This window comes from Sturnira hondurensis, unplaced genomic scaffold (assembly GCF_014824575.4).
Source record: "Sturnira hondurensis isolate 20B ecotype Veracruz unplaced genomic scaffold, ASM1482457v3 Scaffold0000022, whole genome shotgun sequence".
In the NCBI taxonomy this organism is placed as follows: Eukaryota; Metazoa; Chordata; class Mammalia; order Chiroptera; family Phyllostomidae; genus Sturnira; species Sturnira hondurensis.
This window is the reverse complement of record NW_028072653.1, coordinates 1,982,358-2,045,154: the sequence shown is the minus strand read 5'-3', so window position 1 is coordinate 2,045,154 and position 62,797 is coordinate 1,982,358. Positions and strand designations below refer to the sequence as shown.

Sequence of the window (62,797 nt, the reverse complement as noted above, 5' to 3'; positions counted from 1 at the left end):
CTACCTGGAATCAGAATTAAAAAGTGGGTTTTCAGTATGCGAGGCTTTTAGAAAAACTACTAATCTAGTATAAATGTGCAAATCTAAAATCCTTTCAAAGCTAGCTTAATCCTGGTCTTCCAGTTAACTCCCAAAAGGTCTAAAAGAGATACATCCACATTGCTCTATGTTTGCTATTAAAAATAAAAAGTCCCTTACATAGCACTTCATTTTTTAAAAATGTTTAAATAATTATCTTATTTAGATCTGTGACTTAGGAGGAAGGCTGGAGCGGACACAGCCATGTGAAAGACAATGGATCAACAAATCTTTGCCAGTCAGAAACTGCAGGGTTATCTTGGTGTTAAACTGAGCTAGCCGTTTGTGTAAAACAAAATCCCTTTGCAGCCCTGTGGTGAGTTCTTGCAATGAGATACAAAGACTTTATAAGACACAGCTCGCCAAACCAAGACACTCAGCACCAGACACTCAGCACCTCTAGGCTCTGGGGCCCAGTCAGCCAGGAATCAGACAGAGCCTAATACAAAATATGCTCAAAGCCCATGAACATCGTGCTGGCTGGATCCACTCTGTAGAGGTGGCGGTACTCTCCGCTCTGTCTCCCGGCCTGGCCACCTCAGGCTCAGAAACCAACGCCAAGCTCCACAGCCCTGTCTCCACAGCCCCGACTGTCTGTCCCTCCAGGCCCGGGCTCTGCCTGTGTCTAGGGTCCTTGCCTTTCGTGGTCACTAAGGTACCGGTGTCTTGGGGCTTCTCTGACTCCTGCCACTTCCACAGCCTTCAGTGCTCACTCTGATGTCCCCTTGGAGGCACAAAGTGTTGCATTTGACTTAGTAGATCCCCCACCCCCGGACCAACGCTCCTCTTGTGGAGAACACACAAATGAATAATGATTGTGACAATGATCCAAATAGCTAAGATGTACTAAGTACTTCTTCTGTGCCAGCTGCTGGGTGAATTATCTCGCTTAAAACTCACAGCGAAGCTATGAGGCAGGTGCTATCAGCAAATATCATTTCATAGGTGAGAAAGGTTAAGTGACTTGACCAGGGCCACAGAGCCACAGCACGTTAAGGAACTGGGATTTCAACCTAATCATTCCAGAACCCAGGCTCCTACGTACCCAGCTACGCTGGCTAAGTGAATTAACCAACCAAGCCTCACCAAGGCCATCAAACCAGTGAGCCCTGCGGGGCCCTCAGACCCTCCAGCTCAGGCCAGGGCACCCCTCTCCTCTTCAAACCAAGTCCTGGTTTCAGTGGAGGAAAGGAGTTTTTCGGGCACAGGTGAAGACAGCCCACTATGTCAGCCACAGTCTCCTTAAAGATTTAATCATCTTATTAAAAGTCATCCTCTCCACAAGAGGGGCTCTCGGGAAAGCTGAATAGCAAGCCCTGAGGTTTTGCAAAAGCTGGGGCTACAAAAGGGAAAACAACTTCTGGGAGACAAAATAACAGGAGTGGCTGGAAGATGAGGCTTTCGTCCACCCCCCTCTGAACTGCAGGACGATGGTGTGTGTCCACAGCAAATGAACCCCTTGTGCCCAAGGCCAGCGCCTGAACGAATCAAGTGAATGCGCGGTCTCTCCTCACCCCAGACTTCCATCTTCCCCCTGCCGTTGCCGTCTTGCTTTGAAAACCATGCTCTGGGCCCTTCTGCTGCTCCACGCAGCTCGATTGTTCCTCACAGGCCCATTAACTAGCTGGGATTGCTCTTCGGGGCCGCAAGTAAAACCCACACACAGCTCGCATGAGTTCATCAGGGGACTGGTTAATTAACAGTTCTGGAGCCTGGAAACAGAGTTCCGTTTCATGAACACGTAATTTTTTTGGTGAATATCGTTATGATGTAAGCACCTTGGTTCCTTGGTGGGGAAGGTGTGGAGGTGGTAGAAAAATGGGAAGTCTGGGTGTTTATCAGAAGTGAGATCAAATGGAGAGTTTTTAAAATAATAGTAACAGCTGATGTTCTGCTAGGACTGCCCTACCAGGGTCTATTCTGAGTGATCATGGGTGTTTGCTTGCCTGCCCTCCAGGACTGTTAAAAAATAAAAAAGCAACAGGCCAAAATGGAGTCGCTTATGCTAAGCCACATCTCCAAACCAACCTCAATAACTAACCTACTTACAGTTTCCTCCTTTCCGAGGAGTAGAATTTCAAACCTATCCGTCTGGAATTCCCTGATTCACCCTAGCAAGGGACCCTGCAAGATAAAATCCCTGTCATTCCTTTCCCCTCAAAAGAAGATGACCTGGACTAAAAATAATCTTTTCTTTTTGCTAATAATTCTCCTGCCCAGCCTTCTGCCCACAGGGACCTTCTATTTTGTACAACCTCCCCAGAGCAGCTTCCTAGCTGCTAGCCAGGACGCCGCCTGAGTCATGACTCACTTAATCCGGCTGGTTACATCTTCAATCTACTCAGTTGCTTGCTGTTCTCTCACAGAATCATCCTAGGAGAAGGGCACCATTATTTGCATTTTCCACAGGAGGAAACGGAGGTTCCCAGCTAAACCGAACAGTGGAGCCAGGGACAAGCACAGGCAGCTTGACTCCAGGACCCGAGTGGTTCTCGAAGTGAGGGGAGAGGTGCGAGCCCAGCAGATACCTGCCGTGTCTGAAGATAATTCAGATCGTCCTGCGTAGACAAGAGAACTACTGGGACCCGGTGTGCAGAGGCAAGGGACGCTGCTAACCCTCGAATAATGGCGCAGGATGGCCCCCACAGCGAAGCACTAATCAGTCCCAAAATGCCGACAGTCCCGAGGAAAAGGAAGCCCACTGCGGAGCCTCGTCCTTGCCACTGTGTCCGAAGCTGGTGCTGCAAGAACAAGGCATTCGGTACAAGAGGCGGGTCACCACGGCTGACCTCCTTCCCGATGTGCCAGAGAAATGCCTGTGCTCCTTCCTGGCCAGTCACCTCCACAGCAGCCACACCCATCAGCAATATTACAGATGTTTTTAACTGCCCGAAGTCTGGATGGGACCTCTTTAAAAGCCCCGTGTGATCTCAGGTTCCTATCAAAAACTGGGACCTCTCTAGAAACAATACGAATTAAACCTTAAACATGTGACCGTGGAGCAGAAATAGCAAAAAATATCAATAGGAGAAAAGTGAGATTCTGAGAAGACATCGTTGTACACGGGGCAATGTTGGGCCTTGCAAAATCACCCTTCCAAATCATACAACAGCCGAGAGGGGTACACAGGAGCCATCTGTACTCACTGTGCAACGCTTCCATCAACCTCAAACCCACCTAAAGTTAAAAGCTTGTTTTAAAAAGTAGCAGAGGGAAAGACTGGCACCTATCGAGTGAAAAATCGTATCATCTGTCTCGCACGTCACACGGATGAAAGAGCTAACTGCAGATAAACATTGTGATAACAAGTAAAACCATACGTGCTTCATAAGCACAGGTAACAATAAATCTTTACAACCTCACTTGAGAAATGCCTTTCTGAACCACACACCAACCCCATCGGGGGGAAAGGCTGGCAGGTCTGAGACCACCTTGGTGGCGACACAATTGCATTTTGAAGAGGACAGGAGTGTCGGTTCAGGAAAGAAGTCACCCGAGTTGTTCTGCGGTTTTCCTCCGGAGAAATTTTGTAGCCAGAGCTTTGCCTCTCGGATTACAGACGTCTGAGGGAAAGGCCCTTGGGCCCATCCCCACTGGCGTGCCTCTGTAATTAGCTTTCGATTTAGGAGGCGAATTCTCCTTCCTGCCCTCTGCTCCTGGTTGGAGGAAGTCTCTGGCAAGCGGGTGGGATGTTGTGAGTGGTGCACAGGCATAATAACCCCAGAGCCACGTCTTGGTGATCCCATGTCTGCTCTCCGTTAGTAGAACAAGGGGCTCTTTACTTGTTATTTTAATATCTGAGCTGATTGGGGTGACATTTCCTCCAGTGTTGGACGCAGCTGGTAACAACGATCTTAAGCCAGGCTGCTGCTGGTCCCCTCCCCCTGCCAGAACGGTGGCACTGTGGGACTCTTGAGGTACCGAGAGAGACAAAGCTACGGAAAAACTTTCAGCTCCACACCCAAAACTCTGGTATTAGCTTTCCCTGAAATCTATGCAGTTTTTATACGCCAGCCCCCCAAGAAATACTAAAGCTTCAAGACAGTCGGGGTTTTTTTTTTTTCCAGCATGACCTTGCCTTTCTGTCTCCAACAAGGAATGCCTCCAAATCTTAAGGAAAGGCTCCAATCTTTGGGCCCTCCAATGCCTCCAAATCTATAGGAAGGGGTAGGCAAGGCTCTCTGTCGCCTGTTTGATAGTCGAGTCATCTGATTGCATTTTCCCAGTGTCTCTTTTCATAGAAGCAAAGACACTTTCTGGGAGGAGGGCAGCCCAAACCCTGCACAACACCATATCGGAGCCAGTCTGGGGAGGAACAAGTCAGGAGATCTGAGTGGAGTCCCAGCTGAGCAGTGTGGCCTTGCGTAGGTCGCCCGACCTCCTCAAATCTCAATTTCCTCGGCAGTACAATGAGCATAACACAGTCATTCAACAACTGTTTAATAAGCTCCCATTCTGCGCCAATTCTTCTCTCTTTACTAACCTCACCGATCTTATGGAAGAATTACATGAAATGACCCATGAAAACGCTTTGCAAATTGTAAATCATAAAGACTTCATTGGTTATTGCTAAAACAAAAAGAATCTGTTGTCGTTGTGAGTATTAAGACTGAGCCCGAGACCAAATTCAGGAACTTTTGCCAGGTTGTATAAAAGCCCAGGGGGAGGAATCACCAGCTGAACTCCAACGGCGCCCAGAAGCTGGCTTGTAGGACCACACCCAAGCAGAGAAAACATACCGGGCCCATTACATACAAGTAACGCCTGCTTCAGTGCAGTTGGTAGGGTAATAATTTATAGTTTTAATGTGAACATTTCACCTAAAATGTCATACAGTGCGTTTGAGTGTGATATTGTTATATTACAGAGTTATATGCTTATGATTTTGTAATAAAAGGTTTTATAATAAAAAAGAAGCATTATTTGTGCCGGACCCTGCATGTGCTACAGATTTAGCCCAAAGGCTACACTGAGAAGAGACCACCAGGTTTCCACAGCCCACAGAGAAATGGGAAGACAGGAATTCAGAGGGACGAGGACAACCAGGTACCCGGTCCATGCCCAGGCGTGGTGGCTCCTGAAGACAAGATTCAGACAGCACCCACCCCACGCTAACCACCCAGGTCATTGCAAACCCCAAAGTCAAGGTTCCTACCTTCGTCTCCCGCCGTGAGCTCCGCCAGTGAGGGCTCTTACGCCGTTGCTTACCTGTTCTGAGGAGTGCTACGTGTCAGGATGGCAAGGTGATTTTTATTGAAAACAAACACCTGAAGAGAAATCCGTGCTGTTTACAAAGCCATCATTAACAACTCAGGGCCGCGCAGTGCTTGGCAGGGTTGGGGCAAAACCCTGTGGAACCCCAAGCAGGCAAAGGAAATAAGGCACAGGGGCCGCGAAGGTCCCAAATGACGAGAAAACGCAGTGATACAACAACAATGCCTTCAGAAAGAAAAGCTACACTCTTGACCAATGGATACAAGTCCAGTTCAGAACGTCGAAAAAAAAAATAAGAGATTCATTCCCAAAGAAACCAACAAAACTCATCTATTTAAAGACAAGGTTGAATGAGATCAAGAATAGAAACATAACGATGGGGGTAAAATGGAGAAAACTGTACTTGAACAACAATTAAGTTTTTTTTTAAAAAAAGAAAAAGAATAGTAACAAAAAGCAGTAAACAAAATGTAGCCGCCATAACCCCAACCCCTAGTCCCCAGAGCACACCATGTGTCCTGGACAACGCTCTCACAGTCTCGGCGCAGCACAGAGTCTGACTTGCTAAATGCAGGCTCCCGTCCACGACCCCAGGGAGTACAGCCTGCGATTGTCAGTATACCTCCTGCACGGCGTCCTCACCCCACCCTACCCCACCCCGAAAATAACAAAAGGTTGAAAATATTTCCCTCTTGGCAATGGAGCCTCATCTTCACTAAGGCACTGGAAGTGTCTGCCAGCCGCATTGTTATAGTTATACACCATGACAAGAATCTCCCCTACTTTAACTCATTCAATGCACCTTAAGCATCTTGATTATATCTTCAATGTGCCATTTACTACGCAATAATCCACTGTTCAAAAGCCTGCCGCCTCTCAGACAGGAGATAAGTACGTCATAAATCAGCCTGCAGTGATTATTTTTCCCAACTCACACGTACAGGGAGCTCCTAAAATTTTACTTTATCTTTTCCAGGGCTGCAGCGGCCCTCCCCCTCCTCACCCTGCTACTCCCTCCTGCCCACCCCGCCCACCCCGCTGGTGTGGCTCCTTGCCCAGGTCTGGGTTTTACCACCGCACTCGGCACCCCGCGGGGCCATCCAGGGAAGGAGCTGTCAGGGGTCTGGAGCAAGAGCATCTTTCTGGAGACCGGCCCTTGATCGCTGGGTGGAGGAAGGCACTCGAAGGCCTATTTGCATATGCTTTTATTCCATTTCCACACCCTGCACGCAAACGCTCTCTGGAAAGTCCCTTCTGAATTCCCTCCAGGGCGCAGCGAAGGGGGTGGGGGGGAGAAGAGGCTGGGCCGGAATAGAAGGGTGCAACCTCACTGTGTGTCAGCGCCTCCCTGGGAGCGGCCTCGACCGCCCTCCTGTGCCCACCCGGTGCGGACCCTGCGGGTGAGGCCGTGGGACCCTCGGCCAGCGCGCCCCCTGCACTCTGTGCAGCCAGACATCTGCTCTGGCCTGCGCGCTCTGCAGAGTTCTGGGCAGGATGCCCGAGCACAGCCCCAGCCTCCCCCGAGGAAGTTCTGGTCAGGCGCCAGGTCCCCCGGCTTCCTGTCTGTACTCTCCGCAGCGCCCCGGGGAAATCCCGAGACCTTTATTCGCTGCCCAACGACCCTGCTCGCTTTTCAAGTGTGCGCAGGCTGAGTTTCGGTCAAAACCTCAATGTAACGTTAACCAAAAACAAAAGTAAATAAATAACATGTGTGCAGGCATATATATACTTATATATCATATATATAAGTATGTATGTGTATACATATATACATATATACATATATATATATATATATATATATATATATATACACACACACACTTATATATCATTTTCAAAAGAACGGGGCCTTTTAGAAAGGATGAGGTTCAGGCAGAAATCTTTTCCTTGCTGCAGATCCAAGGGGCCCGGATTTGCTCAGCGCGTGGACGAGCAGATGCAGTGCACTGTGCACTGGCTGCTTGAAGTGCGCGGATGCGGCAGGCAAGGGAGGCCGGAGAGGCGGGAACCTCCTTGCCAGGACTCTTCTCCAACGTGCGGGTATGCAAAGCAGTCTCAGGGCTCACGCAGCTACTGGGATCCTCTGCGCCAGGCACCCTGCTCCACGTGTCGCTGGCAGGAGCTTTCCTAACCCCACAGCAAGGGGGTCGGGGAGCCAGGATACCACGCCCATTTTACCGGTACAGGGATTTTACCTCCCACGAGGTTGGGGTGACTTGCCCAAGGTCACACAGTTAGTAACTGTTTCATTGGGGGACCTTCCATGCCCCTTTCCCCAAACTAGGAAGGACTCCGGAGGCGCTTGGAATATGCAACTGCAATTGAAGATTCCCAGACAAGAGTCTCTGGAAATGTACCCACGGCCACCAGTTTCTACTTCCAGGTAGAGACACTCACCTCCCCCAGCTCCCCAGAAGGGATTTGTTGCTCACCTTGCCGGGCTCCCAAAAACTTGGTTTGAACTTCTATTATGGATAACTTATTTTCTTTCTCAATTACAGCTCACACGTGATGTCATTTTGTATTAGTTTCCCGCGTAAAGCAGGGTGGTTGGACAATCACGTACTTTACCAAGTGATCCCCAGGATTTCAAGTACCCACCTGGTACCCACACTCAGTTATTACAATATTACTGACTGTATTCCCTATGCTGTACGTCCCTGTGACTATTTTGTAACTACCCGTCTGAACTTCTTAATCCCTCCACCCTTTTCTCATTCAGCCCACCACCCTCTTCCCCTTAGGCAACCACCCATCTGTTCTGTGTCTGTGAGTCCGTTCCTATTGTGTTCTTTAGATGACACACGTGTGTGTGAAATCACATGGTTTTTGTCTTTCTCTGTCTGACTTATTTCACTGAGCATAACACCCTGTAGGTCCATCCGTGCTGTCACAAATGGTAAGATTTCATTCTTTCTTGTGGCCGAGGAACATCCCATTGCATACATATTTGTACTGCTGCTTTTCTTACCCACTCATCTATTGATGGGCCCTTGGGTTACTCCATAGCTTGGCTATTGAAAATAATGCTGCAGTGAACATTGGGGTGCATCTATTCTTTTATTTTTTAAGAATATTTTTACTTAGTTTTAGAGAGAGGGGAAAGAAGGAGAAAGAGAGGGAGAGAAACATCAGTGTGTGGTTGCTTCTCATGAGCCCCCTACTGGGGACCTGGCCCACAACCCAGGCATGTGCCCTGACTGGGAATGGAACCAGCCACCCTCTGGTTCGCAGCCCACACTCAATCCACTGAGCTACACCAGCCAGGCATATTCTTTTAAATTAGTGTTTTGAGTCTCTTTGAATATGTACCCAGAAGTGGAATCACTGGGTCATAAAGCAGTTCCATTTTTAACTTGTTGAGGAATCTCCACACTGTTTTCCACAGTCTGCATTCCCACCAACAGTGCACAAGGGTTCCCCTTTCTCCACGTCCTTACCAGGACTCCTTGATTTATTGATGACAGCCACTCTGACAGGTATGAGGTGATATCTCATTGTGATTCCAATTGCATTTCTCTCTTGATTAGTGACATTGAGCATCTTTTCATATGTCTATTGGCCCTCTGTATGTCCTGTTTGGGGAAGTGTCTATTCGGGTTCTCTGCCCACTTTTGGGGGGGTGTTGAGTTCTTTATAAATTTTGGATATTAATCCACTGGCAGGTGTATCATTGGCAAGTATCTTCTCCCACTCAGTAAGTTATCTGCATTTTGTCGGTGGTTTCCTTTGCTGTGCAAAATCCTTTGAGCTTGTCATAGTGCCATTTGTTTCTTTTTCTTTTGCGGCCTTTGCCTGAGGATACATGTCAGAAAAAAATTTGCTGTGAGAAGTGTCTGAAGGGACTAAGTGGTAATGAGGGGGGGAATACAATAGATTAAATTAAGAAGAAGAAAAAAGAAAATGTCCAAGATTTTACTGCCTATGCTTTCTTCTAGGGTTTTATGGTTTTGAGCCTTACATTTAGGTCTTTAATCCAGTTTGAGTTTATTCTTTACAGATAACTTTTATTTTTTAATATATTTTATTGATTATACTATTACAGTTACTCTATTCCCCCTTCATTCCCCTCCACCCTGCACACCCCCTCCCCCCCATTCCTCCCCTTTAGCTTATGACCACGTGTCTCAAGTTCTTTAGATTCTATATTTCCCCTACTATTCTTGCCCTCCCCCTATCTATTTTTTACCTATCATCTATGCTACTTATTTTCTGTACCTTCTCCCCACTTCTCCTCCTCCCACTCCCCTGTTGCTAACCCTCCATGTGATCTCCATTTCTGTGGCTCCGCCCCTGATCTAGCTGTCCTCTTAGTTTGCTTTTGTCTTAGGTGTGGTTGTTAATAACTGTGAGTTTACTGTCCTTTCACTGTTCATATTTTTATCTTTTTTTTCTTAGCTAAGTCCCTTTAGCATTTCATATAATAAGGGCTTGGTGATGATGAACTCCTTGAATTTGATCTTATCTGAGAAGCACTTTATCTGTCCTTCCATTCTAAATGAAAGCTTTGCTAAATAGAGCAGTCTTGGATGTAGGTCTTTGGATTTCATGACTTGGAATACTTCTTTCCAGCCCCTTCTTGCCTGTAAGGTCTCTTTTGAGAAATCCGCTGATAGTCTGATGGGAACTCCTTTGTAGGTGACTGTCTCCTTATCTCTTGCTGCTTCTAGGATTCTCTCCTTCATTTTCCTCTTGGCTAATGTAATTATGATGTGCCTTGGTGTGTTCCTTCTTGGGTCCAACTTCTTTGGCACTCTCTGAGCTTCCTGGATTTCCTGGAAGTCTATTTCCTTTGCCAGACTGGGGAAGTTCTCCTTCATTATTTGTTCAAATAAGTTTTCAATTTCTTGCCTTTTCTGTTCCCCTCTGGTACCACTATAATTCAGATGTTGGAACATTTAAAAATGTCCTGGAGGTTTCCAACCTCTCCTCATTTTTTTGAATTTTTGTTTCTGCATTCTGTTCTGTTTGAATGTTTCTTTCTTCCTTCTGGTCCACACTGTTGATTTGAGTCCCAATTTCCTCCTATCACTGTTGGTCCCTGCTCTGCTGCTGGCTCCGCCCCTTACCAGTCCAGTTGAACGGTTCGTTGTTGTTGGACTTCTGTATAGTTCAATTTTCTGTTCTTTGGCTGCATCTTTGTTCATCAAGCCTTTGTTGTATTAAAACTTGGTTGTGGGAGAAGGCACAGTATTTCCACCTACGCCTCCATCTTGGCGGAAGTCCTCTACAGATAACTTTTTAAAAAGCAAATATTCACTGAGCACATGTGTGCCAAAGTACACACACACACACACACACACACACAGGGGCTCTTACCCAGCCCTCCCAACAGCCCTAAAAAGTGATAATAATATCGTCCTCAGATTACCACGGAGGAAATTGCAGCTCTGACAGATGTAAAAACTTGCCCAAAGGCACACAGCTAGAAATCCACAGAGCCAGGGTTTGCACTGACGTCTGCTCTGCTCAAACCTCTGGCCGCGATACCCCACACCACTCTGCCTCTCATGGGCTTCAACACCAAAACGGTTCACTTGTGTGAGATTCTCTCTTGTGGGGAAGGGGAGCTCCTGGTGGGGGGTGTGGGCCAGGCCCCAGACACCTGAGTCGGCTCTGAGCTGCCCTTGGGCACTATTCAGCATTGGCTGAAACACTGGATGGATGGGGTGAGAAAGGGTAAGGTCACCGGAAGTGGTAAGGAGAGAGTGACCTTTGTGAAAGGCTAAGACCTATATGAAAGGCTAAGAACTGTATAATGTCAATCAGTGACACACATGTTTAAAGAACTTTGGAGTGATGTGGATCCACTAACTGGGGCTAGACTCAAAAGGAACAAGCAGGAGAAACCCAGGCCCAGCTGGTCTCTGCCAAGTGCATTACCACCCTGCAGTCAGTCAACTGGACTTCTGCATTCCTAAGGGCTCCCTCACAACACGAGGGGCTGGCTTGGTAGGGTTTTCCGGAAGCTGGCAAGTGGACCGGGACTTAGGTAGCCAGCTGTTGCCAGCTGTAGGCATCTCTGCTGCCTGCCTGCAGCCTCAGTAAGAAGAGACCCTCCAACCTCGAGCCAGGTTTTCACGGACGATGTGGGAATTGAGCTTCATCCTTCCATAACCAAAATTTACATCATTCCTATTTTGTTGGGGCGGGGGAGGCATGGAGTGGGATGGAGGCGAGTTTCAACACCATTTCCAGAACTTCTGTGCCAGGGAAAGTGCTGGGCCGCTTACCCACATTACCTTATTTAATGCTCCCGAGGTGGGCATTACCGTCCCTGCATCAAAGATAACTTCTCGGAGTCACAGAATTAGTGAGACCATCCCAGGAGGGGAATTAAATGACTACGAATCTTCTGCCTTTCCTGGTTGGGAGCCCCAGTCTAACCAAATCCCATGCCTCCTCTTCACAGGCACCCACAAATGCAAAACGTAACAGGGTTTCTGGGTTGGAGCTATTTTCGACCCAGTTACTTGAGAGGCAGGGGAACGACATGAAAATGTTTTAGCCCTGCATTGTTTTACTTTAAATCCAAGCAGGGCCACCCTTCCTTCTGAATAGCTCACTCACTCCCCCGACTCTCCACCACCGTATTGGACATTTCAAAGTGCACCCACAGCCCACAGGGAGTACCGCATACAGGCAGTCCTCGATTTTGCACAGCACTGTGTTAACTGAAACGAGTGTTGACATATGATTTGAGTTAAAGTTCATGAATTAACATAAAGTTTGATGTTATATTGGAGAGGCATTTAATTAAAACTGCACTAGCTTTGACTGTAGTCTTTTTCTTTTTGAATTTTGGAGCTGGTCAGCTTTTCCCACGAGCCCTAGAAAAGCATGTGCACACAGCGTCCAGAATTGGATGCATACCTCGTTCCACGTTTCACAAGGCGCAGGCAGGAAGCTTGAGAATCTTGCCACTATCCACTTTAAATATCACAGTGTGGGTTCAGGGGCACAGAAATGTTAAACTGGAAAGATGACCTTCAAGCGTGCCCCCGTGTCCCACGGGGACGTTATACCTGAGTTGTGTGACCCTCCGACTCTTTGATTCAGAACTAGGAAACTGTGACATATGTGGCTATAAAAAATACCCCCAAGAGTCACGATGGCGCTTGTGTTTCCAGCCCACACGGGAGCTGAGATGCTTGGGGCTCTTGAACCCAGGAAATCCCCAGACAGACAGCATCTCTTGGGGTGAGAATTAGAGCCGCATCTCGGTCAGCTTACGGTTCAGCTGGAGCCCAGAGTCAGAAGAGAACTCACCCTCATCTCTGCAGGTTCAAGGGAGGGTGAGCTGTGTCCGAAGGAAAAGCCCACAAAACCGCACGCCCTGCTGCTCGGGTGGCCCGTACAGGGCGTGATGAGCAGCAGGAGGCCACCGAGGGTCACAACCCAGCACCCCGCCCTTCATCACATCACGTACTGTCCCCGTGCGTGCCTTGTCTGATGCTTTTAACTTCTCCTTTGTGCACAACTGGTCTCTCCAGCTAGTTCAGTGCCTACCGAGGACAGCAAGGACTAGCAGAAAGAGCCCGTGTTCAACTCCAGCTGAGAAAAACCTAACAACTTCTAATGAATTTCTAATGCAACAGGGGAAAAATTCCTCCCTGACAAGGTTTCATTAAAGCTTAAATAAGTGCCAGACAAACTACACAGTCCATGGCAGACCCTGAAAAGGATGGAGCAAAAAGATCACCTATTAAACATCTCTGTATTTCTTGTGCAGCCTTTCCCCAAGCTGGGCACGCGCAGAGAGCTCTCTCGAACTTGGTTCCCGGTAGAGGGTTCATGCTACACTGTTACATAAAAGAGCAGGCCAACAATAATGATGCCAACTGTGTGCCTGCATTTTGGGAGTCGTCTGCTCCTGAAACCGAAAATGGGTGAGGGGACCATCAAGCATCTCTGGAGGCGGGAACAACACACATGGGCCGGGAAGGGATACAGAGCATCCCCAGCTCCGGAAGTGGACACCTGCCGCCATACTGAGATAGCCCACTCCCCTCACCCCTGCCCCGACAAGAAGGCAACACTGTAGCAAAGATTTAGCAGACGGTGCTCATGCACGGAGCTGTGTTAACATCAAAATACTGGCAGCAAATCCAATCGTCCCGAATAAGGACTTGGTTAAATACATTGTGGTGCATCTACCAAATAAGCATGTCCACTCTAGAATGATGCTACAATATTGAATGTCAGCTGTACTTGAAAAATAAAATTTTTATTAAAGATGATGATGCTAAAGAATGCTTGATAACATTTTTGAATTGTCTGTATCTCTTTTCAAGTGACAATAACACTATATAATGCTTGCTGTCATGTGATTTCCATAAGAAAAAGTGAAAGCAACACACCAAATAAAAAGGAGTTATATATAGAAGGAAGAGGGGATGACGTGAGGTCTTTCTTACGTCTTCTCATCTGTGCTTCTACATCTAAAAAAAAATCCAAGTGTGTTCATTTTATATAAGCAGGGTGGGGGCAATTTGGGAGAGAAAAAAGGAAAAAAAGAGGGGAAAAGGGAAAGATCAGAAAGAAGGGGCATCAACTTCTTCCCACCAAGCGCTCCCCTCTGCAAACCTTTCTGCCTTCTTCCTTCAGAACTTCTGAGGAAGAGCACCCCTCGCCACACTGCTAGTAAAAGATTGCCGACAGAACACGAGGAACGTACGTCCAATGCTTTACCAGAGAGTACATATTTCTAGATCAAAGGTAAGTGCAATTTAGAGGTAATTTTAAGTAAAAATTACTTTGTCTTTCCCTTGTATTCCTAAAAGCCTGAAAGGACTTCCAAACTACCCCAAAAGTCCCAACTATGTGGAATGATCCAGAGCAGCATGAGAACGCCATCTTCTTNTGATTTCCATAAGAAAAAGTGAAAGCAACACACCAAATAAAAAGGAGTTATATATAGAAGGAAGAGGGGATGACGTGAGGTCTTTCTTACGTCTTCTCATCTGTGCTTCTACATCTAAAAAAAAAATCCAAGTGTGTTCATTTTATAAAAGCAGGGTGGGGGCAATTTGGGAGAGAAAAAAGGAAAAAAAGAGGGGAAAAGGGAAAGATCAGAAAGAAGGGGCATCAACTTCTTCCCACCAAGCGCTCCTCTCTGCAAACCTTTCTGCCTTCTTCCTTCAGAACTTCTGAGGAAGAGCACCCCTCGCCACACTGCTAGTAAAAGATTGCTGATAGAACACGAGGAACGTACGTCCAATGCTTTACCGGAGAGTACATATTTCTAGATCAAAGGTAAGTGCAATTTAGAGGTAATTTTAAGCAAAAATTACTTTGTCTTTCCCTTGTATTCCTAAAAGCCTGAAAGGACTTCCAAACTACCCCAAAAGTCCCAACTACGTGGAATGATCCAGAGCAGCATGAGAACGCCGTCTTCTTCCAAAGCACCCGAGACAGAATGCAGTTCACAGCAAACAGGAGGAGGGGAATGAGCCTGAGGAGCAGAGCTCCTTCAGTCCCAGCCTGGGTCTGGTGGAAACTTGGGTGTAAGGGCCAAGCAGAGGATCCAGAGCCAGATGGCCCAGGCTGAATTCTTTTGCTTCCACTCAACAAGTGGGCGACCTACTTGATGTATTTCTCTCGGTTGCCTCATCCTGGAGATAGCAGAAATAGTAGCATTTCATAGGGTTTTCATTAAACGAGTGGATGCATGTAAAATCTTTAGTAGAACTGTGGCCAACAGAGAGTAGGTAGTGCATACATAAGTACTTGATTATTCCAGGAGACGGTTAGGGCATACTGGCAGCCTAGCATCCATGTCCTGCTGAACACTGTTCCAGATCTCCTGCCTGAAACCCTCACTCCTCTGTTCTCAGCCCTGTTATTTTGAATGGAATTGATCCCACGCTCTCCTCCAAAGGTGGTCACTGATTGGCTGTAACCACTCTTCTGAGCAATGATAAAAATGGGTCAAGAAAGAACACGTGACCCAGTTCAAGCCAATGAGAGAGATGCAGTTTTGAGGCTTGAGAAGGGTCAAGAAAAGAGACTCTCTCTCTGCCTAGATGATGCATGACTGTGGGGCTGCCTGTGCCGGAGTGTCCCATACAGGAGCTGAAAAAGAAGCCATCACCAAAAGAAAGTTTCTGACAGATATCACTGGAGTCCCTGGATCAGTCCTCACCTGAAGCCAGCCCAACTGCTGAGCAATTCAGTTGTATGAAGCAACAAACTCAGTTATTTAAGCCATTTGGCTTGGCCTCTATAACTTGCAGGTAAGAAGTGTCCATGGTTAACATCTCTGAGGTGACTCATCCTCTGCATTTTTTTCTCTGGAACATGACTGTGTTCTAGGCATTCTTTAGAATTCTCTAAATCAACAGAATTCAGTTGAGCCTCAGACTCTCTTTCTATGATGAAAACAAAAGAAAATAAACCTTCAGCTGCCTCCACCCTTTCCCACCTCAACCATTTCAACACGCCCCAGTTTCCAAGTACCTTCTAAAACCAACAACGTGACTTGAACAATGGTCCAGGCATTTGGAATAAGAAAAATATAGAAACTAAGTAAAATGCATACAACTCTATATTGTATATATGTGTCTTTTACCCCAAATAAGAAATATGATTTGAAATGATATGCTTAACCAAACTGGTGAAATCTCACTCCAAAACTGATGTTGCTGGAATTTTGTGATGAGCTACTTGAAAGACGGGGCACATTGTCACGCAGCCTTGAGTCACCCCAGCACCCGGGCCAGTGTCTCCCAACAGACAGACACTCACTTGTCAAATTCAAATGTGGTTCATCCAGGCTGCGCCCTGCTTGAACCACAAATGCAGCTATTTACCGAGCACCTACTGTGTACCAGACATTTTGTCAGTCAATTTACGCTTACTCTCTTAGATAATTTACCTCAAAGCACATCTGCATGGCAAATACCGAACTTTCACCCCTATTTATAGGGGAGGACACAGGGTCGGTTTGTCCCGGGGCCACACAGGTAGTAAACGGCGGCACTAAGATTAGAACCCTGGCCCAATATGTAAAAGACGCATCAACAGTGACACGCATCACGTGAGTAGCAGTAGAAGAAGAAACAATCACGTGGTTACGCGATGTAAAGGTCAAGGGCAAAGACAGTTTTAAGGGGCGGAAGGCAGTGAGATGTTGAGTAAAAAAGAAACAAGTGGTCACGCAGCTCTGCCACAAGGGAGCTTCATGACATTAAACAAGACAAAGAACCCATTTATTCGCTCATTCAGAGAATAGCCACCGAATGGCCAGTACGGCCTTAACACTCAGGAAACAACAGCGAGTAAAACAAACACAGTCCCTCTCCTCGGGGAACGTGTGATCCCGTGGAGATCCTCGGAATGAAAAGGCCATTCAGGATCCCGGAGCCCAGCTCTCCCTTCGACAGACGGAGAGACTGACGCCCAGGGAGAGGGAGGGACGTGCTCAAAGCCACACCGCGGGCTGGTGCACAGCAGGACGGGCTTAACCCCAGCTCTTCACGTGGCCCCCTGCCACGCTGCACACAGGGGAAGGGGGCGGGCTGCCGGCCCCTGGCCCGCAGGACCCCCCCAGACCGCTGAGATGGGGTGTCTGAAAGCAGCGCAAAGGCGGGCAGACCAACACCGCCTGCAGCGCCGGCAGGAGCGGTGCACGCACATCACACACACACACACACACACACACACACGCACACACCCCAGAAACCACGTAAATGCGCTCTAAGGAGGGAACTAGGGCGCCTCCATATGATGGGTGCTTTTGTCCCTGCGGCTGCTGCTAATGATAATAATAAATAGTGGTTTTATGGCTCGGTCTGGAGAATGGCTGTGGTATTCTGAGAAACACGGGGAAAGCAGGTTGTGGACCAACAAACACAACATGATTCCAGAGGCTGGTTACGTGGTTTTACGAAGAAAACACAGACGTGTTTAAGGTTTGGGTGCCCACGTTTCAACACAGAGATGTGACGATACACATCACTGGTTTCTCCGGGGGTGGGACGGGAAAGCAGGAGAGGCGATCGTTAACCTTTTCTTCACATACGACTTGTGTCATCGGACTTGGCACAGGCGTGTGTTCGTGATCATTCTGTATCTGTGATCACTCTGTGTGTGCGTGTGTGTTATACACACGTAGTTCAAGTTCCAGAGACGAGAGCATGCAGGGCAAAGTGTCGCCCGTGCTCCTGAGGCCCCAGCCCCACAGGCCCCCTGGTCCCTGCGCGTCTCTCCGGAGACGCAAACACGGAGGCAGGACACGCCCCACACCTGCCTTCTTTCACATAACGGCACGTTTGGGGTCACGTCGTCTCCGTCAGCTCGGCCGCTATGACAGGACACCACAAACCGGTCGGTTTAAACCATACACACCAACTTCACCCAGCTCTGGGGGCCGGCAGTCCGAGGTCAGCCCCCGATGAGGGCCCTCCTCCTGGCCGGCAGGTGTACGGGCTGGGCCGCATCCCCCAATGAGCAGAGACAGAAAGGAACCTCGTCCCGAGGGCCCCACGTCCCACACAGAGGGCGTGTGGCGCAGAGGACGGGCTGGACGAGTACTTGTCGAATGGATAAATATGAAGGAATTGCACATGTGAATCTCTTTCATGACATACATATTTTTACCAATTGTAATGTATTTAAGTGTGGGGAAAGCATATTACCCTCGGAAGAGGGAGCAGGGGAGTCGTATTGGGTTGACCAAAAATTCCGTTACATTGTTTCTGTAGAATAAAGAACACATTTTTCATTTTCACCAAAAACGTTACTGATTTCACCATTTTGAGTATGGTCAGCTGTCTCCCACTATTGGCTTCTAGTGGGCAGAGGCCAGGGTGCTGCTAAACACCTTCTGATGAATAAGACAGCCTCACAGCAAAGAAGTATTTGGCACAGTGTCAATAGTACAAGAAACTTCACAGACTACTTCTGACACATTTGATCAGTCACAGCACCTTCTCCATACACTGCACAAATCTTTTTTTTTTTGCATTTCAGTTGTGTTTTCACCTTCCTTGAGATAATAAAGCATAATACACTGTTGCATATCTTCCTCCAGCTTCTTCTTAAAATGACTGCACAAAAATCCACCAATTTTGATAAGATTTTTAAATGCACGCTGACATAACAGCTGTCACAACACAATCTAATGGAATTGTTTCGAATGAAATCGAAGACAACTAAGTGCTACCAGAGCCACCATACAGAAAAAATGTAACGAACTTTTTCGCCAACGTGACAGATGGTAATTATGTTTCCTGACAAGACCTCCGCATAGAGCCATAGAAGACTTCCTGTGACTTCTTTGTGTCACTGCACACACCCCTCCAGTGGCCCCTTGCAGGGCTCAGGGAACTGAGCGCAAAGCAGTGCAGTGACTGGTCTGAGGTCCAGGAGAATCCACAGCAGCAGTTCAAACGCGGGCAGCTGGTTTCTGACGCAGGCTCTCACCTTCAGAGCTTCAGCTCCGATCCCCTTCATGCCTGGGGCGTAGTCCCTGAAAGGGAAATTCTAGGAAGCCAGTCATAAATCACTGGAGCCCCAAATCCTTACCTTTGTTTTCACACGTGCACGCAGCACGGAGGGACCCCTGAGCCCGCTCCAGGCTGACGGCCCTGAGGTCTAAGTTGCTCACCCATGGCCACGCCGTCATGTGCAACGGAGGCATGGTATGGACCCAGACCTCCCTCCCTCCTGCGCATCCCACCACACTGCCCACACGTGGGCCACGAGGAAGAAAAAATGAGTAGCAAGGCTGTGTGCATGGAAAGACCGGGGAGCCCAGGTGGGTCTTTGTCCCGAAGGACTCGCACCAGCCACCAAAAACCGCGCTGCACATTCTCTGGAAAGTTCTGACGTACAAGGTTCCCTCCACAGGAAGTGCTGCCACTCAGAGTTCACCTTGATCGGTGCCGTGGCTGGAGCTCATGAGGCTGCATCGACAGGGCACAAGACAATTGACACCCTGGCAGCCTCCAGCTGTGGTCTAAGGGGCAGCTGACAGTCACCTCCAGGCCATCAAGGGTGTCTGTCCGACGGGCAGCATCAGCACAGTTAGTCCCTGCGACCCACTGCCTGTTGTACCCGTGTCTCCTAACGGGACATGGCAAATCATAGCTCCGTCTTGGGCGGTGGCTCCTTTCAGGGCAGGGGCGGCCGACATTTAACTGCCACCGACCTACAGCTGCCCGTGTGCACTTACGAAGTAACAATGCAGAGTGAGGGCTGCCTTTACTGACGACGGGCTGCCCAGAGTTTCGTTTTCCTAAGAACCCCACCGGCCTGAGAGTCAGGAGACCTGCGTTAAGGTGGTATCAATGAGCTTCAGACAGTCGCATGACTTCTCACCGAGTCTCAGTTTTTTCATCTGAAGAGTGGGCGGCTGGGTGGCCGTGAATGCCACCCAGATCCACGCTGAGCCCTGGGACTCACTGACCCCCATCCACTCCAGTCCTCACCCTGGCTGGTGCCAGAGGCAGGCTGAGTCGTGCTTAGGGTCTCGGAAAAAAACAAGGACACCAAAAAAGGAATGCTGAGAAGCAACAGACACTTCCACAAAAACACCGTGGGGAATATGTAAACTTTCTGTTAGATTATAGCTTTTTCTGATGGGGAAACACTATAACCTTTCCATGTTTACGCTAACCTGCCAATCGCCCCGGTTCTGAAAACAAAGACGGCTTCTGGCCGCCTCCCAGCCTCCCTCCTCCGTTTGAAAAGATCCCCACACACCTGTGCCTTGGTCCCCCGTGTTTAGAAGAGGGGCCGTTGCCCAGAGTTCTCCCAACGGTACATGGTTGCACCTAAGGAATGCGGATCCCTCACCGCGAGGTGATGAGGTGTGGGCAAGGGTGTTCTCTGTAGCAGTGTTCGCAGCGGCAAACCAGGGGAACCGGTGTAAATGTCCGTCAGCACATGCCTGTTTCACCGGCCCCAGGCACCGGGTTCCACGGAATGCTCCGTGCACTGGCCGGCCTGTGTGTATGAAACGGAACCTGCTCCAGGACCCACCTCCAAATGAACGAATCGAGATGCAGGGCAAGGCACAGTGGCTCCCACCGGTGCTTCCTTAAAGACCCGTATTCACCTGCGCTGCACGTACAGGGACCATCTCCAGAGGGCTAAACAAGAAACCGGGGCCAGCAGCTGCCTCTGGGGATTGGGCTGGGTGGCCAGAGCCAGAGGGGATGAGACTTCGTTTTCATTCCATGTGCTCTCGCACTATTTACTTTTTCGTATCACTCCTGCGCAGAACCTCTATTTAAATACACAAAAGGGCCACGTTTACGTACCATCCTGTTACCGATGAGAGATCCTACTTGCAACATCAATTGGAAAGCATTCATGCAGTTCAGAGACTGGTGGAGCATTTATCACGCGCCAAGCAACGAGCTGCGTGCACGAGCTGCGTGCACTGGCCGCGCGCGCGGAGGGGCCCGGAACGGCTGTGGGAGGGCACCGCGGGCCCCAGCGCAAGCTCTGGAGGGATGTGCAGTCCGCTCAGGCGCGCCGGGCCCCACCACTGTCTGGCTGGGCGGCTGTGGGGAAATCCGCTCACCTCCCTGAACCTCTGTTGTTACTGTTGCTGTTTTAGCTGCACAATAAGGATATTTAAAGAGCCTACTCCCCACCCCCATCTCCAAAAGCTGTTCGGAAGGATAAATGAGATAAGACAGGTGAAATGCTCGTCTCTGGTTCTTAGGATCAATAAACGGTGATGACTGCAGGCCACCGTCACGGCAGGTGTCTCTACCTGAACCTAGCTACTTGCTCTCTCCAAACCCGTTCCTCCCTCCACAGTTCATTTTAAGAAGCTCAGGAGTCTAAGGCAAGCCCTGTAAGATAAGGAGGCAGATCCAGCTGGCAGGGGTTCGGGGAAGGGAAAGGTGGAGATCCCTTTTGGAGGAAGCAGCCCGGATGAAGAGAATGAAGCAGTGAGGACGCTGAGGGGTGGTCAAGAGCCCAGCCGGGGCCCCTCCACCGTGAGGGCCGGGGGGGAGGGGGGTGGGCAGGCAGGGTAAAGCCCCAAATGCTGTGATCAGAGCTTTCGGGACAAAGCAGGTCCTGAAAGTTGAGGAGCAGTGGAATTTCCTGAGGGGCGCAGTGGCTGTGAGAATGGAAATGAGAAGGCCGACAGCCCACTTGGGGGTGAGTTAGGGGAGGTGAAGGAGAAGCTAGAGACCAACTCCAGAGTCTAGTGAACGCCATGAGTCTGAGCTTCCCTGGCAGATGAAGAGAGAAATGGGGGCCCTGTAAACATGTATTGATCTGATGTTGCCAACACAAGGCACCCTTTTCAATTTCCAAGCCGTTGGAAGCTCTGAGCGTTTCTAACTCATCCAATAAATATTCATTAGGCACAATAGTGCATTAAGCACTACACCCTGAGCCAGAAATATAACAGTAAAGAGAGCACAGCGTTGGATCTTAGAGTCCTTACACTCTACAGCCAAGTCCCCGCAGGCTGTCAATCACGATCGCGCTGGGACAGGGGCTTGCAAGAGATGCTGGGATTTTAAGGAGGGACACCCACTCCAAGCTTGGGTGTCAGTGAAGGCTTAGGAAGCGACTTCAAAACTTAGAATGAGAAGTGGGTTTTAAGACAAAGACCGGGGAAAGAATATCCCAAGCAGAGCAGACAGCTCATGCGATGCTCCGAGGATGCGGAGGAGCCAGCCGGAGGTGAAAGAAGCTGGCTGGAGGTGGGCAGTGGGCCGAAAGGAGGCCACAGGGGGGCCAGGTCATGACCTAAGGTGTTAGGATTCATACTCTGTGTGTTGCTCGGCACCAGCCTATCCCCACGCCGCCACCACTGTGCAGACCCCGCAGCCCCTGCAGCTCCGGCTGCACACGTGGGGGGGCTGCAGTGGGCACCTGGGTCTGGGAGCCCCCCCCACCCCACAGCCTGTGGCAGAAGCAGGAGTCAGGCCAGTGAGTCGGAACCAAGCTAAAAAATGATGACTTTGCTTTGTATCAGATTTCTAAATAGGGACTTTTCTTCAGCCCCATCAATGTCATGTGCATTGGGTTCCTCCTTTCACTCCCTCTCAAAAACAAGACAAAACTAAAAAAAAACTCATGCCAAATGCCCATGAAGGTGGATATCCTGATGTGATGGTGAGCACATTTGTACACTAAACACAGAACTTCGCCTGCAGGCTTCTCTCATCCTTTCATTTGACGGTAACGATGCCCAGGGACACAAAACATTACCTCATTCTAGGGACACAAAATACCAGAGCCAGTTTTATTTTGCTCTTGGTTCTGGCACTTGAAAATATTTTGTCACCTGCCCAAGGTCATCTAGCAGTTTGCTGTTCTCAGGGCAAGAGCTTCGTCTGGCCTATTTTTCCACTTCCTTTTCCCGACTTCTTCCTCCCCATGCATCTTCTTTCCCTTCCCACTCTCGGGAGCAAGGACTGGAGACTCACTATCGGCCTCGAGCAATGGAGGTGGGGGGAAATGCCAGTTACAGAGGGGAACCCGAGGCCCACGGTGCAGCGGCAGGAAGCATACCCCTGAAACGCCCCGTTGCTGGGTCTTTCAGGCAGAGCTGAGTCTAACCCCCAAGAGGCAAGAGGTCAGGAAGGTGGGACTGGGGCTGCGTCGCCTCTCGTACGGCTGCTCTCGCTGAGGCCGGGCCTCTGTGGTCGCTGCCCTTTACCTTGTGCCTGTTCTGCAGCTCCCCCGACATTTCCATGAACCACCTGATGTGCTTTCAGTAGGTGCCCTGTCTGCTTCAGACAGCTTAGCTGGTTTTGCTGCAGAAGCTCCAGTGGATGCAGGGACTCTCCACAAGCGAGGCCTATCTGACCCAGGTCTGCTGAGGAAAAGAGCAGAACTCTCTCTGCTTTAGGTGGCAGTTGTGCAATCCCGCCAACAGGGTGTTTTCACCAAGACAGTTCTGGCGGGTCTGGAAGATCCTAGGAACAGCGGTCACAGGCAGGTGTCCCTGAGCACGAGCAAAGCAGCACCGACATGACCCCGCTGCCCCAGCCTTCTTGCCCAGCCCCACCTGCCTCGGTGGCAGAGCTGATGGCGGGCCACCACGGGTCAGCTCTGTCTCTCTGCTGCTCCCCCACTGTCCCCTGCCCCACGCTCACACTTGCAGGCCCCTGTGCCCAGGAGCCAGGCAGAGACATAGGAAACCCGTGGGCTAGAAAGCCACAAGTCACTCAGCTAGTGCTATAAAACAAAAATTTTTACCTTCTAAAAGTCTTAAAACCCACACAGAATATGCTCAGCCTTCACATCACCACCAAGGCCATGTGTGGGTGGGACCACCTTGCACATTCACACTCACCTTCCTCAGACAAGGCCTCCCCTTCCCGGGTGCCTAGGGAACTCACTCCATCAGGTTAACAGTACTGGGGACAGGGCCCTAGACAGTGTTCCCCAGTGGCCTGCCTCCGGGACATCTGTTTCTCCTTCTTTAAATGCCTTAGGAAGCGGCAGAGTTGACAGGGACAATTGCTAACACTCGGGTCCGCCCCGTGGCAATCTCCCAGCGTGCACGTTATCACGTCGAGCGTCCAGTGAACACGAACACTGCGACTGTCCGCACTGCACAGGGGGGAACTGGGGCAGGAGCGGTGCAGTGACTCCCTCCAAGTCCCAAAGCTGGGATGAGGGGGCCAGAGTGAAGACGGAAATCCAGGTCTCTCGGACTCCAGGGCCTCAGCTGTTCGCTGCTCTACCCCGTCAGGCTACACTGCGTCTCAGATGAGAGGGAGCAGCTGGTTGAGGCTCCTCTGAGAACCCTTGGCTTTCTCCAACCCTTTTCAACAGGAAGTCTAAGTACAGAACAGGAAGTCGCCCTCACTGGAGGGAGACCCAGGGCTTCATACTGTTCTCACCGGAAGAATGTCCTCATTTTACAGGGGAGGACTGAGAGGGCAAGTGACAGGTGCAGGAGGGGACACACAGCTGGTAAGTGGTCCCTGGATTCTGAGTCTGGGAAGCCACCCAGTGAACCTACGTCTCCAGAGTGAAAGGCATTTTGTCCTTCACTGTATGAGACATGACTTTAGGGGCAAACAGCAAAACCTGTAAAATGACAGGGATTTTCTTAAATAATAAGAAGACTATTCCCTTATATCCCTCTGTTGGTCCTGATTATTTTAAGGACACTCTCAGTTCACCATCACGAATATATCTTTGATTTCTCTAACACTTGTTAAACTCCTTTTTTATGGAGAGAGAATGAAGATTTGGTGGGAAGCTTAAATATGAGCAAGAATGTAGCAGCGATGTTTTCTCTTTTTTTTAGTTTACCCATTTATACATTAAACTTTCCATTTAAATATACTCCAATGTCTTTCGGTTAAAGAAAAACGGAGTCCATTTAAAGAAAATTATTAAATGAATACTTACTGCTTGCTCTAGCAGAAAGTAACCTCAACAATAATTCCAATGAAAATAGAACAAACATGTTACTTCATAACCTCCTTTAAAGCAAATGACTCCATAAACAAAACCAAAACTTTAAAGCACATGACTCTAATCATAGTGTGTGCATGTGACCAGAAATCTATCACAATGACTCGAGGGTCAGCTCTACACTTTGTGACTTCCTCTCTTTATACCCCACTTCCCACCCTTAGCACTCAGGGGACCTCGGGGAGCCAACCATGCTACCCCAGGAGGAATCTAGCACGGTGTGATTACAAGGGCCGGGGGAGACAGCCCAATGTCACCGCATAGGCCCCTGAGGTTCCCAGGGGAGGAATAATATGCCGCCCCCTGGTGGACACTTTGGAAAGTTGTGCTTGCAGGCTTACACCTGTAATTAAGCCTGATACTCAGTTGTATTTTTTTATTATATGTAAGCATATACCACACATGTACAGACATATACTGCCTTTGAACTTCACTTCAGGATAGTAAAGGCAGTGTTATAAGGTGCTGTCTGGTGAGGTTGAGAAGTAGCATGCGAAGACAGTAAGACCAGCTCCCTGCTTTAAAGGGCGCACAGTGACGGCAGGAAAGTCCCCTAGGAGACCATTTCCCAGTCCAAAGTACAATTCCCCTGCCTGACCAAACTCTCTCACTCATCTCCTTCTGTCCAAACCCTGCTGCCTGCCAGGCCTCCCTCCCTCCCTCCCTCCCTCCCTCCCTCCAGCTCGGGGCCACCTTGCCCTCCTGCAATCAGCACACTCCTCCTGGGTTTGAACCTGCTCCACCGCCTTTGAGCTGGGCTTTGCCCCAGTCACCTAACCAGCCAGAGCCCGGGTCTCCAGGTAGTAAAAATGAGCGCCATGCCCACACCCCACAGAGCTGCTCGGAGACTCCCCGAGAGGATGCACGTGAGGCAGTTGGCACAACCCCCGCATGAAGAACCTGCTCACGAAATGTCAGGTGACTCTGGTGACACCCACAATCTTCCTCCCACCCACCCCTTCCCGTCACTCCCAGGTTTATTTAAAGAGGTCTCTGTGAGTGTGTGTTGACTGATACAGAGGCGGGTGTCTCAGACAAGACCTACCACACTCACCGAGCACGAGTGCCCTAAGACACCATCTCAGCTAAAGAACGCTTCCACATCAGAGAAAGCAGCACGTGAACGGATAGGAAGTCGGGAGGTGCCCTCTAGTGGTATGACTTCATGATTGCAGGAAGAAAAGCAGATTCTGGCCATGGAAAGCTGAGAAGGATTTAGCCTAATTTTTGAGGAGAAAGACAAAACCAAGTGTTAAACTGAGGCAGCAGCAATGACGCCTGAGAGATACAGTGGGAACTTACTCTCTCCTCAGTGGACCACCATGGATGCCTTTATTATCTAACTTTACACCAGGGGAAGTGGCTTGCCCAAGGTCAAGTAGAGCTGGGAGGTGAACCCAAAGGTACCAACTACACATCTGGAAATCTTTCCCCTCTTGGACAACACCTTCAGAGTAAGAGGACTTGTGCATTTTACATCCTTCGCAGCATTAAGCACAGGGTTATGCATATACAAGGGGGCGACCCCAAATCACTGGAATTTAATTATTAAAAAATGTGCATTTCTTTTGTTTAAACTTCAGTCACCTTCAAATTTCCCTCCATTTGAAGCAATACACCTCCCAAGACATTTTTTCCCACTGCCCAGAACAGTGTTTGAAATCCTTGATTTTGGTGCCTTTTGGTTCTTCAGCTTTTTTTGTTTCCCCTCTTCTGACTTATTTCATCAGGGAAACAAAAAAAGTTGCTGGGGCGAGATTGGGTGAAAAGGGAGGGTGGGGCATGGGGGTCATGCTGTTTTGGGTCAAAAACTGCTGAACACTCAGCATGGTGTAGGCAGGTGCACTCATAAATCACCCATCATGAGATGGGCAAACACACTGAAAGAGACTTCAAAAAAAAAAATTCACTGAAGCCAAATGCAGCCTCTCACAACGCCAGCTGGTGCACCGATACAGATGGGTTCCTAGACCACACACCTGGCGGGGAGAAGCCTGTACTACAAGGGGCTTGCCCTCCAGAAGATGAATTCTGTTGTTGGGGGGGTCCACCCCTCATACTACTATATGTATTATTTGATGAAATGGTCAACATTTATAAAATGATCACTCTGTGCCCAGCACTGTGCAAAGTGATACTAACACACTTCATTTGTTGTTCACACCAACTGCAAGAGGTAGCCTGGTTTACAGGTAAAGATATTAAGTCTCGGAGAGGTTAAGTGACTCGCTTAAGATCACGAGGCCTGTGTCTGCAGGCAAGCGCACGAACTCCAGATCCTGACCTCCTATCCGCTCACCACAGCTCTCAACCTGTTTGATCTTAGGATTCCTTTACCCTCTTAAAGGACCACAAAGAGCTTTTGTTTATAAAGATAGTATCTAGCAATATGTACACTATTAGAACTCTTTACTGACTTAAACATTGCAGTAACAACCCCTTTTAATGTTAATATAATTAATACATTTTCATGAAAAACAACTTTTCCCAAACAAAATAACATTTAGTGGGAAGACTGATAATGTTTTATGTTTTTGCAGATTTCTTTAATATCCGGCTTAAAAGAAGGCAGCTAGATTCTCATCTCCACATTTGCATTCAGTCTGCTGTGATGTCACACTTCACATAGCTTCCGCAAAACTCCAGGACACACACGTGAGGGAATGGTGTGGAAATGGCAAATAACACCCTTAGTTCCGTTGTTGACCTGGCCTTGACCTCGTGCACCCCTGCAAGGACCTTGAGGGGCCCCTGGGGTGTCCAGAGCCCCTGGAGAAGCTCCGCTCTGTAACCGCGTTGTCTGCGGGCGAAGGAAAATGAAGTGCATGCCCACAGCCCTGGTAACTGCTCGGATGCCACTTCTTCCTCTTTTCCTCCACGCCTGTTCTCTCCCTGGCACCTGCATGTCTTCTAAGTCCCCTTCCCCTTCCTCTGGGCCCTGGATACTGCCTCTCAGGGCAGGAGGAGCCCGAGGCGGACTCCCCCGAGCAATTCAGAGGGGCTCTGTCTAGAGCCTACAGGCCGCTCTAGAAAGACCCAGGGGCGGAAACACTTAATTCCTAACTATTATTCCACCTCTAGGAGAAAGAACTGAAAAAGCCTCGCTCAATTTCACCCAGGCTAAGAAACCTAGTATTAGGAAGTGATACTCCCATTTATGCTTCATTAGAATTAATAGATGTGTCAGTGAAAGACATACTGCACACCCAGAGGGAACCTTGGCTCCCTGGCTGCCACCCCTGCTCCAGTCACCAACCCTCCCCTGTCCTCCCGTCCCCACACCACCCCAGAGGGGATCCTCAGGGCTGCTTCCAGACCATACTCCCTCTGCCTACCCAAAAAGCCCAGCTGGGATCTCGGGTCGTCCGACTACACCATCCCCTGACCGTGTTGCTGCAAACACCCAAGCTATGTCCTCCCTCCCTCCTGGGAGGCTTGGCCCCCAGCTCGCTGCCATTCTCTCTAAACCCCACTGCTCCGCTCTATTCCGTCCAAGACCCGCTCTCAAAATTCCTCCACGATTCCCCTCCACCTCCCTCAGTCGCTCGCTCCCTGTGGTCAGCTCCTAGATATTATCACTCCCCCTAACTTCAGCCTCTCCATAATCTGACCTTCAAGCACCTACCCACCATCTTCCCTGCTCAGCACTACCCTGTCCCCAACAATCTGTTGCACCACCACCCACCCACAAAGGGACCAACACTAGAGATCCAAGCTCATTTCTACAGCCTTCCAGCTCCTACCTGATTTGGCCACTGACCGCCTCTCTGGTGCCGTCTCCCACCCCCTCTCACTGCCTTCCAGCCCCTGACCTTTCTCCAATCCTTCAAACATACCAAGTCCCTTCCTACCTCAGGGGCTTTGCACTTGCTCTCTCCTCTGCCTGGACAGTCTCATCCCTGGATAGCCTCAGGACTCTTCCTTCACCTCCTTTAAAAGCACTTTTGTTCAAAAGTTATCTTTCTTCAAAAGTGCTTTCCCACTGAGGCCCTTGATAACCTCTCTATTTAAAATTTCAACCCACCCACCCATAGACATATGTCCTCCCCTCCCATATTTTTCGCAGGCTCCTCTCACTTTCTAGCACATCGTGTAGCTTATTATTTTGCAGATAATCTGCTCCTTCTAGCTGGGATGAGAACGCATTTTTATCTGTTTTGTTCAGCGCTCTATTCTTAGAACCTAGAACAGTGCCCGGCACATAGGGAACACTCAACATTTTCCCGCATAAATGAAGGGAAGTGCACTGCAAATTTGCAACAATAAAAATAAAAAGAATGGCCCTCGTTGGTGTGGTTCAGTGGATTGAGTGCCGGCCTGCGAACCAAAGGGTCGCTGATTCAAGACACAGTCAGGGCACTGGGCTGCAGGCCAGGTCCCCAGTAGGGGGCACACGAGAGGCAACCCCACGTTGGTGTTTCTCTCCCTTTCTCCTTTCCCCCCTCTCTAAAAATAAATATTTTTTAAAAATTTTTTTTAAAATAAAAAGCATGATCAAGGCATCTACATAAACCTTTTTAGAAGGTAAGTATTATTTACTATTTACTGAGTACCCATAATGTGCCCGGGGACACAAGCAGCCAACTACAGTGTGGGGTGGAAGGGCAAAGGCAGAAAGGCGCTCGGGTCTGGCTGGCGCCTGCGCAGAGCTCAGAGCGGACTGCCATGACAGGAGGAAGGGAGAGATCCACCTTAGGATAGACTCGGGGCCTGTAAAAAACGTGAAGTGAGCAAACCCAGTTTCTCAAAGGCTTGATTTGAAGAAACAAAACACTTTCTGAAGATGAAGCTGTGTCACAGGAAGTGTTACTTATGAAATTTACTCAGATCGGCTTTCAAACACACACACACACCCATGCACACCTCATTGGGTTGAGGAGCAGGATATGACTTAGGCTAAAGAATAAACGAACATTTTTGTAGCTGAGTGCCGCACCGAGGGAGGCACTGAGATTAGTGAGGGAGGTTCTCTGCTGTGTGACTTGCGTTATCACCTTTCTAAGGAAAGGTGAGACGAGATGGTACTGCCGAGTTTACAAAACACTATTTGATGACGCGGTTCATCTCCTCTGGCATGAGGAAACAATCGCCCTGCGGACACCAGTAATATAAACAACATCATGCACAACTGAAAACAGGTAGGCAAAGAATCTATCATCGTTCAAAAGCAACAGTCTGTCTCAAGAGCACACAGATAATATCCTGTATTTTCCATTCAGGATAGGGCCATCATCTACTTGCTCTCTTCTCATCCGTGCTGAGTCATCAGCCAGCCTGCCCAAGACCCAGCTTGCCCGCGCAAGCCCATTCTCCACAGACGGAATGTGGAGTCTCACCCTTGTGCAACAGATCTACCAGAAACCGGGCCGACGACGCCAGCTGCGGCGGGGCCAACCACGGCCTCCCCTCGGTTCTGCTCCGGGGCTATTGTCAAGTGAGCCAGGGTGAGGTACCTCCCCGACACCTTCAATTCACCCCACTGCCAGCCAGGTCAGAGCGCCCCGCCTGTCTCTCCTGGGAGAACGCTGCCATCTAGCGGAGGAGTTGCCAGTTCTTCCTCGCCATCCTCTTTTATCCAGTCAAGAAAAAGATTCACAGTCCAACTTCCCTTATGTGGTTATCCTCTCCCCAGGGCCACAGAACCTGACTCCCACTACCCATCGAATCACGTTGGGCAAAAAGGGATGCGCGTGATTCCCACCCACCCTGCAGTCCCCAGGCCCAGCTGCTCAGGCTCACACAAATGCTGTGCTGGCCCGGAGGGACACTGGAACCAAGGTTCCCCTCTATCTCAATCAAGATCACAAAGACCACGGCTCCGGGAGACTTCTTGACCCCCGAGAGAAGGCTCAGTTCCAATGAGTGGAGAACAAATATACAGACCCACAGATGTTGAATTCAGGACCCATTCGGGATCCAGTTTTACAAGCGATTGAATACATTCCATAAGCTCTTCCTTGTCAAAGTCTGGCAAAGTTGCCCTCAGAGCAGATCAGTGCATTCTGCCCATGCTGAGCTTTGGCTGAAAGAGTCAAACTGTGAATCTGCTCCTCAAAATACCTTCGTTCCTTCAAATAACTCCACAGCACAGGGCAAAGCAGATGAGCTAGGATGCAATGACAGGTTCTGAAAAGGCTTGATATATGGTCTCTTCCATCCAGACTCTGAGGACCACTCCGAGTGTCAAGATGTGATCCATGAAACAGTTGGGAGAACCGCAGTATTTGGGTCTGGTTTCTCCTTTAAAATGGTGGCTGGCGTGATTACCAGATCTTTAGCCTTTAAAGTCCCCACGACCACGCTGGATCTTGCTCCGCTGGCGTGTTCTGCAGGGCATCCATCACTACAGCCCTTCGTTGCTTGGCAGCTGTGGGGGTGGCTGGAGCTGAGCGGAGGCCAAACCTGACGTGTCCCAGGCCGTCGGACCTTCTCAGTTGTCGGCTGCGGGCATGTCTGAGAAGTGGCTGGGGTGGCGGCGGGACCGCCTGCATAAACGGTGAATGCAGCACCGACTGATTTTTCAGAATTTATCGAGATTCACCCTTCACAGTTTTTTTAAATATCACAAAGAGAACTCTTTGTCACTGTTAAATGTCTGAATTTTAAACAGATTCTTGGACTGGGAGCTCCGACCCCTCAGCTCGTTCGGCTTTAGCACCTGTCTCATCCCCTGCTTTTCCAGAACTCCTACCTTCACCACGAAGCTCCACGAGTTTTCCCAACTCAAACCCGCGCTTCTTCGGCATTTTGACTTTCTTAACAATGACATCAGAGAGTAGATAGATTGGCAAGACTTTTCTGTCTTCTTCAATGCTACCTGGAATCTATTTATTTTTTTCGTTTTAACAAAGAGAATGCCTCTTCTTTTTTTTTTTTTAAAGATTTTATTTCTTTTTAGAGAGAGGGGAAGGAAAGGAGAAAGAGAGAGAGAAGCATCAATGTGTGGTTGCCTCTCATGTGGCCCCCACTGGGGACCTGGCCCGCAACCCGGGGAATGTGCCCTGACTGGGATTTGAACTGGCAACCCTTTGGTTTGCAGCCTGCGCTCAATCCACTGAGCTACACCAGCCAGGGCCAATTTATTTATTTTTTTTAAGAATTCATTTATTTAAGCCCTGGCTGGTGTAGCTCAGTGGAATGAGTGCAGGTCTGCGAACCAGAGGATCGTGGTTCGATTCCCAGTCAGGGCACATGCCTGGGTTGTAGTCCAGTTCCCTGCAGGCCAACTCCCAGCAGGGGACCCATGAAAGCCGACCATACATTGATGTTTCTCTCCCTCTCTCCTTCCCCGCTAAAGATAAGTAAATAAATAAAATTTAAAAAAATTCATTTGTTTACTTTTAGAGAGAAGGGAAGGGAGGGAGAGAAGCATCAATGTGTGAGGGATACGTCGATCGGTTGCCTGTCACATGATCCCCACCTGGGGACCTGGCCCACAAAGCAGGCATGTGACCTTACTGGGAATCGAACCCACAACCTTCTGTTTTGCAGGCCAGTGCTCAGTCCGCTGCGCCGCACCAGACAGGGCCCTGGAATCAATTCACTGACCACTTCTTTCAAGTCATTTGCCCTCTCAGGTCATGATTTGCACCGCCTTTGGGATTTGGCAGACCTGGTGAGGTCTTCCAAATCTGACTGTTGCATGTTTTAGTGAAACCAACACGGAACAGACAAAACGAATAACCATCAGTAGTCTTGCCACCAGCCGAGCTTCGATAGTGGCACGTTCTCCTTGCCTCCCTTCTTGCCTCTGTTCCTAAGGTGCTTGCTCTGCCCACCACCATGGCGCTGCCCAGAGAGCCAGCAGGACCCTCTTCCCACGTTTCAACAGGTCTAAAAGTGAAGTGTACATTATGTTTATGCTGTTGGTACATCACTTCATCTCTTTAACATGTGATGACTTGTCATGGGCTAAGCAGTGTGTCTCCCCACCACTCCACTGCCCCAAATATGTATGTTGAAGTCTTAACTCAAGGACTCAGCATGTAACTGTATTTGGAGAACACCATTAAAGAGGTAATTAACTTAAAATGAGGACCCTAGGGTAGACGTGCTGGTGTCCTTATAAGAAGAGATTAAGACACGGATAGCACAGAGGAAGACCCTGTGAGGACAGAGAGATTGCAGCCACCTGCAAGCCAAGGAGGGAGGCCTCAGAAGCAACCAGCCCTACTGACTTCTTGATCCTGTACCTGTAGCCTCCAAAACTGTCAGAAAATAAAGTTTTGTTGTTTAAGTGCCCAGTGTGTGCGGTCTTGTGTGTGGCAGCCCAAGCACACCAATACAGCATGTTAGGATTAGTCTTAAATTTTGTCAACTGCTAATAACCGAGCATGGTCTTCAGGAACACATTCCTCCACGAAACCCAACAGTCCTGCAGCTGAGCACCTGCGAGGGCCACGCACTGTGTGCCGCCGTGTCTGCTGCCGTCTGTCACCACTCCTCTCCGTCTCCTTTTCAAGCTATGACTTCATGCCTGCTTTCCCCACCTCCCTTCACCCGACTAGCTCCTTCAGCATCTCCCATGCCACCCTCGCCCCTCTGCCTCCAACTACAAGCCAGGACTGAAAGATGATTTGTTTTTCTGCTCTAGTTAGTAGCTATTTTGAATCTGGGATTGCAGAAGAGTGTGCTCAATGAGCTATTGATCTTTCTAGAAGATGAAGATGCTGCCAACTTGGGCCCTGACCCAGACTAGAGTACCACTGGGTACCCCCAACGAGCTGTCCCTTCCAGTGAGTCAGTGCACAGGTGCAGGAAGCCAGTGCCAGCTGTGGCCTGGGCTCCGAGCAGCATACCCATGGCAGGTAGCTCCCCCTCTGCAGTGGGGCTGCATGATGGAGGGGTGGGGTGGTATGTGCCATCACCATGGAAACCCCTCCCACCTCCAGAAGGCCAGGCCTGCAGCCTGTTCCACTTTGTGCTTGAAGAGGAGCTCATCACTCTGGGCTCCTCTTCCAGGAAGCAGGCCTCTGCACAGGGAGTGTAGGCACAAATCCTCCTGGGAGCCTACGCACACAGGGAAATGGGCAAGCCACTGGCTGCCACACGACCGGCTGTAATGCAATTCCACAGACTCATTGTTTGTCTACCCCAGGCCAGGCCTTGGACTTGGAGACTCAAAGATAACCCCTCAGCAGCCGTTCATTCTAGCTGGAGAGGGACAGGAGACCAGCCATCTGATTGCTCCTCTTGCTTGAGCATATGTGGCTAAAGTCCCCAAAAGCCACTAAGGGCAGCATGTTCTAAAATGGGCCATGGGCTTGCCCGAACCAGCCCCGTGAGCACCAACCACCAGGAGAGAGGATAGCGTTCGCCTTCTGGCATCTGCAGGGAAAAGCCACATAGTAGTGGGAGGGTTACCACACGTGCTGGGTCCCAGCCTGAGCCTGTGCCAGGGGAGGGAGGAGGACGGCCTGTCGTGAGTTCGAGACTGAAGCTTTAAAATGAATGGGACTGAAGCTTACATGCCAAACCAAACGGAACTTTAACCAAAAGTAACTGGAAAGCTATGGAATCCGTTGAGATGCTGTTAAGAATCACCCACTACCTAGCAGGGAAGAGAGGTCAACAAAACATCACTGGCAGCAGTTACTGAAGCAAGAAAACCAGTTCACATCTGACCCTGACAACCTTGACCTTCTCAGAAGGGAGATGGGCAGGGCCATGAGAACACAAACAGGACGCAGCTGTGGCAGGCGCAGGAAGTGACCAACACAATCTCCGTGGAAACCTGTGACGGTGAAGCCTGTGAGGGCTCCTTGGCCCTGACGCTGCATGATGCCAACAGCAGGCGTGGTGCAGTCACTGCGTCTCTAGGAGCCTGCACCCCCCAGGACAGATGGCATATTCACTCATTTCGGCAAACACCTGAGCACTGCCACAAGCCAGGCGCAAGCATACACCAATGAGTCGGACAGACCTCCGCCACCTCCTCAGGCAACACAACAGACAGCCACCCAGGCAGACAGCCACCGCTTAGTGTGGGAAACACTGGGAGACATTCAAGTACCCGGGCTAGCTGAGCAAATAGGAGGTCTCTAGTCCAATGCTGGGGTATCGGGAAAGGTTCCCTGTGAGAGCGGCGTCTCAGTGGAGAGCTCGAGGGTGGACAGCAGGTGTGAGCCAGGCCCTGATCAGAAGGGCTTTCCGGGGGAGGACTCACATGTCGCCTCCCTAGGAGCCATTGCACGGCCTTGGGACTTGATCCCAGGGCAGCAGGGCTTCATTAAAAATTAAATAAGCCACCCTGACTTGTGTGGTTCAGTGGGTTGGGCATGATCCCACAAAGCAAAAGGTCGTAGGTCAGAGCACATGCCTAGGCTGCAGATTCAGTCCCTGGTCAGGGTGCATACCAGAGGCAACTGATCAGTATTTCCTTCCCTTTCTTTCTCCCTCACCCCCTAAAAAAAATAAAATATTTTAAAATTAACTAATTAATTTAATTAAATGAGGAATGGCTGCCTAATGAGCATGGGTCTCTCTTCTGGGGAGATGAAATGTTCTGAAATCAGACAGTTGCACAACACTGTGAATGTACTAAAGGCCACTGAATTGTACACATTAAAAAGGTTAAAATGGTGAATTTTATGTTATATAAATTTTATCTCAGTTAACAAAGAGAGTCACCTGGACAGTTTTTTTTTTAAAGATTTTATTTATTTTTAGAGAGGGGAAGGGAGGGAGAGAAACATTAATGTGTGGTTGCCTCTTGTGTGCCCCCTACTGGGGCCCTGGCCTGCAACCCAGGCATGTGCCCTGACTGGGAATCGAACCAGTGACCCTTAAGTTTGCAGGTCAGAACTCAATCCACTGAGCCACACCAGCCAGGGCGGAACTTTCAATTCCAATCCAGATGGAGTAACCAGGAACAACTTACCCTCCTGCTCAAAACAACTAATAAACAGGACAAATCTATCAAAAATGGTTTCCAAGAAAACAGAGATCAGGCAAAAAGGACAGTGACCCCTAGAGGATGGGAAATAAATGAGGTACATCCTGTGACTGCCAGAGTGGGGAAAAAAGGAGGGCCCAGGCCAACCCCCTGCACTGAGAGAGAGCGGAGTCAGGGTAGACCAAGGCAGCTAGTTTGCAGGACAGAGCACTGAAGGGCTGTGGGCATTCACAGAGGGTCCCTCTCTAGTATTCAGGAGAGCACAACACAAGCGAGAAAACTATCTACTCCCACTTCCTCCTATCCCCACCCCGCAAATAAGCACATGGAAAGATGTTCTTCAACATCATCAACCACAAGGAAATATTACATACCAATCAGAATAGCTAAAATAAAAAAGCGACTATACCAAGTGCTGGCAACGATGCAAGCACCTGGAACTCTCAGACATTATTGGGTGGAATGCAAACTAGTACAGCCACTCTGAAAAAGCATGATAGTTTCCTAGTCATCTACCCCAGGGAAAAACACCTCTATTCACCCAAAAATCTGTACATAGATAATCACAACAGCTCCCCATTCATAAATGCCCAAACCAGAAACCACCCAAATGTCTCCCAACGGGCGAATGAACAAACAAGTTATGGCATGGCCCCTCTCTATGTCCAGCAACAAAAAGGGAAGACTGTCAACTATGACATGAACACACCTCCAAGGCTTTCCAACATCTCAAGAGGCTACATACCACGCACTGCCACCTCACAACACTCTCCAAAAGACAAAACAACAGTGACAAAGACTAGCGGCTTCCAAGGGTTAGGGGTGGGATGAGGGCATGACTATATAAAACAGAGGTTTATAAAAGCAAACATTTTTGCAGAGGGCCAGATAGTAAATATTTAGGGCTTATGGGTTGCATATGGTCTCCGTGACATCTTCTTAATTCTTGTTTGTTGCTTTGTCCTTTTCACACTTTATAAATATAAAAATCCGCCCTGGCTGGTGTAGCTCAGTGGATTGAGCGCAGGCCTGTGAAGCAAATGGTCGCCAGTTCAATCAATTCCCAGTCAGGGCACACGCCTGGGTTGCAGGCCAGGTCCCCAGTAGGGGACACATGAGAGGCAACCACACATTGATGTTTCTTTCCCACTCTTTCTCCTTCCCGTCTCCTCTCTCTAAAAACAAATGAATATTTTTAAAAATATAAAAATCCTTCTTAGCTTCTGAGCCCTAAGAAAACAGGCCACAGGCCAGATTTGACTCAGGGGTGGCTTGCAGACCCCTGCTCCATGGAGACAGAAAGAGGGAGGTAGCTGGGGGGGTGTGATGCAACTGTCCTGCATTCTAATTGCAGGGGCGGAGGCACGAATCTATAGACGGGTCAGAACTCAAGAGGAGATCTTCCCACAAGTGAATTGCCTGCTGCAGTCTGCAAAGAACCCAACTGAGGATCCCAAGGGAGTGGAGTTCTTAGGAGACACAGAGCTTCTCCAATTCTGACCACTGAATGCCGGGTATTAAAGTCACTGGAAACGAAACAGGACCAGCAATGAAGAATGCCGAGCAAAGAAGAATGCCGAGCAAAGAAGAATGCCGAGCGAAGAAGAATGCCGAGCGAAGAAGAATGCCGAGCGAAGAAGAATGCCGAGCGAAGAAGAATGCCGAGCGAAGAAGAATGCCGAGCAATGAAGAATGCCGAGCAACAGATGCTTAGTGAACTTGAAGTTGAAGATCTCTCTTCTACTCAAGAGATCTACCAACCACCACCAGCCGGCGGCCCCGACAAAGCCGCCAAGCACACACTGCGGGGGCGGGTCTCAGGGAGATGAGTGGCAGCCCCGGACACAGGCTGTTAAAACAAACCAGAGGGGGTTACGGTATATTTTTCAAAGCAGACAAACTTCTACTGTCAGATTACAGGTTCTTATCTATTAACACTTCTAATGATACTAGTTCTTATATTGTTTGAAGCAAATTACAAATACCAACCACAATATTAAGAGTCTGTCAAGGCATTGCTTTATTAACACAAATGATTAATACGCACACACGAACTGGAAAGCACTAAAACTAAATCTCCATGTCACAGCACACCGGCGGCAATTCCACACCCAGAGTCGACAGAATGCTTGAGGGAGACTGCAGCGCATCTAGAAAAGAGGATTCTTATTCAGTGTCTGCAAATCCTCATTCACTGCCCATCTCCACACAGATGTTGGCTGACATTTTTAATCATCAGTCGTTTTTCCCTTGTCTAATGAACCCCTGCCCCACCCCCACACCAGTAAGGGTCAACAATACCACTCATGTAAACTACAAACTTTAAATCATGAAAGAGTGGAAGTTGTCTCCTCGGGACAAAGAGAACACCCTGATGAGGGCCTCTCAGCACCACTTTGAACCGAGACCTCCAACACCGCACAGTAAGGCTCTGTCATTCCGTGCTGTTGTACAGACACCTCGTTCCTGTACAAGCTCCGGATGTGACTTGGAATTTCCACTGCAAGCAAGTTTATTACACCTCAACTTAGAACCTACGAAGCTACATGCTAAGTTCCATCTCGTTTCGCTCCACCTAAGGCTGTCCGGACTCCAGAATGACCTCATTTCGTCTGGGCATTTGGAGCTAATTGAGCTACCAACTGAGAACAGCTTTTACTGTTCTGAAACCTCATCCTGCAGTTTGCAGGACAGAACTCACTGGCAGGCGACCCTCTCACACAGCTGCCCCCACGGTGATGCAAGTGCCCTGGCGCTGACTGCTCGGGGCCCTACCCCAAGGGCCCTGTGCACTTACCGGACGCCCACGGTGGAGAGGGCATCTTCAGAGGGGAAGGGGGGCCGAGGTGCAACAGCCTTTCGAGGTTCCTCTCCTCCTCGAGGATCATGAGAGGCACTCCGTTCAAGGGCAGCTGGGCGATCTGGTGCTCTTCGGGCAGGTCAAAACTCTCGAAGTCTGCCACGCACAGAAAGGATTTTGTCAGGGCAGCAGTTCTCAGTCTGGTCGGCGGACTCCCGGGAGCCCGAGCCCCAGGCAGCGGGTCCACGAGGTCAAAGCCGTTCCTGTAGTACCATGAACACCGTTTCCCACTGTGCTGGCATGCTCAGCAATGGCACAAAAGCAACGGTGGGGAAAGCAGTGTGCCTTAGCATGGACAGCGGCAAGGGGCGGTACGCTACATTCCTCCCTACCACTCATCTGCAGTAGAAAAATGCCAGTTTCACGTACAGTAAAAAGTATTCATTTTTTTAAGCTCTCGATCTTTGAGGATATATCTCTGTAATATTCTGTATGGTAAGAAAATAAGCATGCCAGAAAGCACTCTGCTATATACTAAAGTATGATGGTGATCTCAGAGAAAAAGGGTTTGGGCAATTGCTTGACTTGCAAGCTAAACTAGAGGCCTTTTTCCGAATGCCATTTAGTTGCAAGAACTGAAAGACAAACTGTGCTTACTCAGAGTCAGGTGTTGGCTGCCCATTTTCTCAGAGGGAAGAAAGAAGTCTATCCCTTCTGGGAAAACAGTGTTTGTTGCCAATGATAAAATTCACAATTCCAAGAAAAAAACTAGAACTTTGGAAAACTTATCTGCAATCATTAGTTTGACAGCTTCATACTTCAGACTTTTCTGATAAGATCGGTGATTAAAGAACTGCTTTTGATACGGCATAATGAAGCATTTCAACATGTGGTTAATCTACTTTTTTCAAGAAACCAATATTCCTCAATGACCAATGTGTGATGACAGGATAAAACACATGTGGAGTGCAAAGAAGACCGAGTCATTTCACTGCCAGAGCACAAAACGTCCAGAGGTATGGATTCAGATTCCCCACTGTGTGGTCAGAAACAGCCACTGACCGAATTCTAGTGTCGTGTCAAAGAGAACCACCCTTGTCGGAAAAGACTACTAAACGCTTCCCCCTTTCCGAACGAGACATCTGCGTGAGGCCAGACTTTCTTCATGCACTTTAACCGAAACAGATGCATTCAGTCGAATGCAGACATCGGAGGAGAAGCCAGCTGTCTTAGAGTGAGCCAAATAAAGCACATTTCCAAAAATATAAAGCCATGCCAATCTTTTCAATAAGCTTTTTTTGTTTTGGAAAAGTTATTTTATATTTTTTAAAGTTATTTATATTAACACAATAGGTTGATTATTTTTCTAACCAATTAATCATTCTAAATATCTCCACTTTAATTTCTAATATGGGAAATATAAAAACACACAATTGGGGTCCTCCTTAATTTTTAAGAGTGATTAAACAAAAATTTGAGAACCACTGTCTGTGTTATTTAAAACTGGTTTTTCTTGACAGTAACAAAGTAGGATTTAAATATTGAATCTTTCCTCTTTGCAAGGAGGTTAACCATTTTCTCAAAAGATAAGAACAAAGAGGGCCCTGGCCAGGCTGCTCAATGGGTTAAAGCATTGTCCAGATATACCAACAAGCGTGGAAGTTCTCTGAAGCCTACATACTGGGAATTTGTCTGATCCTTTTGAAGCCTGGTAAAACCCAGAAGTCAAAACGGAACTGAACGACAGTGACTACTTAATTTAAAACCACGGAATTATGAAGGAAACCAGAAACAGACTAAAAGACCCAGGAGGAAACAAGTCTGCAACGTAAGAGGGCTAGTTTCCTGTATCCACGAAGATCTCTTACAAAGAGTCACATTATCAAAGGAAAACAAAGATCCAAATCGAAGTTAAACTACAAATGGCCAATTATCAAAGATGCTCTGCCTTGGGCATACACACCCCCCAATTCAAAACACACCCACTGTGTTTCTGATGAGGGTTGGCGGTTTCAAATAGTTGCAGTTAGACAGCATGGGGGAAGCAGGAGGCAGCTTCAGTAATTTACGCTCCTATTTCAAAGGACAACTCGGCCATGCCTTTTTCCTGAAACACAGCACACCGGAGCCCTCCTTCCTGGGCTAAACCTACCTCATTCCCTCAATGTCTGAAGAGTAATCATTCGCTCGGAGGCTCTCAGAGTGTCATCACACAACGTTCCTAAAGTTCACTCACTGGGCATACTCACAAACTCACAACACTGTAACTTCCAGAATACTAACTGTGGAACTGTCTGCCATGGAGAAAAGCCACAGACAGCCAGGTTGTGTACTAGTACAATGGCCAAATGCCCTTTGGGTGAAAGAGCGAAAAATCCAGCTGAGAAAGCTAGAAGGCCCTGCTTGCTCTGCCCCCCTGCTTCACCAGTATCATCCTTCACTCCGCTTTCGGTTCCCCAGAACCACACCAGTCCTTGGTCCTACCTCAGGGTCTTTGCACACGCTTCTAGGTACAACGCTCTGGCCTTAACCATGCCCTTCTTCACCCACCTGTCTCCTTAGAGCTTTCAAGACTCCACTTTGTGTCACGTTGTGAAAGCTTCCCTGCTGTTCCAGGCTAAGTCCAATTTCCCCTAACGGGCCCTGTTTTGCTGCTTGCTCACCCTCACCATGAGATGACTTGCTGAGAACTGGACAAATTCAGAGCCTCCAAATCATGAGCAAACAGGGTGCAGTCTGGCGTACAGTAGCCTCTCCTCAAATGCGAGTAAATTAAAGCCAAAAAACCTGGTTCTATAATAAAAACATTTCAGATACATGTAGCAGGTTGATGGAATAAAAAAAATATTCATGTTTTCACTGGCTATGTGAAGTTTTCAGGCACTGTTTAGTTTGCCATAAAACCCACTTTCTAACAGGCTTACTAAGGCTGTCCGCTATAGACTGACTTGTTCAAGATTAATGAACACATCTCCTCCCCCCGGGAGGGAAGAGGTTCTCCACATCGCTGCTCCAATTCCCCTTCTGACCTAAGATGATGCCTCACAAATAAACCTACTAACAAGCGTATCTGTTCAAAGCAGCCCAGATTCAGACAGTCTCGTTACAGTTTTGGGTCATGTGTCATATTCGTATCCATAGCAAGTTATAGCTGAATCGGATTCTAAGAGACATTTAAGGTGTAGGCATTTCTGTAACACCAAAGGACTCTACCTAGAGGATTGAAGGGAAAGAACTTCTCTATTTCTGGATAGGTGTCCTCTGAGACAGGAGCAGAGCTTTTGCCTTTAACAGTCTTCTCAGTCACCTAGAACAAGCCAAGAAAGGATGAGTCAGTGAGAGGACTCCTTCAAGACACGTGAAGGCTGCCCTGGTCAGGTAGCTCAGTTGGTTAGAGCGTCGCCCTGATACACCAAGGTTGCAGGTTTGATCCCTAGTCAGGGCACCAGTGAATGCATAAATAAGTGGAACAATAAATCAATGTTTCTCTCTCTTTCTTCCTCTCATTCCTTAAAATGAATTAAAAAAAAAAAAGATGTGAAGGCTTCACTGCATTTTAAACTTTTTCAATTTCATGCTGACTTTTAAGAATCATGATTCTTACTTCTTTTTTTAATTTTTCTTCATCCTTAGTTCTGTGATTATATACGAATACAATTCAACAAGCAATTCTAGTATCGAGGCTCAAAAGTTAAGTCTGAAATGTCAGTATTAGTTCCCATCAGCCTAAGCCATCCAGAATGCGGAGCAGAGGTAATTAACTCACTCAGCCTAAGAGAGGAGGAAAGGACCCTGAGTCAGCCAGAACACAAGCTAATACTAAATGTCATTTTTGGCTTTTGGAAGTATGATTTTTTTCCATACGTTTCCTTCAATGTTACTTTGTTTTTTCTTAATACACATTAAACAAAACAATCATTCAAATAAAGTGTTAATCCACATGCCCAGGTCATCTTTGTCAGCCTGGGATGCACAGACCTGCAGCACTAGCTCACCAGCTAGGACACAAACCCAGAGGCGGCCGTGCTAACAAATTATCCCCTAACCGTGTTGCTGTTTGCTCTGGGAGGTGGGGTGAAGGATGGCAGCACCTGAGCTATTATATGCAAAACACTTCCTAATGTGTAAGTAGATACAGACATATTTCATTTTATCACATTCACTTTACGACACATCATCGTTTTTTATTTATTTATTTTTTTTAATAAACTGAAAGCAAGACCCTCCAACAAAGGACTCGCTTTATGGCACTACTTGTTTTATGGTGGCCTGTGGCCTGGAACACAACCCTCACTATCTCTGAGGTAAGCCTGTGCTCCCAACCAATCTGCTTCAAGACATTAAGGGCAGGTGAGGCAAAAATATCCACCAGCTGCTTCAGAGGCTTCTGATCTCCAGGTACAGAGGAAGTTTGCAAAAACAGTATGATTCTCTTCTGCCAATATGTTTGCTAGCCTGTATTTGCCCTCCTCACTGGGAAGAAAGCCAGATAGAATATCATTTTAAGAGTCAGAGTGCTGAAGCGTTTAAACTTAGTGTCGTTATAGACAATACTTACCTTTTTAGCAGGGAAGGCTGTCTGTTTCTGCTTGAGGGGTCCATTGCTCTTTACTGACTTTTCTGAGGTCCTGTTGACAGTTCCCAAAGCCTTTCTGGGGGCTTTAGGTAAGGCTGGTGGAGCATCAAACATTTTGCCAACATGTGTTGTTGAAACCCGAGATCTCCCATCTAAAGCTTTTACTGCTTTAAAAAAGAAAAAAAGTACTATAAGATTTGGGCAATACACATCTGTGCAACTTGAGGGCTGTGTATCTACTTCGCCTAATTCTCAGGACAAACTCAACCCCCATTTTTGACCATGGCATGGCAACTGTCAATCTCAAAGACTGAACATGCAAAAGACTCATAACAAGCACGTTGTAATAGCAGTAGAGGTACACCTCAGAGATACTGCTGGTTCAGTTGCGGACCAAAGCAAGTACAAAGCGAGTCACAATCTTTCTGCTGCTTCGTCTTGCCCTTAATTTGTAAAAAAAAAAAAAAAAAAAAAAAAAAAAAAAAAAAAATCTGCGAAGTGCAATAAAAGGATGTATGCCAGTATTCCGCAAGCTTGACTCCAACTGCCNAAGATTTGGGCAATTCACATCTGTGCAACTTGAGGGCTGTGTATCTACTTCGCCTAATTCTCAGGACAAACTCAACCCCCATTTTTGACCATGGCATGGCAACTGTCAATCTCAAAGACTGAACATGCAAAAGACTCATAACAAGCACGTTGTAATAGCAGTAGAGGTACACCTCAGAGATACTGCTGGTTCAGTTGCGGACCAAAGCAAGTACAAAGGGAGTCACAATCTTTCTGCTGCTTCGTCTTGCCCTTAATTTGTAAAAAAAAAAAAAAAAAAATCTGCGAAGTGCAATAAAAGGATGTATGCCAGTATTCCGCAAACTTGACTCCAACTGCCTACGGAAAGTACACTAAATGCCTCCCTAGACTCCAGGGCACAACTGCAATTGATCCACAATACCTGTGTACCTGATTGCAAACTGTATACTTACAAGGCCGGGACCCCAGCTTCAGCCGGTCCTTAGGAGTAACACGGGTGCCCGGTTCTCCGTTTTCCTTATCCACAAAGATCACAGTAGCCATTCTGTATTAACTAGGGGTGTAAAATATTGGAACCTGGGGGTTGGAAAAGACCACAGAATCCAAGGTGTAGCACAAACCGAACTTTACATTAAGCAGAGAGAAGCCCGAGCTTGTGTCAACGGACACTTAATCCAGCTCTTAACTTTTGAAGGATGTGTCTGACGCTAAATTCCCGAAGAGTTGGCGGTTTGGAGCCAGCAGAGACACTGGTACTCATTAGAACCGAACGGTCGGGGGTTTCGACGCACTCGGCCCTACGGACGACTCGGAAAGCCCAAGCCCTGGGCACGCGGTCCTAGCCCCACCGCCTCCAAATCCCGACCCTGACCCACCCACCCCCACCCCCACCCCCACCCCCACCCCCACCCCGCGTCTCGGGCCCTCGGCGCCGCACCCCACACACCCGGCCGCCACACGCAGCCCCCAGATACCGGCTCCCAGTCCCCGGCCTCCTGCCCCCAGCCCTCAATACGCCAGAACCCCCCTTTCCTCGCCAGAACCCCCCCTTCCTGCCCAGCTACTCGCAATTTCTCGAGTCACCCACTTTAGGATCAGCACCAAATTACCCACGGCCCAGCCTCTTGCTGTCGCGCTCCGCCCGGCCCGGCGTTTGAACGATAACTCACATCCCTATTGGCTCATCCGCCCAGAAGGCGGTACCGGAATGGGAGGGAGGCTCCCCCGAAAGAACCAATGGGAGGAACCTAAACTCCTTGGGTTCCGCCCCGAAAGTCCCCGCCTCCTCCTGCGCCCGCCCTCCCGAGCTATATAATCTAGGGCCTAGCTTTTATAACTTGTTTCTTGAGAGGAAGGGGGGAAAAAATCAAACCTCCTGACACCTTAAAAATTAACTTTCAGGGTTTTTTTTAACTTGCTCCCCACACAGGTAGAAGAGGAGTGAATATAGTCTAAAATTGCAAATAATTATGATGATGATTATGATATCAGGATACAGTTTTGTTGTTTCCTATGACACTTGAGGGGCTAAAACGTTCTTAAATGAAATGATTGTAAGGTTCAAAAAGTAATTGGCAGCCTGGCTGGTGTAACTCAGTGGATTGAGCATGGGCCTGCCAACCACACGATGGCGGTTCGATTCCCAGTCGGGGCATGTGCCTGGGTTGCAGGCCAGTTCCCAGCAGGGGACTCACGAGAGGCAACCATACATTGATATTTCTCTCCTTCTCTCCTTCCCTTCCCCTCTAAAGATAAATAAAATCTTTTTAAAAAAGTAATTGGTAACAGAACTGTTTTCCTAAAGTCTTCAACTAATCAACTCTTCGTGCAGAGAGTAAATAGACCACATGAAATAAAAACGAAGAGGCATCCTGGAGTAAAGGCATGGTAGTCCTCAGGAAAATTACTGAGGAAAAATGGATACATTACAGCTGAAAAAACACACAGTCAGGTGGGGGAAACGACCCATATTAGGTTTAAAGGACACTAGCAGAGCAGAATGAAAAATTAAGAAAAAATGTAAGTACAGGTAGATCAAACATCAATATTTGAGCCATTCTATCATGATTATAATTAAAAATGGACAGATTAACCCCTAACTGAAGGCCTTTCCTCAACATTTCAGGGTAGGATGCTGTTTCTAGTATGGCAACAAGAATCTGGTTTAGGAACAAGATGATGACCCTAATGAATACATAATTCAGGCTTCCTTTAAAAGTCTATCATTTAATAGGGACTGGCACAGACATGGTTCTCAAAATATGGAAGATCACTGACCCTTCTTCCCTGGCATTTCAGGACCAAAACTGATTGAATGATTCATTCAGTAAACAATTACTGAATGCTGCTTAATGCATCGAAAAGAAAGGATCCTAACTCAAGAAAGTGAAGAAAAGAGAACAAAATAACCATGCATATCTTCATTACCTCTTCCCAGTCCTTTTTCTTTTAATCCCCACCCCTCCCCTTATTTTTTCCTTGTATCACCTTCTACATGTCTTAGCTCCATATTATATCATCGGCACACAAAAGTGTTCATTCTTGAAACCAAATCTGTACAACAGATCTCTACAACTTCCAAGTGGGGATCTTCTACCTCCTAAGGTTTGGGGCTGCAAGGTTTGTATCTCCCTAGGGGTATGTCTTCCCCTTACAACAGGAAGCCCCGTCTCCCAAGGTCATTCAGTAACTGAAAATGCCATAATCACCTCCTCATTGAGTGATTACGGTTTTCTTATTAATGATGCTTCAGACCTACTTCATTAGGTCTGAAGCATCCCGAACAATTAGTGGGACACCCAGTTGTTACACCACCCTCCCTTCACAAGGGCACGCAGATCCTTATCAACCCCAATGTATCCTAATCCTGATCTACAGTCAGCAGCCCATCCAGAACTGCCTCCTTAAATCCTCCTCAGAATCAATCCTCCGGGGAGGAACCCAAACCTTACAAGAGATGCTTCCCTCTTGTCCAGCACATTCTATGAATTCTCCCAGAGAGGAGCTCTCTGGCTTGTGCCTGGTGGTTTGAACTCAGTACACCTCAGTATTTCCAAGCAAATTTCAGTAATTGTCTTAAGATGATAAAAACCAAGTGTGGGTTTTTATTCATAGACTACTCACTTTCAGGCTATTCTCTGACACTTTATTCCTTTAACTATTGCCCTGTAGAATCAAAATTAATATTTACATTCCTAAACTCTAGGCACTGCAAATTCTTTTTTTTTTTTAGACTTTGTTTATTTATCTTTAGAGGGGAAGGGAAGGAGAGAAGAAGAGAAATATCAATGTACGGTTGCCTCTCGTGGGTCTCCTGCTAGGAACTGGCCTACAACCCAGGCATGTGCCCTGACTGGGAATCAAACCACGGTTGTTTGGTTCCCAGTCCCCACACTCAATCCACTGAGCTACACCAGCAGCCAGGGCTGCAAGTTTTTGATAAGAAAAAAATAGATGATATTTAAATGAGCTATCTTATTGAGGCAAAAATGTTACCTATTTTCACTTTTACATCTTAAAAGGAATACATGTTATTTTGATAATTTTTTAAATGACCGGAATAGGTGGGAGTAAGAATGAAAATTCAGCTGAGTTAAATGTGAAGCTCTAATTGGCTTTATTTAATGATTCATGAATCGGGCAGCATCCCACCTAACAATTACACCAGCGTTCAAAAGGTTTATATAGGAAGAAGGATGGGGCAAGGGAGATACTGAAAAAAGAGAAAAAAGAATTTGGGGGGGGGCAGGACATCTTTTGCAGAGATCACTGGAGGAAAAAGGGGAAGGTCTTATCAAGCAGATATATTCTTCTTTCCTTGGGGGTAACGGATGAAAAGCGCCCATATGACAGGTAACCATACTGGGACTTGAGAAGGGAAAGTGTGTCTAAGCTGCTGCTGGAACTTGATCAGTAACCAAGGCAACACAGTAAATTCCTCACCAAGACTTCCCTGGAACTAGCCACATATATTTTCCAATGGCTCCAATTAAAAAGATAAACGATTATAGAAAGCAGTCAGTGCCTGTTCTTTCTACATCATAAAAATGTGTAAAAACAATTGCTTTGAGAACCCTTCCCATGACTCGGAATCCAGGTGCTTGATGACCTTACCTTATCTGTATATTTTCTTCACCTGATGTAAACCTACTAACCCTAGAATATATGTAACTAACTAAAACAGCTGATGCACGGCAGCATTTTTCTTTGCCCTCCTGCTTATATAAACATCCCCGAACTCTGTTCTCACACAATGTCTTCAGATGGGCCCAAATAAATCTGTTTTCTTAAATTAACAGAGGTGCAAGTCCTCTTTCCTTGATATGCTTGATTAGAAAATCCCACACTGGGTGATTCAATTATATTTCTGGGATTGGTTGCAACTGCAATAAAATCCAGGTTGGGGGTAGGCGGCAGCAAACAAGGTAGGAGGTAGAGAGTTATAGGTGAGAGAGGTGAAGCTGGAGAGCCCCGGAAAATGGGCTGCAAGTTTCTAATTCTTAGGTACAACCTCATAGGCGAAATGAACGCCAGGTTGAGGAGGGAACGGGGAACGGGTACCTCGAAGGAAGCCGCCATCCTTATCCTCAGACTTCGTATTTAGGCTAAATCAGGCCAGAACTGTGACGTCAGTGGTTTTTAAAGTAAAAAGTATGTCACTGGAGCAGCCCTACCCAGCATGACAGCTATTAGCTGCTTGTGGGTCTTAAGCACTTGAAATATGGCAAGTCTGAGCACGTGACATCCATATCAGACTTTAAAGACTTAGTTTACTTTTTTCTTATAGCGAATTAATATCCTGGATATACCTGGGTTAAATAAAATATTGCAAAAGTAATCTTACCTGTTTCTATTGTCATAATATGGCCACTGTAATATTTTAAATGACCCCTACGGCTGGCATTATGTTTCTCTTGGACGGCGTTGCTTTGGAGGTTTTTAACGTTGGGTAGTGGGACGTAATATGAACAAATTCAGGTTTTACAGAATATCGACTTGAGAAAGCCAGACAAGTAGCAAAAACTCGAAATCTCGCGAGACTGACGTCTCGGGATCTTGGGACCCAAAGAGTTGTCAGTGCGCATGTACCCCGCGGTGGCTGCCGGAAAGTGCTGAATACAGGAAGTAAACATTGACGTACTGGCTTTGTTTCCGTCCGTCTAGTGGCTTTGGGGTCCCCTGCGACGGGACTAGGTGAGGAATTATTTTGAGAACTTGGATGGGGAGAGTAGTGAGGCGAGCGAGAGCGGGGATGGTGCGGGAGGTGGGGGAGGTGAGGGAGGTGGGACAGTGCAGAGGGGTGGCGCCGGCGGGTCGTGTACAAGGAGAGGAATGTTAGGCTCGAGAACCCCGGAAAATAGGCCGGACTTCTTAATTCTTAAGATATACCGTCAGAAGGGTGAGGAGCACCAGGTTGAGGAGGGAACAGGGAACGAGCACTGAGAAGGAATCCGCCGTCTAAACTGTACACGTGGTATTGTACTTAGGCCCAGTCAAACCAGGACTGTGTCTTTATTGGTTTTTAAAGTAAAAATTATGTCGTTGGCGCTCCCCTGCCCAAGGCGATAGCTGTTATTTACTTGGGTCTCTTAAGCACTTGAAATGTGGCTAGTCTGAGCAAGTGTAACATCACTATCAGATTTTTAAAGTTTCTGTGTTTTTGTGGCGACCTAATATGCTGGAAATACTGGGTTAAAGTATTGCAAAAGTAATTTTACCTGTTTCTTTGTATTGTCGGAATATGGCTGCTGGACTATTTAAAATGGCGTGTAGTTGGAAAAAGGAGCAACACTAAGGTAGTAGCGTTGAGAAGAGGGTTACATGAATATGAGTGGTATTCAGAAGGTGCCCATAATTTTTAGTGATGAGACAGATGTGGGGATTAGCTGGAACCCTTAAGTAAAGGGATGAATGATGGTGTTTTTCATTAAGAGAGGAAACTGGAGGGAGAGTATAGATTTCGTAGAGGAGATCATGAGTTTGAATTGAAATTTGTTGAGGTTAGGTGTCTCTGAGGCATGAAAGTGGAGATGCTGTGAAGTAAGCAATTGTATGTATCAGATGCTCAGATAAAAGGTCTGGAATAGAAAAATAAATTGGAGCCCACAATGGTGAACTGTGGCTACTAAAGTCGTGGAAATGGATGGGCTTGTCCTTCTAGTGGTGTTCAGGGTGATGAAAGAGGCTATAGGACTGAGCCTTGTAGAATCCAAAATTAACTAACTATGCAGAAATGGGTAGCCCTGGCTGGTGTAGCTCAGTGGATTGAGCGCGGGCCTGCGAACCACACGATCGCTGTTCGATTCCCAGTCAGGGCACATGCCTGGGTTGCAGGCCAGTTCCTGGCAGGGGACTCACGAGAGGCAACCATACATTGATATTTCTCTCCTTCTCTACTTCCCTTCCCCTCTAAAGATAAATAAATAAAATATTTTTTAAAAAAAAAGAAAGAAATGAGTAAACCTGCAAAGGAGACAAGAGGAGCAGTGAGAGGAGTACAAGAAAAATCAGAAGAATACAGGGCCCCCTAAGCCAAGGGGTAAGAATATAGCACAGAGAGGGAATAGTACTGAAAAGAATGTCCACCGATAACTTAGTGGTAACTTTTCGCAATGGTAAGGGTTGGAAGCTAAATTAGAGATTAAAGAGGGAAGTAGCTGATTATCAAATAGAGGTAATAAATAGATATAACTCTTAAGGCATTCAGTCATTACGTGTAACACAGATCAGACCCTGTTTACTCATTAAGGGTTAGTGTGGTAGGAAAGTTTAACCTTTACATACAGAAGAATTTGGAAACATATGAGATAATCTTAAGAAATTTTAAATACATATGTATGTCTCTTCATTTGTAAATTAGAATTGAGGGAGTACCTACAATAGTAGAGACTTTTATTTAGGGGAAAGAGAACCTTTCCTCTCAGATACATTGAAAGAATAGGAACATATGAGACAGTGTTTGTTACCCACAGTATGTGTCATTAGAAGGTAATTTTGATAGATGAACTTGTGAAGGCCTATTTACACTGATACAGATTTCTCCCTTTTCACAGAGGAGGCCAGATAACAATGTCGGCTACCGCTGTGGATACAGCTAATGCTGCCCCTTTGTCGGGGTCCAAAGAAATGAGTTTGGAGGAACCAAAGAAGATGACCAGAGAGGACTGGAGAAAGAAGAAGGAGCTAGAAGAACAGCGAAAACTGGGTAATGCTCCTGCAGAAGTTGATGAAGAAGGAAAGTAAGTAATTTTTTGCATTATCCGTTCAAAATTCAAATTCATGTCTACTTTATCAATTCCTCATTCTTTGACAAAAAGTTATTTTTACATTTACAACATGTTTGTTTTATTTGCTTTATCAAGCTCGTATGTGTACGGTTTAGTAATCAAATAATATTGAAAGACTTACAATGAACAACACTATAGTCCCTTTCAAACCTTCCTACTCCCCGTCCCACTACAGGAGTTGACTACTTATAAATCTTTATATTTTTAAGTTTTTCTGGCTGTTACCTCCACATGTCTAAATAATACACTTAATCCATTATTTTAATCAACTCAAAGACATTACTGTTTACCCCTTGGTCTGATACAAGATTTATCTCATTAAAATACATCTCTCTTCCTCCTTCAGTTATATTACTATTAGTGTCTTTGGGAGCAATTTTCTCACTCTACTTTAAACAACTTTTTAAAAAATTATATTATACAGAGATATCAAGCATATCCTCCCCCCCCCCGACTGCAGTATCTCTATTCTCAGATTCTGTATAGGCTGCTGTTAGTAATTGTAATATCAATTCCTGTTTTAACTTTATTCTTAAAATATTTTTTATTTTATTACAGAGACATCAACCCTCATATTCCTCAGTATATTTCTTCAGTACCATGGTATATTGATCCATCCAAAAGACCTACTTTAAAGCACCAGAGACCACAGCCCGAAAAACAGAGGCAGTACAGCTCATCGGGAGAGTGGTACAAGAGGGGCGTGAAGGAGGTGCGTGGGCACCCTGTACCTCGCGTGTGTAAATGGAGATTTTACTTAAAAACTTAATGTACTGACCTGTAATACACTATATAAAGGAGAAGTGGATTGCATAACTTTTTATCTGGTATTAAAATTCACAATCCACATGACATTAGCTCCTGTGTTTTGCTTTATAAATTTTATATTGCTGAAGTCCTTTAACTTTCTCCTTTATAAAAGTGTAGAGACTCTCACTGGTTATCCTTTTAACTAATAAATCACTTTTTTAGACAACATAATGAGAGCCAGTATTATTTCCAACTTACTCAGATAAATCACACATTTTCTTTGTATTCACGTACAGAATTCCATAGCTACCAAGTACCGCAAGGGAGCGTGTGAAAATTGCGGGGCCATGACACACAAAAAGAAGGACTGCTTCGAGGTACGTGCCCTTCGGGGGCTGAGGAAACTGTGGTCAGCGCCCTTGCCCTTCCTTCTTCACTCCTCACCTATTCTTTTTTCTGAAGCTACCTGTTCTTAGCCACCAGTTAAACAAAAATTAGTTTGCATGAACGTAATCTTAATTCAGCATCTTTAAATTTTTCTGCTGGAAGACTACTAACTGGTAAATCTATAAAATAGACTGTAAAGTCCCATGGTATGTCCACACCTGCTCTGTAAACATCCTACAAAATTTTCCTCTGGGCTGCAGGTACTCGGGGAAAGGTTCAATCTTACCCTGTTTTCCAGAGACCTAGGCGTGTTGGAGCAAAGTTTACAGGGGTGAATATAGCTCCAGACGAACACATGCAGCCTCAGCTGACATTTGACTACGACGGGAAGAGGGATCGGTGGAATGGCTACAACCCGGAAGAACACATGAAAATTGTAGAAGAATATGCCAAAGTCGATCTGGTGAGCAAAATTCCTGCGTTCCTGGTGTTCTTAACGAATGTACAGTTTGCTCTCTCTCTAACTTAGCAACTCTTATTTTTTGAGTCCTCAAGGAGTTTAAAAATGGTGGCATTTTTATGTAAGCCTAATTGAATAATGAGCATAAACTGTGACAGCAATTTCTTCTTATTTGATTCTCATGTGGTCCTTTACTCCCTGACTTAGGTTGCAGAAAATTTTGGAAGTGTGAGAACAGATTATAGTGTCCAGAGTGTTTGGCTTTCTAAGGTTATGAAATTAGTTCCCAGACTGTATGTTGCCCGTGGGCTTAGTTTACAATTGTCTCAGAGCATTTGAGGGTGGCAGAAGGGGACCAGGAAGCTTGTTTCAGAAAATGGAGTTTTACTTTAATTCGACCTCAGTTTTTTTCTGTTATGTTTTCACCTACTCACCCCTATTTAAAACCGTAGTCACACTGCTTTTTTATTTCTCTAAGCAGGAGTTAACATTTAAAAATCATGAGATTTTACATAGTCTAAATTTTATCTTCTTCTGAGCAGTGAACTATATGGTATTACTGGGCCTGCCTGACATAGTCACACTGCTTTTTTATTTCTCTAAGCAGGAGTTAACATTTAAAAATCATGAGATTTTACATAGTCTAAATTTTATCTTCTTCTGAGCAGTGAAATATATGGTATTACTGGGCCTGCCTGACAAGAGTCAGTCATCTGCAGTCAGGTGACCGCCTGTTTTAGACAGGCTTGCTCTCTGCAGTTTATCCCAGGTGCTCTCGGGCTCAGTTTCCATTCATCCCTGGATCAAACAGGAGTTTGTAACTGCTGTTCCTTACAGAGCATAGGTCTAGAGCTCCAGGAAATTGCAAAGAGATGACCTTGTCCACCGACCTTTTCTGAAAACAATAGACTTATTCCTCTTAAATGTGTTACAAAAATTAACTGTTCATCTGAATATTGTAAGTAAATTGCAAATGTTTTGTTTCGTTTTTTGGTTAGGCAAAACGAACACTGAAAGCCCAAAAACTCCAAGAAGAATTAGCCTCGGGAAAATTAGTGGAACAGGCTGTAAGTAATGAAAATGATCAATAACAAATTTTCATATCTTAGTAAATGAAAATTGAAAGAAGAATTTATTTTATGTATCTTCTGCTATTGAGGGAGAAGACTAAAACTGACACTTCTGTAGTATTTGGGCAAATATAAATTGATGTAATCATTTTGGAAAGAATATTGCCATAATTTATTTGTATACCTTTTCTGGAATTAAATTAGCAGATTCTCCATGCTAAAGAATTATCTAGTATTCGTAAAAATTATTGTACACAAAGATGTTCATCATAGAATGTTTTTCATTAGCAAGAAATGGAAATGGTTTAAATTTCTTGAGAGAGGTATTTGGTGAGGTAAGCTGTCCTACAAGCCAACATTTTAGCGTATAAATTTTAGCACTAAAATTATTAGCACAAGCTAACAGGCTAAAATCCACCTCTGCCACCTGTCTAGCCAGGTGGTCCTAGAAGAATTCATTTGCCTCTCTGAGCCTCAGTTTATTATCCCTAAAGTAGGCTGCCCCCAGGGGGCTTAGCATACATATCACATAGTAGCTGGATTAGTAGCTATTGTTATTATTTTTACCAACTTTGGAAAAGGAAAAATGGCCTATTTCTTTTAGTCTAACATATTCTCTGTTTGCCATTAAAAGAGTATAATTTTCCGAGTGAGCATCTTTAAATGTGTGTAGAGCACTGATCACTTTTGCCACTTGAAAACTGGGATGTTAAGGTTTACTACATGTGGCAGAGCAGTCTCTGTTACAGAGATTCGGCTGTCGTGGAGCAGTACACACGTCCTTTGTCAAACTAGCAGCTTGAGACTCCCAGACATTTTTTTTAATATTTCTGATTTTGAAAGTCATACATATTTAGTGAAATAAAAATTTAAAAGTTAAAAGAATATATACTCCCTTTGTTAACTACTAACATTTTGAAGTAGGTCTTTCTAGGTCCCACACCATATCCCACACAGTGTTGTATATGTGTGTAACTATAATAATAACGTTATTTATGTGGAGTTATTTTTATATACTCATGTATCACCTCCTTCGATGAAACAATATATAGTGCAATGATGGCTTGTCTTCTCTGTCATTAAATACAAACTTATTTACTTTTACATAAATTCACATGGTTGAAAGCTCTAAACAATGTAAGATGCGCAGCAAAAAGTCTCTCACCTGTCTCCATCACCCTGTCTCTAACCCTCATCCCCCCATAACCTTTTATATTTTTCTTGTAGATTCTTTCAGAGTTTCTTAAGTAAATACAAACAAGTAGAAACATAATGAATGTTGTTTCCCCCTTTTGCCCACCCCTCTTTTTTTAAAAGATTTTATTTATTTTTGAGAAAGAAGGAGAGGGAAGGAGAAAGAGAAGGAGAGAAACATTGATGTGAGAGAGAAACATACATCAATTAGTTCCCTTTTATATGCTCCCAGCAGGGACCTGGCCCCAACCCAGGCATGCACCCTGACTGGGAATCGAACCAGTGTCCTCTCAGTTCACAGGCTAATGCTCAGTCCACTCAGCTGCACCAGCCAGGGCTATCTTAACCTTTTTTTAAGTGTTAAATAATAAATTGATTTAGTAGAATAAAATAACAATTTTTTTCCTTCTGTCATGATGCAGAGTTCTCCAAAACACCAGTGGGGAGAAGAGGAACCAAATTCTCAAATGGTAATGAATATTTGCCCTATCTGGGTATATGTTTAACTTTTCAATTTCTGATGGCTAGTATAATAATATAATTATTGCTAATATAATTAGTAATAACAGCTTTAAAGAACACAAGTGAATAAGGGTATGGTTAAAGGGAAATGAAAGGAAAACAACTAAATACTATTCTGCTTTTTTTTACTATTTTTTTCTTTCCTTCATTCAGGAAAAAGATCATAATAGCGAAGATGAGGATGAAGATAAATATGCAGATGATATTGACATGCCTGGACAAAACTTTGACTCTAAGAGACGGATTACTGTTCGGAATCTTAGAATTCGTGAAGATATTGCAAAAGTGAGCCTGAACAATTTAATGTACACATTTCAGAAATATTTGTCTTCCCAGCCTGAAATGTACCCACTCTTCTGATGTCTGGGCATTATACGAGTAATATAGTCAGTCATTCCAAAATTAGGTATCATTCTGGTTTTTTCTCCATCTGTGCCCCAGAATTCATTCACACACAGAATTGATTGTGATCGACTTCTAGTCTGCTGAAATTTTTTTGTTGGAATTAAACAGTAATAGAGTTTTTAAACATTTTTCTATTCTAGTATTTGCGGAATTTAGATCCAAATTCTGCTTACTATGATCCCAAAACGAGAGCGATGAGGGAGAATCCCTATGCCAATGCAGGGAAGAATCCGGATGAGTAAGTATCAGGTTAAATGTACAGATTTCGAGATGGAGAGGTGAGGGGGTTTGCTTTTAATTGTAAAATTGAATCTACATTAAAATGAATATCATCTGTGGTTGGGTCAGAAAGAATTAACATTTCTTAAATCAATCTCTGAAATAGTTTTTTTTTCTCAATTTGTATTTGCAGAGTGAGCTATGCAGGAGATAACTTCGTTAGATACACAGGGGATACCATTTCTATGGCTCAGACACAGTGTAAGTGTTTGCTGTATTGTCAAGGCATTTCATACCAGCTCATAGGACATTTGGGGGCATTTAAAACGCCGTATAGCTGACAACTGACTGCTTTGAATTGCACTAGTGTTTGCATGGGAAGCCTATGACAAGGGATCCGAAGTGCATCTGCAGGCCGATCCTACCAAACTGGAACTGCTGTATAAGTCCTTCAAAGTCAAAAAAGAAGACTTCAAAGAACAGCAGAAAGAGAGCATCCTGGAAAAGGTAATTTTGACAAAAATGCTAAAGAACGTTTCTTAAAGAAAAGGCACTACTTAATAAGCATTTGATCCACACTTGAAATACTATCCAAAGAGAGTCCTTTTTAATTCATCAGGAATAGTTCCTTTCTTTCCATTGACTTAATCACCTGGCAGATGGTATTAGTATAGCTATATCCCTGAGCTTTGGTAGCAAACACACCAACCCAAAACTTCACAACTTAAAATGAACACTTATTTCTTCTCATTCTCTGTTGGTCTGGGCCTGCTCATCTGTGGCTGGATGGTCTTGGATGGCCTCACTCTGGTCTCTCAACAGTTGGCAAGCAGGTTGTCCGAAGAGAGCCTTATCTGAACAGTTCCTCTCTACCCCTCCTGGGCTGTCATCCTGAGTCCAGCTTCCTTCCATGGCGTTCTCAGGACACCAGAGGGAGAAGCAAAACGTGTGTCCCAGTGCACGAGTGCTTTCCAGGCCTTTGTGTGCATCCCATGTGCAGGCTTCCCATAGGCCACAACAATTGGCATGGCCACGCCTGGATTCAAGGAGTGGAGAAACAGACTCGGTCTCTTCAGGGCAGGAGCATCAAAGTCATGGCAGATGGGCGTGTGTACAGGATAGAGGAACGTATGGCCATATCCAGCAGATAAATAGCAACTGAGACATCTTGTTTTTGTCTATGAAAATTTGGTGGCATTTGCTTCACTGTGTTTTGCATAACAGGGCCCATAAAGAATATTCCTTTAATCTTTATGATTGGAAATAAACCCTTCAGTAAGCAGTTGAATGCAAATCTTTATCATAAAATATATTTAATAATGTTCAATGTCCTTTTAGTATGGTGGCCAAGAACATTTGGATGCCCCTCCAGCTGAGCTGCTTTTAGCTCAGACGGAAGACTATGTGGAGTATTCGAGACATGGGACAGTCATCAAAGGCCAGGAGCGGGCTGTGGCCTGCTCCAAGTATGAGGAGGATGTGAAGATCCACAACCACACGGTATGCGCTGCCCCAGACCGGTTTCCTGTCCTTGTGGGCATCCCGCTTGGGCCGTATCTTTATGTTACAGCTTCACTACTGAATCCTCCTTGTGCATTTTGGTTTGGGGGTGATTTTTTTTTACATTTTAAGTTTGTTTTGTGAATTTTTCCAAAATCAAAAAAAAAAAGTAAAAGAATACTAGTCTGTTCACATGTTCCTATATATGCTTTGACTGAAACACTTGGAAATTACAGGTATTATAACATTTCACCCATAAATATTGGGTGAATATTTTGGGTATCTCTTAAAATTAGAGATAGTCTTTTTCATAGCTACAGTAGCGATTCAGAAAATTGACATTAGCGCCTTAATATTATCTAATCTTTTGGCCTTACTCACATTTGCCAAAGTGTACTCCAAAAGGCTTTTAAATAGCTCTTTGGAGGGTTTTTTGTTTGTTTGTTTGTTTGTTTCTTGAGTCAGAATCCAAGCAAAGTTTATTTTGGTTGTTATGTTCTTTTTTTCTAGAGTGTATCTCTCCTTTTTCACAACAGTGACTATTTAACAGATTAGGCCAGTTACCTTGTAAATTGTCCCATTCTACAGTTGACTGGTTTCCAGTCATATAAGTAACTTTCCCTCTATTTCTTGTATTTCCTAAAAACAGGAATTCACACTTAAAGGTTTTATTAGTTAAGTGTTTTGACAAGAACACTTCACAAGTGATGTAGAGTGCTTCGTGTTGCATCACGTCATAAAGCATATAACATCACTTGCTAGACTTCTAAAACACCCAAACTACAGTTGTATTTCTAAGTTAAATTAAAAATTTAACTACCTGTGGGAGTCAGGCAAGAAACATATGTGAGTGAGGTGAGCCAGGCACATTGAACAAAGCAGAGAACACAAACCCTGTCTACTAAGCGTGTTCACTGTTCATCAGTAGCTAATTCTTGCAAAGCAGGAATATGGGCCCAGAATGTCATCGTCCTTAATTTTCCAAGAGAAGTCACACGTCCTAAAATTTTAAATACGTCATGGGAAGAATATAAAACCACTGCACCATAAAGCCTGCTTCCCACACTGAGGTTAGGACAACCTTTGCTTGTTAACTAGCTCTGGAATCCTTGTAATTTTCCTCCCATGTTACCTTTACAAGGCTATATTTTATACTCCTGTTAACAGTATATGACAGTCTCTTGTTTGGGTTCTTTTTTTAAGGGTGTGTTCTTTTATTATTTTTTTAAAGATTTTATTTATTTACTTTTAGAGGGGAAAGGAGGGAGAAAGAGTGAGAGAAACATTGATGTGCAATATATACATGGGTTGCCTCTCGCACACCCCCAACCAGCGATCTGGCCCGCAACCCAGGCATGTGCCCCTGCTGGGAATCAAACCAGTGACCTTTTGGATGGCAGGCCAGTGCTCAGTTCACTGGGCCACACCGGCCTGGGCGCAGGTTCCATTTTACATAACGTCTTTTTCTCTTTCTCTCTTTACAGCATATCTGGGGATCTTACTGGAAAGAAGGCCGATGGGGATACAAATGCTGTCACTCTTTTATCAAGTATTCCTATTGCACTGGAGAAGCTGGGAAAGAGATCACTGTGAGTAATTGTCCTCCAGTTCTCAGCTGTAGAACAGCCAGGGCATTAAGTCAAAGTCTGTATGAAACATACCCTCATGCTTCACATTCTAACTTTTTCTTGTATAATTGGTAACTATGATAGTGAAGCCCAGTTGCATATGTTTTCCCACAGAATTCAGAGGAATGTATTGTAGATGATGTAGCTGGAGAAGAATCCGTGAAAAAACCCCAAACCCTCATGGAGGTAAGTCCTGAAGTTTCAAATACCTGAAAGAGGACTTTAAAACTTCCACTAAAACTTTGTTTTTGCTTAATAACGCTGTTTTAATTCTCTCTGTCAGATGCATCAGGAAAAACTAAAAGAGGAGAAGAAGAAGAAAAAGAAGAAGAAGAAGAAGCATCGAAAGAGCAGTTCAGATAGTGATGATGAAGAAAAGAAGCATGAAAAACTGAAAAAGGTACTTTGTGCAATGTAAATAATGAAAATGACCAAAAGTATTCTTTATCGGTAAAGGACCTTAGGAAATAAATTATCTAGTACCACGTTCAAGCTCATTTTAAACATGAAGTGAGTTCCCGTTCTGGGTGATTTGCTCACGTCACCTTGTATTAGGTCAAGAATGTGAGTGGAGATTTTGTGTGTCTTGGTATTGCCTCCTTTATCAAATATTTGACAAATATGACTAATGTACAGGCGAAACATGCTTTGTAAAAGCTGTAATTTTAGCATGATTGACATGTTTCCTGGAAAGAATGGCCTTCTAGCTCAATAATCTATAAGTCTCAAGTCCTTGGGAAAATTCAGAATTACAGTCTCCACCAGAAGCATCACGTGTGGGCTTCTGTCAGTGAAATGAATGTCATTCAATTTTTGCTATTAAGTAAAAAAAACCATTTTTACATTAAAACCCCTTTATTTTACTAGAGCAGTTTAAGTCCAAGCAAAATTGGGAGAAGGGTACAACTGTTCTCTATAAAATCTCATTTATAGCTTTCCATCTTACCAACATGCCCACCATTGGGGTACATTTTTAAGACTCGCGAACCTGCATTGATGCATCATAACCACCCAACATCTAGTTCACTCTTGTTTTTTAAATTTTTATTTAATTTATCGGGGTGACATTGGTTAACAAAATTATATAGGTTTCAAGTATACAATTCTCTAATACATTATCTGTGTATTGTATTGTGTGGTAGCTATCCAAAGTCAAGTCTCATTTTGTTACCATTTATCCCCCCTTCTACCCTCTTAAGTAAAAATTCTTTTTTTAAAAAAATATTTTATTTATTTATCTTTAGAGAGGAAGGGAAGGAGAGAAGGAGAGAAATATCAATGTATGGTTGCTTCTCATGAGTCCCCTGCTGGGAACTGGCCTGCAACCCAGGCATGTGCCCTGACTTGGAATCGAACCGCAATCGTATGGCTCGCAGGCCCACGCTCAATCCACTGAGCTACACCAGCCAGGGCTAAAAATTCTTTAACATTGAAAATATCATAGAACGATTTGGGCTCTATGACAATCATCATATGAGCCAAATAGTGATTAGTTGCAGCTTGAAGGTGGAAGGGCTGACTCCCAAGCTCTGTCAGGTAGTCTGGGGATGGGGTGAGGGGGGTTGTTTTGTTTGGTTTTTTAAGGTTTTGTTTGTTTATTTTTAGAGGGAGGGGAAGGGAAGGAAAAAGAAAGGGAGAGAAACATCAATGTGTGGTTGCCTCTTGCACATCCCCAAGTGGGGACCTGGCCCACAACCCAGGCATGTGCCCTTCCTGGGAATCGAACCAGTGACCCTTTGGTTCGCAGGCCAGCACTGAGCCACACAGCCAGGGCGTAGTCTAGGTTTTTGATATAGCAGTTTATATTCAGTGGAGTCTTGTGGTATTCTGCCACTTTGGAACAAAAGGAACTGATGTAGAACCATGGCACTCACGTGTTTCCTCTCACCATAGGCACTGAATGCAGAGGAGGCCCGCCTTCTTCATGTCAAGGAGCTCATGCAGGTTGATGAGAGGAAGCGGCCTTACAATAGCATATATGAAGCTCGGGAACCCACAGAGGAGGAAATGGAGGCCTATAGAATGAAGCGGCAGAGGCCAGATGACCCCATGGCCTCTTTCCTTGGACAGTAGTAACTCGCCACAGACGGTCACCCATGATAAACACAGCTGATGATAAATTCTTTCCAGCTTCTTGCCGATGATTGTAGATGGAAAAGTCAGTGTCTGCTCATGACTTTAATAAAGCTCCCAGAAGTCCTATGGTAAATGTATTCCTTTCCACACTGAAGAAACAGAAGAACGAAGAGGTAGCACATTAAGTGCAGATTAAGGCTGTATTTCCAATTTCATGTTAGTGGTAAAGAAAGAGGCCTCAGTTCACTTGCCCGTGCTCGCTCTCTCTCAAGACTGTCTTCATCTCAACAGTTAAGTCTTAACCTTTATTTCTTCAATTTTATGGCACTTTATCTAGAGTTTGCACACATTTTAAAAGCAGATTACTCTTCCCAAAACTAGGGAATCATTTTTTTTGTTTTTCACTTTTACTCTTTTTTAATCCTCACCTGAGGATATGTTTATTGACTTTAGAGTGGGAGAGAGAAACAGCGATTGGTTGCCCACCCTGACGGCACCGGCAGCCTAGGTATGTGCCCTGCCCAGGAATTGACCCTGAAGCCTTTGGGTGTTCTGGTTGACACTTCAACCAGCTGACGCACCTGGCCAGGGCTGGGCTTCATTTTTTAAGATTAGTAGTAACTATATTGTAGCTAGTTTATAGTCATTTGTTGTTGCCTCCTAAGGTTTTCCTGGTCTGGAGCTAAAATAATTCAGTCTAAAAGGAAATTTGTAAAGATGTGAATAACTTTATCCTTTGTGGTAATATTTCTGTTTTTCACTTGTTTATATGGTTTTGATTTGTAAAATATTTGCTTGTGTCTTATACCCAGAACTAAATCTGTTAGCCTTTGAATGGAAAAAGGAACTCTCTTTTCCATTCTTGAATCAGACGTGACTAGGTCCTGTACCACTCTGGAGATGAGCCTGTAGACAGAAATCCTTCCCTGTGTCGTAGAGGATACAGTTTGTGATGACTATTTTTTTTGTTTTAATTGTGGTTGCTTTTATGTAACAATCATGAATATGAAATTTGACTTTAAAAGCTTATAAAATTCCCTTGTACCTAATCTTTGTATCCAGCAGGTGTCACCTCATAAAATTTGCAAAAGCAAAACCTGAGGTTGAAGGTTTCTTAAAAGAACTATGAGGATAACTTGTAGGGCTACTAGATTGCCATGATCCTCAGGGCTCTTCTAAGGACATTGTGAAAATAAAAATGACAGTGAAACCCGGTCCATGAAGATAAACAAGTTTCAAACCTCCGACCTGAGTACATTGACTTTTAACGGCTCATTGGGTTTTCTCAGCTACCAGAATCCACTAAGATACTTCGTTAAGTTCATATCTCAGAAATAATTCCGGTGCTCACTGTGGCAGCACACACAGGAGTGATTCTGCTGGGAGAGCATCTGAACCTAACGGTCAGGTTCTGTGGATATCCACGTGGCATCCAGACGCAGACTGGTAGGAAATCAATTAAAACAGCAATGCAAATAGATCTAATTTTAACCACTTTGAGAATGTCAGAAGTTTGTGTTTTCATATTCCTACTTTAACAGGATAGTTCAACATAAAGTCTGAGACTGGTGTTTATTTTGTATCTTATTTATCTTTTGTTAATAAAGATATATGGTTGAGAATACTTAAGTATGTATGAAATGGTTTGTGGCATTATTTCAAATATCTGGTAGAAAAGTGGTTAAAGGACTCTGGGAGGGCCTGAGTTAGTTTCTGTGAGTTCAAATCAAATTTTCAGGGTCTTTTGTCTCAAAAAATGTGTCACGTTTCTGGGCTTCTATTCCCTCTCCT

The 62,797-nt window shown here is 46.0% G+C and overlaps 2 protein-coding genes, 1 long non-coding RNA gene and 1 pseudogene across 8 annotated transcripts in view; 1 reads left to right on the top strand and 3 right to left on the bottom strand.

The window, feature by feature from the left end:
- The window catches only part of LOC118976610 (uncharacterized), a 21,046-nt gene extending 14,198 nt beyond the window's left edge, over nt 1-6,848 (bottom strand). The window contains exon 1 of the long non-coding RNA XR_005064355.1: nt 6,365-6,848. This is a non-coding gene — a long non-coding RNA (uncharacterized LOC118976610). The remainder of the gene's footprint in view (nt 1-6,364) is intronic.
- A 23,040-nt stretch (nt 6,849-29,888) lies between these two features.
- Nucleotides 29,889-31,454, bottom strand: LOC118983770 (branched-chain-amino-acid aminotransferase, cytosolic-like; annotated as a pseudogene).
- A 6,144-nt stretch (nt 31,455-37,598) lies between these two features.
- PTTG1 (PTTG1 regulator of sister chromatid separation, securin) lies at nt 37,599-48,507 on the bottom strand. Of its 6 annotated transcripts, none has more exons than XM_037029693.1 (6): nt 48,353-48,507; nt 43,962-44,085; nt 42,961-43,145; nt 41,616-41,709; nt 38,400-38,558; nt 37,599-37,752 (listed from the first exon to the last, which is right to left on the bottom strand). In XM_037029693.1, the coding sequence occupies exons 2-6, from the start codon at nt 44,050-44,052 to the stop codon at nt 37,673-37,675; spliced, it is 609 nt and encodes a 202-aa protein (XP_036885588.1). In that variant the 5' UTR covers nt 44,053-44,085; nt 48,353-48,507; the 3' UTR covers nt 37,599-37,672. The 6 variants fall into 6 exon arrangements, with proteins under 6 accessions (XP_036885588.1, XP_036884844.1, XP_036883418.1 ...); XM_037028949.1 differs by having other exon boundaries at nt 43,962-44,062; XM_037027523.1 differs by lacking the exon at nt 48,353-48,507 and adding an exon at nt 44,597-44,662 and having other exon boundaries at nt 43,962-44,062.
- An 87-nt stretch (nt 48,508-48,594) lies between these two features.
- On the top strand, nt 48,595-61,398 carry SLU7 (spliceosome associated SLU7). The gene is made up of 16 exons (XM_037069208.1): nt 48,595-48,702; nt 50,562-50,747; nt 51,354-51,507; nt 51,842-51,922; nt 52,231-52,395; nt 53,391-53,459; nt 55,079-55,126; nt 55,332-55,463; nt 55,724-55,821; nt 55,996-56,063; nt 56,170-56,309; nt 57,141-57,302; nt 58,787-58,891; nt 59,045-59,116; nt 59,214-59,330; nt 60,824-61,398. Exons 2-16 carry the CDS (start codon nt 50,578-50,580, stop codon nt 61,001-61,003), a joined length of 1,761 nt encoding a protein of 586 aa, XP_036925103.1. The 5' UTR covers nt 48,595-48,702; nt 50,562-50,577; the 3' UTR covers nt 61,004-61,398.
- The last annotated feature ends 1,399 nt before the right edge of the window (nt 61,399-62,797 follow it).

Coding starts and splice junctions, on each gene's coding strand:
- PTTG1 (XM_037029693.1), bottom strand. CDS start 44,052: ATGGCTACTGTGATCTTTGTGGATAAGGAAAACGGAGAACCGGGCACC. Junction 43,146..43,961: donor GAAGCTGGGGTCCCGGCCTT/GTAAGTATACAG, acceptor TCTTTTTTAAAG/CAGTAAAAGCTTTAGATGGG. Junction 38,559..41,615: donor CTTTCCCTTCAATCCTCTAG/GTAGAGTCCTTT, acceptor TGTGCGTGGCAG/ACTTCGAGAGTTTTGACCTG.
- SLU7 (XM_037069208.1), top strand. CDS start 50,578: ATGTCGGCTACCGCTGTGGATACAGCTAATGCTGCCCCTTTGTCGGGG. Junction 55,464..55,723: donor TTCGTGAAGATATTGCAAAA/GTGAGCCTGAAC, acceptor TTTCTATTCTAG/TATTTGCGGAATTTAGATCC. Junction 59,117..59,213: donor AACCCCAAACCCTCATGGAG/GTAAGTCCTGAA, acceptor TCTCTCTGTCAG/ATGCATCAGGAAAAACTAAA.